General features: G+C 43.0%; 3 protein-coding genes across 9 annotated transcripts; all 3 read right to left on the bottom strand.

Annotated features, from left to right (window-relative positions):
- Positions 1-12,613: 12,613 nt before the first annotated feature.
- FEM1C (fem-1 homolog C) lies at positions 12,614-27,726 on the bottom strand. 4 transcript variants are annotated; one of them, XM_035100027.2, is made up of 3 exons: positions 27,294-27,726; positions 25,422-26,138; positions 12,614-18,688 (listed from the first exon to the last, which is right to left on the bottom strand). In XM_035100027.2, the coding sequence occupies exons 2-3, from the start codon at positions 25,963-25,965 to the stop codon at positions 17,379-17,381; spliced, it is 1,854 nt and encodes a 617-aa protein (XP_034955918.1). In that variant the 5' UTR covers positions 25,966-26,138; positions 27,294-27,726; the 3' UTR covers positions 12,614-17,378. The 4 variants fall into 4 exon arrangements, with proteins under 4 accessions (XP_034955918.1, XP_034955917.1, XP_034955916.1 ...); XM_035100026.3 differs by lacking the exon at positions 27,294-27,726 and adding an exon at positions 26,851-27,264; XM_035100025.3 differs by lacking the exon at positions 27,294-27,726 and adding an exon at positions 27,087-27,253.
- Positions 27,727-45,364: 17,638 nt separating this feature from the next.
- Positions 45,365-56,489, bottom strand: TICAM2 (TIR domain containing adaptor molecule 2). Of its 4 annotated transcripts, none has more exons than XM_088653347.1 (3): positions 56,093-56,489; positions 51,358-51,453; positions 45,365-46,598 (listed from the first exon to the last, which is right to left on the bottom strand). In XM_088653347.1, exon 3 carries the CDS (start codon positions 46,542-46,544, stop codon positions 45,861-45,863), a length of 684 nt encoding a protein of 227 aa, XP_088509473.1. In that variant the 5' UTR covers positions 46,545-46,598; positions 51,358-51,453; positions 56,093-56,489; the 3' UTR covers positions 45,365-45,860. The 4 variants fall into 4 exon arrangements, with proteins under 4 accessions (XP_088509473.1, XP_088509472.1, XP_088509474.1 ...); XM_088653346.1 differs by having other exon boundaries at positions 56,403-56,489; XM_088653348.1 differs by lacking the exon at positions 51,358-51,453.
- Positions 56,490-62,356: 5,867 nt separating this feature from the next.
- TMED7 (transmembrane p24 trafficking protein 7) lies at positions 62,357-68,274 on the bottom strand. Its single transcript, XM_035100041.3, has 4 exons — positions 68,176-68,274; positions 67,871-68,084; positions 65,594-65,839; positions 62,357-64,774 (listed from the first exon to the last, which is right to left on the bottom strand). The coding sequence occupies exons 2-4, from the start codon at positions 68,054-68,056 to the stop codon at positions 64,538-64,540; spliced, it is 669 nt and encodes a 222-aa protein (XP_034955932.3). The 5' UTR covers positions 68,057-68,084; positions 68,176-68,274; the 3' UTR covers positions 62,357-64,537.
- Between the last annotated feature and the right edge of the window lie 3,380 nt (positions 68,275-71,654).

Here is a 71,654-nt window from a genome sequence, read left to right as displayed (position 1 = left end):
AATCGCTCTAGGCCAGGGGTCAGCAAGGTTTATCTTGCCTGGGTGGAATCGGTCCCGTTGAGATCCCCCCCCCCCCGTGGGCCAGATCGTGTGCGCATGTGAGTGCGCCTGCCCGCAATTTCCAGCGTGTGCAGATACGATTTTCGGCGTCTGTGCAGACGTGATTTTTGGCATCTGTGTGTGTGCCGACGCGATTTCCGCGGAAGCGAGTCCCCACACCGCGCTGTGCCAGTTTAGCGCAGCGCCCAAGCGGGCAACTCAGTTCAGGGGTGGCTCGTGGGCTGGTCAAATGACCTCCACGGGCCACTTCCAACTCATGGGGCCTTAGGTTGCTGGCCCCTGTTCTAGGCTCCTGATCACTTTGATTGCCCCCCTTTAGCTTCACAATATCTTTTCTGAGAGGCGCAACCAGATACACCATTGATTTGCATAAAGGCACTTCAATATTGACAGTTTCACTTTGGATCCCTTTCGTAACAATCTCTAATGTGGATTTTTGGCTTCCCCACCCCTCCCCACCCCACCCATGCTGTGCACTGAATTGGTGTTTTAACTGACCTGTCCAAAATTGGCCCACGATCTTTTTCTTGGTAAGTCACAGCCCCCATCAATATATTTTGATGCATTAATTAATTAATTAATTAATTAATTAAAAAGCTTCTCTTAAAAGTGTTTAAACCCTGGCATGTTCTGTGCCAACTCCCATTGGGTACCTTGCATTTCTTAATTTGTCTTAACAAGTGGATACACTTGTCAGTTCTTCCCTCCTTTTTATTACTTTTGCAAGTAACTCGGCATCAAGGTCAGAGTTATTTATTACTTCAAAATGAGCTGCAGACAATAGGGCATTTCTGGATCAAGCTGTTTCAGGGTTTCTAAAACAATTTTACATAACAAACTGGGATATATTCTTATGTCAAGCATCTGTTGCTATGATAGTAAGCCATGAACTTTGCACACGAAGTTATTTGTATAGTAAATAGCATGCGTACAGAGAATAAAAATGTTCCTGCTTAGTACTTCCAAGGAACTGTATAAATGCTAACTGACTTCAAGCTATTTTTAAATTGGCCAGTTACTTTGGGGCTCCTAGCTGAAGCAAACAGACACACGTAATCTGTATTGTACTTTAAAAAAAAACCTGACACTATATGATGAGTGCAGAGGTGCTTAGGGAACTGAACTGTCTGCATTCCGTGTTCTGTAACAGAAGGGAAAGCTTCAAGTTGGGCTAGAATTAAAACTTAACTTGGGATAGGCTGAGGACTTGGGAAGAGGTTCCAGGACACAGGACTGGCCTGACTGTTAGGAAGAGTGAAGCAGGGGGCTATATGATGAGAGATCTTGGAGGACAGAGTATACAACATGAGGGGAATTGGAAGGACAGGGATTTTGGGTCAAACAATGAAGAGAGCATGGGGTTGCTAGGACAAGACTTGACAAGGAAATTCTACTAGCTGCACATCCTATTGTTGCTGCAGCATTGTGACCTGACATTGCTAAAAGGTGCACACCAAAACATAATATGTGGAGTGGGCAAGGTGGATTTCACATACCGTACTGATTTGAACAACAACGACAACAAAAATAATCCAAGGATTTGGTAACAGACATCTTAAATCCTGTAAATTTCAGATCAAACGTCAAGTGTCCAGAACCTGAGGAAATACTTTTTAAAAAGGAAAGCTGTGACCCACTCACACAAGAAACCAAAGACCACCACAGCCATCCACAAATGAACAACCACACCCTATGCCAACCCCCAACCTCTCTCAGCAACAAAGGAGTACAAGCGAACAACAGAGAACCCGCACAAACAACGCTGACACTGAACACCTACATATATCTAGGAAAACAGAAACATAGGCATCCCACCCCACCCACCCACCCCACCCACCTCTACCCCCCTTCCTCCTAATGTCTCAACAAGCAAGATTGATGTATAACAATGGGGGGGGGGAAATATGAGACTGCATTACCTTTGTAAACCAAGAAAACCCTCAATAAAAAAATTTTTTTTTTTTTTAAAAAAAGGAAAGCTGTGGACAACTAGTGAGGACATTTCTGCCCCGATATCTGACCAAAGGAAAGCAAAGAGCAGTGGCTAAAACAGCCTCAGGGAAGAGGACATGCTGTACAATTGCTAAAGGAGGCCAAAGTGGCATCATTTCCTGGATGGATGATCAGGGATCCCACAGAACCTGTGGCCCTCGAATAATTGCTGGACTCCAGCCCCCATCACCCCTGACCATTAGTCATGTGGGCTGGGGCTGATGGGAGTTGGAGTCCAGCAACATCTGGAGGGCCACAGGTACCCCCATCCTTGCCATGGATGATGCACCAAACATCTAAAGGAAGGGAAGATAAGTGCCATCCGTTAAACTTTGCCATGCAGAGGAACCTGCCATCGTGAATAAAAGCCTTTGTCTCTTTCCTGTTCAAGCTTACAGTTGGATATTGTCTAAATAAGGCACACCGACACAACTGACCTATCACAGAAACATACTGCAAGTCCATTAAGATGATTACGACAATGTAATGTGAAGTAATATTCAGTGGATAATCAGTGGAAAACCAACAAGAGTGCTGTCAAGGAAGTTCTGTTAGTGGTCATTGTTAGTGGACACAAGAAAAATAATTCTATGTAACTTGGCAAGATGTTATCTTTCTTTTCAAAGGCAGAAAGATGGCATGGCATGGCTGAGGTCCCTACTTCTTGGCAGGGGGGGCGGGGTAGCAGCTCTCATAAAATTCATTTCCCTTCACTTAGTTGCTGAAACTCTTGAGCTATTTTCTTTGAAACATATAAAGAACACAGTCTCTTAGCAACATTCCTCCCACAGAGGAGAAAGAAAGGATGATATCAATTCCTTCTGCACATTAAGCAAGGCAAGCTGAGCTTTGGAAAACACTTTCTTGTGAGATAGAAAAAGACATGTAAATTTGAGCCAGGCAAATGCCAGCCCTTTCCTTTAAAGATATCGTTTGGATAAAGTCACACTAGGACTTGTACATTCACAGTTGGTACTTGAGTTTGCACCAATAATAAGAACAGTCAGCTAGACTGTCCTGATGAAGATCTAGCAGCTTACATGCACAGTCAGAATAATCAGAACCTGCCTAATATTATCTTCTGTTATTCCTGAATTCCCGTTTTTATCATACTGTTTTACTGGGGTGTGTGGTGTTTGTTTGTTGCTGTACCTCTGTTTTTAATTATAGCGTTTTATTGTTTTTTGTGTTTCATTTTTGTAAATATTTTAAATACTAAGACGTTTAGAAAATATTTTAAATAAATAAACACAGCCCCGTCTTGTCCACCCTCGTTGGAGCAGGTCTCCAGGGTTTCAGCCAGGGTCTTCAGCCCTACGTGAAGACTGGAGGGCGGGAGTTCAACCTAGGGTCTTTTATCTGCAAGTCATGTGCTCTACCACAGAGCTGTGACCCTTCCTCAGAGTTACACCTGCAAAGAAATGCAAAAGGCCACAAAACCAGAGAGGTGAAAATAGATAGAATGGGAAATAATTGCATCAGGAGTTTCAACAAAACAAGCAAAACCATTACTACGAAAGCACAGTTGTTGCACTGTATGTAGTTATTGTTCAATACTTAATCCCTTTGGCAAAATCTAACCACCTCAGAGGAACCATTCTTTCTCCCAGTTGCCAAATCAGGTGAGAAATGTGTGTGCCTGGGATGGTGTCTGTGACAATAACACTGCTACAGAAGGCAAGCCATCCAAATTACCCTATGTAAACTGTTCAATTAATTTGCATCCCACCCCAGACTACCCTAAATCTGTTCCTCATCAATTCTTCCCTCCCCCTAAATTAATTGCTCAACAAATCCTGTCCCAAATCAATTCAATTACTGCCATTCACAACCTTCGAAATTGTATCTAAATTGAATCATCTTAAATTAATCTATTCCTCAAATTACTAGCCTACTCAGTAGCCCAGATTGCCCCCCTAATTCAGTTTCTCTCAAATTCATTACCTATCCAAAAAGACTTGGGCCACTTTGAAAGAGTCAGGGCCTGATAGGGCTTTTTTCAGCCAGAACTCAGTTCTGGCACCTCTCAGGTGGACGCCATTGCCATTATAAGGCAACAAGTGAGGCTTTCATGGTGAGTTCCGGCACCTCTTTTTCTAGAAAAATAGCACTGCTGCCTGTTCTCCATGCTAGCAGGCCATTTGGAGTCCAAGCCCTTGCTTTCCCCTAAAACTCCAGTGGCATTGCAGCCCCCTCAAGAAATCTAGCTGCGACCAGAACTCTAGGAAATGCAAGGGACAAATGCATTCCTCAAAAATGAACATTCTCCTCCTATGCTGTTGGGAAAACATTGGATGCACATCACACAAAACTTGCTACCCCTAAATGCATTTGCAAGGAAAACGTTGCATTTAGCAGCCAAGGGTTTTACCCAAGTTCATGGCCCTGATTTATTGACTAAGAGACATGCCTGTACACATTCTCTATAAATAGGGAATTCTCTACAGCTACCAGTTTTAGAGATTTTCTGACTCAGTAGAGAATTTTTAACAGATTGTTTTCTTCTTCTCCCTGGCAACTTGCTACTTACATATAAAGCTATAGTGTCTATTTTCTGAGGCACAAAACACTTTCATGCTAAGAAACCCAGGCATAACAGCGCTTATCACTGGACACAGAACGAGATGCTGCATACATAAACGTTTTCCAAGGCAAACTTCATTAAAATTAATTGGTGCAGAGGCGAAAAACACATGCCTTCACAGTTGTGTTTTCTTCTGGCCGTCATAAATTCATACTCTTTCCAGGTTTGCAGAAACTTACACAGAGATGTAAGATACGAAACACCCTCAAACCTATACGACCATTTGCCTGCATTACGCTGGTCCCTTTTAATGTTTCTCTCCATGGTACAGTAGTTTGATCATTTTTGACTCTGGGCTTAATAGGGCCCACTCTTTAGATGGTTACGTTATTATTTCACTTATTTCGAAATGGGGCAAGCCAGCCCTGCTGCGTTTGGGGGGTGGGGGTGGGACCCCACTTGCTCATTCTGCAGAGTGAGGCCCTGGACTTCTGCCCCACACCCTCCAACAACCCTCAGATAAAAAGAGACATTTTCATCTGAGGAATGTTGGCAGGAATGAACACACAGAGTCATTTTTGGGAGGTTTGTGACAGAACTACAACATGGTCTCTTCCTCCTTCCCCCACCTCAGAAGTGTGTCGGGGTTGGGTGTTCGCCACGACTTGTCCGCCTCAGCCGCACCAGCTCCACACTTAGAAGGTGCCCGTTTCATTGCTCTCATCTCCTCGCCGACCTGTCCCCAGTGCCAGGGGATGCTGCTTCCTGGCCTCCATCCCACTCTCCTTTCCACACATGCAGCTCCCCCCGAAATCACACAACTGAACTGCCACAGCACTGGACCTCATGCACAGCACATGCGCAAGCTAGTCCCTCCATTGCTTTCCCCCTCAGCCGTTCCGATCAGTTAGGGATCGAGGATAATGTGCAGCTTTACTGAAATGCTGCGATATTGCAAACGCAGCCAGGAAACTTGATAGATTGCACTCAGCAGCTGAACACAAGAAGGAGGAAACATAGTTTTTCTTCTTCTTGGTGTCGTTACTAGCCGGCTTACGTTTTGCAGGTTACAAATCGGTTATCAGCTAACTACGAAGCTGGGAGAAACTAGAAACGAGCCAGCAAAACACTGAACCGGCCAGAGAAACCTTTACAATAGTTAGACAGACTGGAATTGGAGGCATGGGAGTGGAGGCAAGCCCATTCTCCCTAACCAGAAGAAAGCAGCAAGAGGAATGGTTTGTATGGCTTCAAGCAGGAGGCATCAGGGCTTTAGAGTCCACCCGCCTTCTTCTCAAATCCTAGTAAGCACTAACTACTCTTTGGGAAGGCGCCCACAGGCCTCCCCCCAATGCCACTGCTGCCCCAGGAGCTGCTTCTGCGCATAGCTGTAAAGTTTTCCCTTTTCTCATGAGGAAGCCTATTCCGCATAAGGGAATTTCCCTTAAAAAAAGGGAGAACTTAACAGCCATGCTTCTGCAGCTCCCGTCCGCTGCCCAGGAGAAATCGGGGCGCCCCCGGATCAAGTCAGGAGCCGTCCCAGCAAAATTGGGACACTTGGAGGGTATGCTGCCCTAACTACACCACTTGTTTAATGGGCCATACATATTGTGAAGTCAATTTAAAAGTGTGTATTTGTTTGCTGAAGCAACTGCAAATATGTAGGAAGAAATAAAAACTGCAAAAAGGCCTGGACGGGTTCCGCACCCCCAACATAGGCTAGCATTTGCTTTAGAATTTCTCAAAAGTAACAGAAGCAAGTTTTCTACTCAAATATAATTACAGATCTCCAGTGTACAACTTCCCACTACAAATCCAAGTTTAATCTGTTCTCTTTTTTTCTACTGTTTCCCTTTTGTTTTGCACAAACAAGCTCTATAGCTGCTGCCTGGGTTGGGCACAGAAGTTCACAAACCAACTAAATAGGTGAAATGGGACAGAGTTCATGAGTACTTAACCAGCTTAAATTTAGGGACTCAGGCTTACCCTGTTTGTGGACTGCATTAGTATTTCAATCATTCCAAGAAAATCTCCTAGACTAATGCTGGCTTTTTAAACAGGGAGAAAGGCAAATCTGGTATTAGCTTTCTTTCTCAGTGTCTGAGCAGCCATGATGTTTGGGTTTCATTGTTGTTGATAGAGCTGTTATTTCCAGAGCTGCTATTTCCAGTATGAATCAGCACAAAGTTATTGTGCCATACTGTATTTCTGTTTCTCTTCACATCAGAGGCACAAATTCACACCCTTACACTCTGGGAGAACTGCTGATCTGTGGTTCCTCCATATGCAAATCTGGGATTACATTATTGGGAAAGTTTAAGATTTACACAGCATATTCTGCTTGCATCTGAATAGCAGCATCAAAGCCTTTGTCTCAGAAATGGCAACCAATAGTAGAAGAGGTTTCAAAATTCATTGGGTAAGTGATATTTCATATTGGGTTGCACAACATGTTAATATAGAGACGTTTGCTTTAACGCAGAAGCAGAACTACACCTAAACTATTTCTGTGATTGTATGTCCTCACATCCAAGCTACAATGCAGGTAACCAAGCAACCAGTAATCAAAACAAATGTGGTCACTTGATTATTTAGGGTGTATTATTTGCTGAAAGAATCTAGGTTTTTCAGGCACCTGTCATTTGCATCTCTAACATATTTGTCCTGACATGATAGGCACCATATTATCCTCTAGCTGGTTTTTGTGTTGCATTTACTAGAAAGTCGAATAAGATATAAGACAATTGTCTGTGACTCATACTACATTATAGGCACTCAAATCACATTTCAATGAATGTACAGATGGCCTAGTCATCTCATATAAACTGCTGTTATACAGATTACAAATATTGCAGCTAAAAGAGGACATCTTTATCCAGATGTGAATATAGCTGAGCACTCACTTCTGCCAGACATGTGGGCTTTTTGCAGACTTTGGTCCTCTCCATATACTAGACTGAAGAATTCAGCTTTACTCACATTGAAAAGGGAAATTAACAAATTTATGTTTAATATAGAAAGGACCAGGGGCAACTTGGGGGGAAATAGTTTGGGGAAGCAATTGGGTGGCAAAGACCATTATTCAGAGAACTAGGATATTGCTATATACATTAAAATCAAATAACTTGTGACTGAAAGGTGGGTGAGCGAATGGGGTGCTGGGCAACATTTAGAGAATACTCAGTTGTGTTCCTGATTGGGCATTGGCAGCCAGGTCTTTCTGTCTCTCACCTGACATCAGGTGGGTGCATGAGCTTAGTTTGGAGGAAAGGACCTCACAGGCCATATTAGGTCTATGAGCCAGAAGTTCCCCACTCCTGAACTGCTCCCTGAAATCATCCCTGGAAAGTACTGAAGTAGCTCTGGAAAAAGATATACCGGTATCTGCAGCCATATACATAGTGCTTCTTTTCTAGAAAAAGAGGTGCAGGAACTCCCACCTTTTTTGGATAGACAACCCTAAGTTGTTGAGCACCTTTCAGGAGGACACCAAAGTTGTTTTTTTAGGGGCAGCAACCACCCACAGCTGCTTTAAATGCATCAATACAGCAACATAAACCCAACGCCTTACACCGCTGTCCTCTGACTCTGCCACGCCGATTGCCGCGCTGCCCCGATTGCTATGCTGCTTGCCGCCTCCAACACACAACCAAGGGCACCGTGCCGCCAGTAGCACACTGCTCCCAGTGCCATGCAACCAGCCGCACAACCCCAAGGAAGGAACGCAACGCTAAAGAGACGCCGGAACGCACAAAAGAGGGGCCGGAACTCAGTTCCAGCTGAAAATACACTGTACACAAGGTCCCATGGTTAGAGTGCATGAGGAATTGGTGGCCCAGCAAGATATGAGGGCAACAGCAGCACCATCTCAAGCCTTTCTGGGCAACTCAGACTATATGCAAAATAAGGGCAATGTAGGCATTTCAAAAAAAATCCTGAAAAGAAGCCGGCCTACAGCAAATAGTGAGAATACTGCTTAGGAGCACATCTGAAATATTCACAAGGCAGCAGGAGGCAGCTGGCCAAGGAATTCGTACAGGAAACCCCCTAAGTGAGAGATCCTTATATGGATTTGGGAGCAAAGCCCAGTCTGATATGTGACACTTGTACTTAACTCCGTTACATAAGGCCAAAGGGAGAAGTGCTCTAGGCCTGTGGGGAGGGGTGCCCCCCCCCCCACGCAAGAGCAGCTGTCTGAAGAGACTGCAGCAGGAGCTATACTGAACTTACCAGCAACATTTTTCTTTTAGGAAACAGGTCAAGGTGCACCTCTTCTGACAGGCTTGTGACTTCAACAACTTATGAATAGTTTGACACGGCTGCTTTTATTGGTCATTGTATCGAAATAACTGTTGCGGCAAATTTTTTTGCTGTATACCTATTACATTGTTTTAATGCTGTAAAATGCATTTAGTAATAAACCAGCATTCCTGCAAACTGCTCATGTTCCCGACACTATCAGAAAACAGGGGGCTTATCCAAAAAGAGCATTTTTAGTTCTCAATCTGCTTTCCCTATATTAAAATTAGACTACACTCCTGTGTATCTGAATTTGCATATGAGGAGCAATTTCAGCCTTATCCTGTTCATACCAGTAGGCATTCCCTTTTGTATTTGTCTCTGCCCTCTCATTGGTTGATGTTCTTATGTCAATTAATTGCCGACAGGGCATGTGCACAGATAGCACCTTGTTTTTTTTGTTTTTGTTTTTAAATATCCCCATCAAGAAGTGTAGACACACAAAAAAACACAACCCACACATTCAGGCAATTGTAACATTTCTTATGCACATGCTACCCGTTTGCCAATATTATTATAATTAATATAGTGCCATCGATGTCTATAGCACAAGAGGTTGGTCCCTTGCTGGGAGGATCACAACCTGCAATTAGAAACTACAGAAGGGAAGAAAAACATGGGTAAACAGGAAAATCACACGTTATTTCAGTTACATGTAGTGCTTAACCAAATCTGTGTGTTCAGTTCCTTGAAATCTTTCTTTCTCTGCAAAAGAGGCTCTCATTTCTCTGCCTCATTCTTGGGGAACTTGAATTTTTCTTTAGAATTTCAGGTGAGGGATCTTGAACTTACCTTAGTGCTGCAAGGAGGCTGGGGAAGGGTGTGTTTTTTTCATTCCAGTCAACATTTCGCCAGCACTTAGCAGCCTCTTGGGGCTGCCCATTCTTCTTGCTCTGGGGGAAAAAAACACCTTGTCTCTTCCCTGGGATTTAGTTCCAGCGCTGGCATCTGGGAAACCTGTACAATGCAGATTTTACCAGATTTGTAAAATGAAAAAAGAGAAAAAAAGAGAGGACACGAACAAAACCCCTCGGCAATCTCAAAAATAAGGGGACAAAAATGTTGCACCTGATTCATGAGAATTTCACTGAAGTTCTCCCCCTGGGGAGTAGGGGGTTGTGCCAGATGTTTTAAGAAAAGGAGAGTTTTGAGGAGAAGGCCTAGTTTCAAGGCCTAGGGCAAGGGTGGCTGATCTATGACATGCCATATGTTGCTGGACTTTTAACTCCCTGACCAGCAGCCATATTGGTCAGGGCCGATGGGAGTTGGGAGTCTTATAACAAACAGCAGGAGGGGCACAGTTTAGCCATCTCCCTAGAAGAGCTGGCCCAAAAAATGAACCTCGGTATAGAAAACTAGGCTAGCCATAATATGGTCAGTGTCTTGAGAGAACATATATTGGAAGCTTTCTGTAAAGACTGAGGCCTACATCTCACACAAACTTGGACATGCTTACAGCCACTAAGTCCAGCTCTGTTTTGGACTTAGGCCTACATGCTCTGAAGGAAAAGCAGGATAAAAGTATGATTTTAAAAAAATGTTACATTATAGAGGTTTTTTTAAGGGAACAGACCCAATTCCCACAAATACTACATATATATTAGAACCATAGTCAAAGTTTTATCTGTTCTTTTAAGTATACTTTTGTGTAATAGGCTAAATCTTGTCTACAAGATTTTCAGAAGACCAAGGGAGGTCTGAGAGAAACAAGGTAGATCTGAGCAATCTCATTAATTAGAAAATTCAAGGGTGAGGAATTCTCGTGTGGTGACTCATCCACTCAAAACCTCGAGATTAATTTGAGCAATGAAGTAGGCACACCGCTCTTTCAACATACTGTTCGTAATTTAAGGATAATAGGTGTTCAGAACTCAGTCGCCAGACAGATAATTTTTAATACATTCAGAGCACTTTGCAGTAAAAAGAAAAAAAAAGTCATGCAGACTGGCTTTGAAGAGACAGGCAGATGCACTCTCTTTATATCTCCAACTGCATGCTGCATCAATGAAGACTGACCCCAGCACAACCTATTTTCTGCCAACATTCATGTGGTAATAACTTTGCACTGTGAGAGGAGGGTGGTGGAGGGAGGAAATATAGTGTGCGTTTTTTACGTGCACACCTGAAGCAATGCAGGCTGACCCATCCCACAATCCCCATATTTAGAATTGTTGTATACCTTATTTATTTTAAAATCTGAATTGTCTTTCCTTTTACTACATCTTACGTACCTCATAAGATTGCTCTACTTCTGGCAACAAACTGTTGAGAGAGATGGGCCTATCCCTGCTTAACCCCACCCCCCACCCCCGCTAACACAACCCCTCTGAAGGTTGTCACTGCCTGAACACCTGAAACAGATTTAGGTACTGTATAGCTAAGGGGAAGAGGGGTGAAGGAAGCGGCAATTTTAAAATTTCAGCAGATAAACCATGCTGAACACAGCTGGCATGGGGAAATGATTCTTCTTGTGAATTAGCACTGCTTCACATTCCCTCTGTGCATATTTTAAATAAAAACATAAGCACTGTTTCATCATAAGAAATGGTCATTTAAAGCTGCTCTGGAACGTCCTGCTGCTCAGGAAAGCAGAAAGAACAAAACTAGATTGGACTGAACTGGTATTGGTAGACTGCTTGCTTGGACATGAGAAATCACCTTCATGGCTCTGTTTCACGACTTTTGAGACATAGGCAGCATACTGTTCTCTACTACTCCACTTTATAGCCATGTTCAAATATATAAAAGGATGTCATATAGAGGAGGGTGAAAGGTTGTTTTCTGCTGCTCCAGAGAAGCGGACACAGAGCAATGGATTCAAACTACAAGAAGATTCCACCTAAACATTAGGAAGAACTTCCTGACAGTAAGAGCTGTTCGGCAGTGGAATTTGCTGCCAAGAAGTGTGGTGGAGTCTCCTTCTTTGGAGGTCTTTAAGCAATGGCTTGACAGCCATATGTCAATAATGCTTTGATGGTGTTTCCTGCTTGGCAGGGGGTTGGACTGGATGGCCCTTGTGGTCTCTTCCAACTCTATGATTCTATGAACTTCAGCTAATTTCTGTTGAAAGGTTTTCTACATGCTGGCATGAAGCTATTCTTTACAGTTTATACTTCTATCTCAGCATCCCAGAAAATGTTGTAATACCAGGGGAAATTCATCCTAATAAACACCAAGGTGTTTTCTTTTTATTAAAAGAAAAAAGAAAAGAAAAGCAAAATTTCGTGCTAATCAGTTTCTCACCTTTATGGAGAAGAGAAGCAACCTGGAAAAAAATTTTTAAGGTCAATCACAAATGTGATATACCCCAGTGTTGTGTTTATACTAGCACAATGGCTATATTACAAAACCCTCAAGATATGCATTGTGTGAAGACAGGAACAGAATCTCCCCTGTAGATCCAGCAATTTCAATGTTTCTTTCACATGCCATCATCGTTGTTTCAATATCTATGTTGTATTGTAACATTCCACAAATGTCACCAATATTGTTAGAGGTGTTGCCATAAGCCCAAGTTCCTACAGGAACACTTATTGTGTGATCTATGCATCTGTGATCAAGCTATGCGCAGGATAGCAAGCTCTGAGCGTGCAGTGTGCAGCACCTCAGGAATCTCAGCTTTCATTTGAAAATAAAAGCTTCCAGTTCTTAAAGCTGTAGAGACAGCTGGAAAACAAGGTTCAGAGAAATGTCAATGGTTTATATTATTTCTTGTCTCTCAGAAATTGTTTGCAGAAGCAGAATTATTATATTTATTCACAGTCTTTTTTTAGTGCAAAATTTCAATTTCAGTGCACTTACACATAGCCCTGAGCTCATTTACATACATCAACTTATTAAAGTCTGATATGTTAACTCCACAACAACACACTGAAAGACTTGTGCAAGGTTAGCAGTGATTAATTGATAAGGAACTGAGGAAACAAGATCTTTCATCTTGTTATTTTTTTTAATGTATTAAAGTCACATCCAGTAGGAAGGAAAAAAGGCATAATAAAGTATTTTCTTAGCAGGTGCATTCCTCTATTTTTGACAGGCTTATCATAGGCACAACTTGGTAAGACTGAGGGAAGAAAAAAATAAATAAATACATTATACTATGAAGCAGCAATCTTCTACTTTTCAGGAAAGTTCTCCTGCTTCGTAATGGGTTCAGGTGCCCCATCTCAATTTTGCCTAATGAGGAAGGGTGAGAAAACTGAGGTGTACCACATAAGAGACTGGGAGAATGATAGTAAACATACAAGGAAAAAAGAGGGACAGATCAAAAGACAGGATTGCATAGGAGAAACAGAGTATGCTGCTGAAAAACTCAAGGAAAACAATGGTTTAAAGCTTTTAGTTGACACTAATAACTGCATGGGCAATAAAGAAAGGAAGAGTCAACAGCCAAACTTGTTTTGCTAAGCTAAAACTAATCAGGATTATGTCATTACAAGTGAAGTCAATAGCTTACATCTCTAGCCTCTTTCAGGACTGCCTAGACTTGCCTACTTGGAAGCTTAGCATGGTTAAGTTCAGTTGTGTACCACAAAACCACCAAAATACAGGAATCAGTACCCAAAGGAGTCCAAAAATCCTCCAGCAACTAAAGGGTTTTCAATGTATTTCTTCTAAGTGGACTGATCTCTTGCTTCCCCCCCCCTTTTTTCTGTAATTATGAGGGCTACAAACTTGTATTTTTTTAATGAAAATGTAAATTTATTGCTTTTATCTTTAAAATATTGCCTCATCATCAGATTCCATACAGATTAGCAGAGCAGAGCAATCAGTGGCTTTGGCATATAAAATCTGGCTACTACTTCAAAAACTTTATCTCCAAAATGTACCAGTCTTACTCCCTGGTTCTCTGCTCTCAAACAATACTAACTGAATGCACATTATCACTGGATGGGATATTTAGCTAGTACGAAGTATGACTGCTCTTCCCTTTCTTAATTGCTCAGTACAACATTAGAGGAAAACACTATTTGGAGCCCTCTCTGGCAACCAAGTTCATGCTAACAAAGGAACTGTTGTGCTAGTGCCAAAAATTATAAGCATTCATAAATAAAAAGGGAAATACATAAAAGCAATAAATGGGATAAACTTGGTCAAGAATCAGGATGAGCCATACTGATGGTACACATTTCTGCCTCTTTCCAAATAAAGAGATGGTTTATCTGATAGTTATGTGAGGTTCTCAAATAAGGCATGACAGCAATTCAGTAAGAAGAACTAGATGTTTTTAGGTGAAACTATGTTGAAGAGAAATGATCAGTCAGAATATCTTAAAGGGGTTCATTTCCCTAATGCTGGCAAGTAGATATTCCTGCAACCCATGCTAAAACACATCTTCATGAATGGCTTATAAGCCTCATAGTAAGTAATAATTTCCAGGACTACAGGAACAGCTATCATCAGTATTCCAAGTGGTGGGTAATTACTGTAGGAAGCCACTTTTTAGTATACACAAAGAGATGGCTATCTGTTAGTTTCTAATTTACTATGCATCTAAAGCTGCATTAGTTTGAACATTTAGCAAATTAATTTCAATAGTTTAAAGACTTAGAAAATTAACATGAAAACCAGACTTTGTCTTCATGAGTCTTGGACTGTAGGTGTAGGGTATAAATTAATTGTATTGTTTTTTTAAATGAAGTATCAAGAGTGTAAAAAAATTGTATTGTTTTTTAAAATGAAGTATGGTCGTTCAGTACGGAGGTGCCATGTTCAGTAAGAAGGCAAATATAAGAAACTAATGGTTTCTTTAAAGTTTTACAGAATAAGAATTCTTTAACTTATCAGCAGAATCTATTTTTCTAAGTATATCCAATAAGTCAAGAGAAATCCCCATTTCCAAACGCTTAGTACTGCCTGAGTAAAGTTACGAAGGAAAATAAAACATTTTTGAGGACACGGTGTTCTACAGTCTCCCTGTTCATCACATGTCCTATTTCTAGGCTAAAGTAGGTTAGGTTTTGCCCTTCTAGTATATGAATTAGTATTGTCTACTTGCAGGCAAGCAATGAAGATTATGAAAAATCTGACTCCCCTGTCTCCAAACTGCTCAGGCTGTGAATCCAGAAATAGGAATGTGTTTCAACCAGGGTAAAAGTAATTAGTTAAATTAAATGTTCTGCTTTATACTTGTGAACCCAATTTCCCCATGTGATTTGCTTTTGATAGTGACCCAGATGTCCCCATGAACAAAAAATAACTTGCATTTCTTGCCTGTTCTGAAAATTAAACACATAGCAATGCAAGTTTCTCATTCCTTTCTTGGTGTGATGGAACAAATTAATTTTTGTCATATACACTAGACTAGGCAACGACCCACTTCAAAAGCAACACTAAAACACAATTTAGCATTGCAAGAATGAACCACAGTGAACTTTGGACTTGCATCCCTTTCTCTCCATTCTCCTCCTCCTTTGCATGTGAAAAAAAGGAAAAAGCAGCATCCTGAATTGGGAAATGGCTAAATCTAACTGGTTTGTTTGGGAAGTGGCTAACTGGTTTGTTTTAACAAATGAGAATGTAAAACTATTGTTTAATCCTGGTTCATTTGAACTAACTAGCTAGAATAAACCAGTTTCCTGATATTGTGATTTATTCCAAAATGAAATTGGAGGTTTTCAGTCTTCTTCTCACGAACACAAAGGAGAAGAAAAAGAGAAAGCAAAAAGACACATTGCAGTTTGTTCTCAAAATACTAACCCATGATTTAGCATTATTTATGAATAGACCAATAAAGTGATGGTTTTTAAAAGTCAGTGTGAGTACTAGTTTATATGTACTGTGAGGATGTGCCAACCAAATGTGATCAATCAACTGAGGGTAGTAATGTTGTAATTAAAAAAGGAATTCCAGATTCATGCCAGCCTTGAAGCACTGATTTGGTTCTGATATTTTTCCTGCACTGTCAACTGCTACAGAGTCACAGTAACCTATCGTATGTGTTGTTGTTTTTCTGAATTGAAAAAGCACTAGGTATAGTAGTACTGGAAAACACTCAATATGTTAGATTGTAGAAATGTCAAATACACTGTATGCCATTGAAGAAAAATAAGGTGGGATTTTTTTTCTTGAGAACCATTTTATTTTAAGACATTTGCAGGTCTAATATGCCATAATAAGTTTCATTATGAATCAACAATAAAGTGCTGAATTATATTAATTACCTGAATCTTAATCTCATTTGTAGTCTTCACTTATGGTTTCCTTATCAAGTCTAAAAAGCCCTTTCTGCTGCAATAGCTAAGCTGTTGTGCAAGTATTATAAAAATAGATAGCTTTCAGTCGAGACTATGTACTCAACATGGCCTCTGATGTTTTTCATAAATATGGCTGAAAGGTATTAGAGAATAAAATGCATGCAAATTATCTGTAAGAGTTATTTGAAAATGAAGGGGATACTACTAAACTTCTGAAGCCCCTGCAGAGGGCTACTGATTACAACCATATAGTTAATTATAATAGTTGATGGCTAGTTCTGGACTGACAAGCATCATGCCAACATGCTTTAGTTTCTTTTGTACTTAAGAATCTTGAGTTGTAATTTCAGACTATGTTTGATCTAGTTCTCACTGAGTTGTATGATTAAGTTTCAGGTTAAACTTGGAAAAAAAACTCTCTATGCCTAGTCACACAATCAGCTCAAGCAAGACACTAGTGTAGAGGAGAATATGGCAGTTCCTTTCCTTTCTCTCCTCGCAGCAAGACATATTTATATGACTTTCAGACTTAATTTAAAAGTGGGATTGCCAACAAGTACACATTTTACTCCCAAATTCAGCACGCAACTCTAGAAAAATAAATGGAAAGCAACTGCAGAAAAAGCTGGAGGCAAAAAGTCATATGAGAGTTTAGACAGCTGACTGATGTCTTCAAGAAATGTCAAACTGTAAAGGGTATATTTTCAAAGAGTTCTCTAACAAACTGCAAGAAAACAGTGTCAGAGCTGACAATGGCCAACTGCTGCATAGAAATATGCCAACACACAAACAGTCATGTTCAAGCCAGTGCATAGAGAGGATAAAAGCACTTATGGTAATTGCAAATGTTAACAAGTCCATACAACTTGTATAGTTCAGCAATGAACCCATTAGAAAAAAGAAGAATAGAAATGCTCAAGCAAGAACAAAAAGATGACTTCCCAACTATATAAAATCCACACACCAGTAAGAATAAGACAACACCACGAAAATTATTCAGTTCAGTCCCAAACAACCAACAGGCAAACTAAACCAGAATAGACAAGCCTTTGGCAGACAAATTTTAGTGAGTCCGAATATAGCATTACATTTCTAAATAATCCACAAAATATATTATATGTTTGTTTTAAATATTGGGCAACCAATTCTGCAGATCTGATTCTAATAATGCTTTAGCCAATGAGCAGGATGGACCAAGCTGAATGAATGATGGTGTATCGCTGGCATATCACAACAGTGCTTGAGAAAGCAACAATTGATGTTACTAACTCGTGCTCCCACAGTACCAAGGGCCTATTGTCAGACTGTCATCTATGGAGCAAAACAAAGTTCTCAAGTTTTTCTGGGATGTGCCCTTGGTAACCTATGCAATAATTCACAATTACACGGGCAGCAAGACACTGCAGTGTAGTATGGTTGATGGGCTGGATCAAGTTCTTTGCCATTTCCTTCTCATCCAGCAAGTCAATAGCAGTTTGTTTATGCAAGTTTGTTGCATCAAAATGTGATCCTGACTTGATAAGAAGATTCATGATGTCAGGGTGGTTGTTCAGTGCAGATATGTGCAAAGGGCTGTTGTCATCAGAGTCTCTAGCATTTACATCAGCACCACATTCCACTAGTATAGCAGTGACTTGCAAAGAAGGAAATTTACAAACTGGGTAGCGCCCCACACATGTGGTGTTCTTGTCAACAGCAAGGTGGAGTGGGCTGAAGTTATTCTTTCCTCTAGGATGTAGCTTAAGAAATCGATATATAGTTTGTTTCTTGAAATGATCTTGCTCGGGACTACAAGGAACTTTCTCCAGCAAGCAAATTAAATGCAAAATGATGGAAAGGGCTTTGTTGAGCTGTATTTGGTCAGGCGGACACTGAGTTTGCTTGATAGCACGTTCTATTTCGAGGACACTTTTGCACAGTATACCCATGAGATCATCAAATGTAACTGTTGTGCCCAGCAGGCCTTTTGCTCTGTCTTGAAGCATGAAGGAGAAGAGTTCAGCAAACGAAAGCAGACTACTCGCAGTCATAGGGCTCAGGGGGTCCAAATTGCTCTGCTGCATGTCCAAAGCGTACTTCCACAGATTGATGCATCGTTTGAAATTTCCAGAGTCTGCATAGACAGCACCTCTGTACCGAATATAGTAGGACGTATCTGGGTGAGATGGGCCAAGAATACGTTCTCTAATTAACAAGGCCTGCATTCTCATCTCATCAGGGTCTGCAATAAGGTTTTCTAGCTCTTCGGCACTGTTCACCTCCTTGGCATAATCATAGGCCATTATTAACGTTTGAGGCACAGGTTTGCTCAATATGTTAGTCCTATCACTGTATCTCATATCCATAGCTCTTTTCCAGTATTTCAAAGCACCGAGCAAATCTCTCTTTTTATCCACAAAGGTGGCTCCCAGGAGTTCCAGTGCATTTATACGTTCTACTTTGCTAGTTTCAACATGTTGGGTCAAAAAGTCAACTATGTTTGTGTGACCTGTAACACTAGCAGAGAGAAGGGGAGTCATTCCATAGCCATCTTTTTCCATCTTTGCACAATATTTGAGAAGCATCTTCATGATTTCCAGGCTACCAGATTCTGCACAATCATGCAATGCTGTGTTTCCTATGGAAAAAAGAAAGCAAAAAAATCATGTATCCTATGACACATTTTCAGAGAAACAATAAAGGAATTATGGCTGTACATAAGTCAAATTATCTAGTATGTTAGTCATTAAAATAATGATAAAATTACACATCATAAGCAGTGGACAAATAATCGACAAAGGTGGTATTTTAATCTAAGTCATGAACATGTAAGAAAAGTAACTTTCCTTATTAGTCACTTAATAATCTTCCTATTTGAATTTAAGAAAAACACTCAGCCTTGAATATGTGGGCTTTTATATTTGCCAACCCAAAGCTTACAGCATTTTGCCAGAACATCACACTGCAGCTGTTCTGCTGGAGCTAACATTTTCCCCATGTTTTCCCAATACATATTATTTAACCACTCATTCAGTGGTGTTCAAAGCATTTATAGTACCTGAGACAATGAACTTGGAAGGAGATAAAGGAAAGCCTTGTCTGCTGGCACATTTAGATAACTTGTAGACAACACTCAGGTCACTGTAAAGTGAACATGATTTTTTTTGGGGGGGGGGGAATTCTGCAAGGATTACCTTACACATTTTAAGGACAGCTGAGTAATGCTATCCTTTCTGCAGGAGATAAACCGATTAAGACAGGGTGGCCAACATGTGGTCCTCCAAATGTTGCTAAACTACAACTCCCATCAATTCTGACCATTAGTCATGCTGGCTGGGACTGGAACCTGAAGTCCAACAACTTCAAAGAACAACAGGTTAACCACGCCTGGGTAAGGAGTTCTATAGGATTGGGGCAGCTAAGCCTTACTGGATCAAATAATGAAGCAGTTTAAATAATTATCTATAATTTTCTGCTCTACACAAGCCTAACTTTCTTACGTCACTCAGTTACAAAGCCCTTTAGGAGTATCAAAATCTCTGAGGTCATAGCAGTGACTGTTTCCAAGTTCTGCAGCAATCCCCTCTCCACTTTAGAAAATTGTGAATAGGAGAAAGAAGAATTCTCCAATAAGTTTCACAATCAATGTAGAGTCTGATTTCTGCTTGTGGGGTTGCAGTCAGCACGTCTAGAATTGTAAATAATTATCAAAATAAATAAATTCCTGCAGGTAAGCATCTGTTGTGTCAAGGGGCAGATTGGAGCATTTACAAGTAAGCAGATCCTGCAACAGGAAGTATTCCATCCCACCATTTGACATGATCAGTTACGGCACAATTTTACAAATATATTTGTTTGTAGGTATCTGTCCCAGCTTGATGTCTCAAATCACAAATTGGGGGGTAAATCTGCAACCAATTAGGCAACTGAAACTACAGCTGATGTTTAATTATTTCTAATAAATTTAAGGATTACCTTTGAAATAGTTATAGTTCAACTGCAAGTATATTCCTATTATGTGTGGCTGTATTGGTTTGCTGCTTGAAATAGCAAGATGGAACAGATATGCCAGTTTGCCCACTGAAAAAATAGGTTCAGATACTCCCTTGCAAATGAACAGCACAGAGATATGCTGCACAATACTATGCATGCTTATTTAGAAAGAAGTCTGACTTTCTTTAATTGGATTTATACCACAGTGTGCGTGAAAGTTTGCAGCCTGAGTCACAGTACTCTAATACTTCTCTGCTTCCCTCCACTTATACTGGGTAAATTTCTTAGTAGATAGCCTTCTGAACATGTCTTACAAAATGTTTCTGTAATAAAGCCCTGTTTATGTATATAGCAAAAAACCCATGAACAGGATATTGGTTGCCCATTTGTCCCACCCCATCACTACTGAATTACTGTGAAGTCAAGTTAACAGGAGAGTTTTAAAAAAAGAATGCTGCTATGAGGAAAATGAAGAGTCAGTATGTCCAAGAAATTGTTCACATGGGGCCCTGAGACAGATCTTTGTGGACAGGCAGAGAGAGATAACTTGGAAGACAACCAAGAAGGTACCTGTATTTAAAGATAGGAAGCACAAAGCATGATAGCTTAAGAAAAGAATGTAAAAAGCTGAAATTGAAATACCTAATTATTACTGACCGTTGTTCCACTTAACACCAATTCATATGCACATGGCTCACTGATGCCAATACTATTCAACATCCAGCTTATACACGGCTGGGTAATAATGCAGAACAGAAGCACTGTGTTGGGATCATGTCCCTGCGTCCCAATGTGGGGAAGGAACTTACTGTTGATAAAATACAGCCAGTATTTCACTGAAGAATCAGATTCAGCTTCTCTCCAATAGTTCACCATTTCAGAGGAATTGAATCTGTTTGCTCACTAGCCACATAGTTTAAGATACTAGGCCAGCTCACCAAAATCTTAACTCTTTTTAACAGGTTGGTAAAGTAACCCAGTGTACCATCATGGACAGAGTACAACTCAATGTCTACAAGAGTGTGGTCATCTTCCCTAGTATATTACTACTGGCTATATATCTGTTAACCTTTGAATCACAAACAATGTGCCAATTTTATTTTTAACTTTTTGAAAGCCATAATACATGGATTAATCATTCCTGTCAGAACCACCACATTTCATTGTTTAGTTATTTAGAATAAGATGCAATGAATGCGGCCCTCTCAGTTGCAGGGCAGCTTTTGCTCTAGCACAGGCATCTGCTAACATTAGAGAAGGGGATGAGATTTTCTCTAATTCACCTTCCAATGCCTGCCCAAATGTGTTCTAGAGGATCAGGGAACCTTTTAGAACAGTATGAAAAGTGGTGTGCGGGACTTCGTCAGAAAAGGGAATTGGGAGAAAATTGCTTCCCCCTTTTGACATTCACAGATGCCTCTGCTGGATCAAAACCCATCCCAAGAGTTAGATGGAAAATTGGATTTCACCCTTAACTAACTAACTCATAACCCTTCCACTTGTGCATATGACTGCAGCCTGAGGTAACAGCTGCTAATAAGACATACTGAACATTCAGAGGGGCAAGTACTTATGTGCAAATGTGCATAGACAGGATTGTGATGCATATATTTTAGTTTTCATTCAATTTCCTTATCCATGCAATGAAAATGTATCATCTGAAATGCTCAGCTTCCTATAAGTTTCATATTTAACCTAACATGTTTGCCTTCTTCCTAAAAGTATCCACTAGGGAAGCAGTATAACATTTTCCTAGTCCTTGAATAACGTTTAAAAGATTCCTAAATAAAATCTCTCTAAATCTACGCAGCTTAATATTTCTCCAAGTGACAATGTTGCCATGGATAGACTCCGAATTGATAATCATAGATCACAAAAATGTGATAGGTTTATATAAGCACAACAGTATGACTAACAAAGAAGGGATTGACACGGTTCTTCTGTCTGGCTCTAGAATATGCTGGACAGGCTCCCTCACACACATTTTAGGTTACTTGCCAAATAACTAAGATCTTACATATCTTTTCATGTAATACATACACACCATCACACTGTACTACAACTATACTATAGGCACATAAATTGTTCCACACAAACCTTTTCAAAAGGCAGGATCAAGCTCAACAACAACATAATAAACAAGCTAGCTCCTCCACATACTGCCAGCACAACCTTCTAAGGATTTAGAGAAAAGAGCCAGAAACAGAAACCCGAGACAGAAACTGCTCTTACTATCACCACTGTGGAGGACATATGATGGAAGAAAGTGCTTCTCAGGAATTGAATAAAACTGATCGGTTCAGAACAGTTAATTACCCTTTGGTGGATTTGTCTAAAAAGCATGGCTCTCCAGAAACCATTGGACTTCAACTCCCATCAGTCTCAGCAACATCTGGAGGGCTGCCTGTTTCTCCAACCCTGTTACAGTCTCAAGGCTACTGTACCGGTATTTGCAGCAAGGAGGCTTTGGTTGCACTCCTGCCCACACTTGTCTAAGAGTAACAGAGCAATTCAAATGCCCAAATGGCCATGTTGGGAGCAAGTGTAGATGCAGCAAAGATGACCCTCCATCCAGCTCTGCCTGGCTCCACTAGCCTAAACCAGCAGGGGAGTTTTGCCACTGGCAGAGCTGCAGTTCAGTATGTCCACCCAAATAGCAGAAAGGTGGAAGCTAGCACTGGGATTATCACTACTACAATGGAGACCCCCAAAATGAGGCATTATAGGGATGGCCTGGGTTGACACAAGATCAGAGCTGGTATGCTGCCATCACTTGATGGCAGATGGCTATGATCCTGGTAGCTGGCACAGTGAAGGGGCATTTTTCCTGCCCCATCCCACCCTGCCAAGCACAAGCAGCAGGACTGTGGTTGCAATGGCTAGCTGAATTGCTCCAGCAAATCTTGCCACTGCTAGCCAGGGGTTAGGATTCAACTGAGCTTATTTCTGAGCTTGCTTTGTTCATTAAGTGTGCTATTCTATACATTTTATAGAATAGCACAGTTAAGGAAGAAATGTGTATTTTCTCTACATCTGCGAGCTGCTTCAAAGTACCTTTAGAAATCAGAAACCAGAGTGCTCCCCAGCTGGCAAGACAGGCCTTACTGCCCGAACTAGCAGGTCATAGCCTACATTTATGCATGTTTTGAAACAAAAAGCATCATGTAACTGACCCATTATGCATTATATGAAAAAGGACTACAAATGGTATCCAACTACCTTGTTCCATCAGCACAGAGATTTCCACTACACAACAGAACTTCCCACCTCCTCTCCTTGCACATGCCTAATATCCTCCCTACATCAGTTCTAGAGGGTTGGGGGGAAACCCAGAACAGTAAGGGGCACATGGAAGGAGGAGAGAAGGGAGAAGTTCCATTGTGCACGTGAAAATGCTTGCACTGACAGAATGAGTTAACTGGAGACCACCCACTGCTTTCCGAACTATAAGATTACCTTTTTAAAGGTGAAATCAATATCTTTTAAGACACCTATACTCAATTTGCATATATACTCACATGAAAACAAAAACTCTAAAATATTTACTTCCTGAGTTATTTTGAAACTTCAGAACTCACAGTGCAGATGTGCACAAAATGCTACTCAAAGTCCAAAACTGGCAGTCACATTAAATTGGTCACAACAAAAAAATTATTCCCCAGTTTACCCGCTGAATGTGTTGATGTGGGAATTGAGATAATTACTTTTTCTATTAATAATTACAATAAAACTAAGATTTTATTTTCAATAAAATTAAGATTTTCTTATGACAAAGAAAAATAGATGAAGTCACAACTTCTGGTGAATTTTTTTTAAAAAAATCTCTAGGCCAAAACTCTTATTCCACCAATTGGAAAAAAGAGCACCATCAAGGATAAACAACTCTGTAAGCTTCATTTGCCAATAAACCAGCAATGTCACTCTCCAATGTTTAGGAAATGACATCCATAAAAGTTTCTGTGGGTTCTCACCTGGCATAGCTTCGATTATCTAGACACTTTACTAATAGAAAGAACCCATGACCATGACACAGTTCTTTTAGTTAATGTACTAAAATAATACTGAGAAATTAAAATAACAGAAAGGGGTTAAGTTCTGCTACCGAGTGTCAATGACAGCAGTATGCTTCTTCTGCTTATAAAAATAGAATTCCTTTCACATTGCTATAAGGGCAGAACTTGTGTTTCAATTATGAGTCATTAAGCAAAGTGAAGAAAGACAACACCAGAAAGTCACAAAACAAGATCCAGCTGGTCAATAATAACACTTAGTATTTATATAAGGTTGTGGACTGTTCAAAGAATTTACATACAGTAATCATAGTTTGATTTATCCCCTCACTATATTGCATCCAGGAAACTAAGCAACTGTCTGGAGGGGTTCACGACAGAAACAAGTCAAAACTAGAAATTTCCTGATTTGTTGTTACACCAGTGTGCTCTCAGTCACTCACATTCTTAGCACACAAATAATATTTGTTATTACACAGTGGAAATGATTGAACCAAAGCCCATGGATTTTCGTAAGACTAAGGCTGCTATGGACTCATTTACCTAAGAGTAATCCCCATGGAACTCAATGGGTTTTACTGCTAAGTAGACCTGTGTAGGACTGCACAGTCAGTCTCTCAGTTATACGTCCTGTTTTTTAGATTAGTGTAGTGAGTGAGGTCAGATGCATGTGAGTCAGAGACAGGATGGGCAGAGTAGTATTTGTGAATCTCTGAAGCAATAAACATTCCTAGCAAACTAGTAAAAATGTGAAAGAAAATAAAATACTGTAATAAAAAAGCAATGTCATGCCTAGAACAAATGGACGTGTAAACTACAATCACGAGAAAAATCCACAGAACAGTTTTGCTGACCAAAATGTCAACATAGTAAACAAGAAGAACAAAGGTTTCAGTTGTGACACAGTGCCACTGTCCTTTTATTGTAATTCTATTACAACTATAAGGATAAGACTAATATGGGATATTTCCTTACTATACCTAGCAGGCAGATAGATATGTTTAGATAATGGGTGGTGATGCCTAAAGAATGCCAATGCAATTTGTATTTGTAGTATTACCTGTATTAATAGTGATTAAATTCTTCCATTCAATGATCCAAAATAATCTAGTTTCTGTATGATGTTGCTTTTTAAAAAACAATGAATTATCACCACATCATTGTAACAATACAACACTACCTGAGCATAATCTATGGAACAATTCCCTTTAAAAAAATTAATGAAACCTAAAGAAATGCTATATACAACATGGAAAATTTAGCAAGGACAGAATTAAGCTTGGACTTTGAACCTTTGAACTGTCAAGCCAAATGAACATTCTGAACAGTTCTTTAAAAGTCACTGCTGAAAATGGATACTGAACTCACCTTTGACACTTTTTCTATTTACATCAGCTCCTTTTTCAAGCAAATACTGAGCGATTTCTTTGTGCCCTTTATAACACGATATCATAAGGCATGTATGCCCATGGCGGTTTGATACTTCCAAGTCAGCTTTGTGTTCCACAAGATACTTTACAATTTCTAGATGACCATCAAAACAGGCAGCTCTAAGAGGTGTTGAGTTTGTCAAAGTGGTATTGTTGACAGATGCTCCATGATTTAATAAAGACTGGACCACCTTCAAATGGCCAGCTGCTGATGCTGCCCATAATGGTGGTGCACCTTCAATAGTCTCACCATCAAAATTCACAGAGCCACCAACTTCTATAGAAGCACTGCACTGTTCCAGTAGATGTTCCACCATGTCAAGATGGCCATAGCGGGCTGCCATCAAAAGGGGTGTGGCACCATTTGTTTTTTCTGACACCAGCAAGGCCACTTCTTCTTTAGTTTTATTCGCCAGTAACTTGGTGAGAAGCCGCAGCTTGCCATCCCGAGCTGCATTGAATACTGCTGTCTTAAGATCCATTTAGTCTCTTCCTCTCTCTCTGACTTGTTCTTCAGAATCACAGATAATGGGATAACTGGAACCACAGAGTTGAAGCTGCTCCCTGCACACTCTCCTCCAATGAGGTGCTGCCTCTGTGTACTGCATGAAGCTTTCACACGCGACCTCTGAAGGCAAATACTATGCTCAGCAACCTAGAAAACAAGACAAAGTTTGACAGCTTCCTCTTTGAATCTAAGTGAAGACACTCAAAATACAATCATTACCCTTGCTTATACTGTCCCTCCCACTTGTCCTCAGAAGAAAAAGGCAGCTGGATCTGAACATTTTCAGGCAACAAATGCTAGCTTTTGAGATGACTATGGGGGAGATAGGATCCCAGATGCAAATTATTCTTGCCACTTCTCATACCAATCTATTTTGTCTGCTGAGCCCATGTGGGTTCAGACAACCTAGCTGACACGGGATTGTCACCACCTGGTGGCTACAAAAAGAAAGAAGCAAAAGCGAAGAACTTTTAAGACTGGGATCCGTACCTATGCCCGAAATATCACAAGAATCACAAAAGGAAATCTTTAAAGTGCGCCCTCAGCTAGGAGGGCGCCCTCAGGAATTTCCCCGCCTGCCCTCCACGGTTTGACGGCATAGATGGCCCCATCGTACCCCCACGGTCACGACACCCACACCCGAGGCGCCTCGCCCTGCTCCCGACCCCCAGCCTACCCGCAGGGGCTGTACCCTGGGCACGGAGCCACCCAGGACGCCCGTCGCTTCTCCGCCCCCTTTGTCCTGACTTCTCCCCTGAGGAGCCTCCCGCGGCCAAAAGGAAACAGGCAGGCAGGCGGCCGGGCGGGCGGGCGGACAACGTCGCCTAGAAAGCTCTGCTGCCGGGCAGCCGCTCCTGACCTGCGTCGCCTCCGCCTGCTTGGCCCTCGCGTTCCCTTCGCCCGCCCCGAACCGCAGCGCTGCCTGCCCGGCCGCCGAAATTCCAACCGCCCCGCTCGCCCTTCGCTGCGACCGGCAAGGCAGAGGGAGCCTCGGCAACGCCTGAGAGCCAGGCCGGGGCGGGGACGAAGGGAAGAGGACGAAGAAGGAGCTTGTCTCTCTCTCCCTTTCCCCCTCTGGTCTCTGCAGCCAGCTACCTTCCCGCCGAAAGGCAGGCCCGGCTCCGTCTCCTCAGAGCAACCGCCGCGCCGCTTCTCACAGCCCAGCCGTCGGTGGTGCCGCCGCGCCCCGCTCGCGGCGCAGCTCCTCCATGACAGGCTCTCCCAACTGCAACGAGCCAGCCTCCTCCCTCCTCCCCGCCCTCCCTGATCGAGCGAACGAACACAGAACCCGGCGCAGCCTACCTTGCTGCTACGTCCCGCCTCGAGGCCGAGTGTGTGTGGGGTGGGTAGCCCCTGCGCTGCCTGCCAGCCTCCTGAGGCGCGCGGCAGCGAGTGAGGGAGGCGGGACTCGCTAGGGCACAAGTTGGGCTGAGAGCGCAAGCACGAAGGCGGTTGAGGGAAGCGGTTGGTGAGGCGGGGGTGGTGCCGCCGCCGCCGGGGGGGCTGCCGAGCTATTCCGGGCTGAGGAAAAAGCTCGGGGAAGCCGAGCCTCGCTCAGCGCGGGGCTAAATTAGCACATAATGGAGGCGGGCGGGCGCCAAGCGAGCGCGGCCTATGGGGAGCCGGTCTCCGTGTCGCCTGGCCTGTCGCGCTGGCTGCCTCCCCTCGGCTTCCCGCCACTGGCGTGTGGGACGTGTGAAGGAGGAATCTGAGGGGCTTCTTCCCTCAGACGTGTGTCGTGGGATTGAATCAGGGCAGAGAGCCGAGGAAGAGGAGAGTTAAGGGCCGCTTGTCGCCAGAATTTGGCAGCCAGCCGCCAAAAGGATCTGTAGCCAAAGCTGGGCGGCGGGGGGGTTCAGGTGTTTTTCGTTTCTCCCTAATTTGTATAACGTGCACTTAAAAAATGTGGGGAAATGCAACTGCACAGAGGAAGCACACTGGAGATGTTCAGGGTGGGTTTTTGGGGGGTTGTTTTTATTAAATCACATTTCCATCCCATGTCCCTGATTGTCCCTCTCCCCAGTTTTACCCTCACAACACCCCTGTGAGGCAGGCTTAGGCAGAGAGGAGACAGTGGCTGGCCCTAGTTCACCCAAGTGAGTTTCATGGCCGAGTGGGGATGTTAACCCATATCTCCTCCTAGGTCCTAGTCCAGTACGCTAACCACTCACTACCACTGGCTCCTACACCATGTTCTAATTTTTTATTTTTTTAAATAATTTTTTCACATTTATTCAAAGGTTACAATACAGCTTTGTCCGTTGCCATATCACAGAATGTTCATTCCAATGATCCTCAATCCCATAACACTGCCATGTTAGCTCACCAAATACACTCAATAGGAACCCAACTACTGATCTGGTTTACTAGACATTTTCAATCAGTATATCTCCTCCACAGACACCTCTGCAGTGAGGATGGCATTAAAATGCCCTTTTCTTCAGTAAAAGAGAAAAAAGGAGACTGTTGTGTGTCAAAAGAGATGCCTTTGATTAATTGCCATGCTACAGTAACCACGAAAGAGGAAAAGCACTTTGGATATGCCTAGGGACACTTGTTTTCTGTGATTTTTAAAAAAGTTGGGGTTGGCTTTTATTTTTTAGAAATCACAGGTACTTTGTGTTTGGGTCTCCTGTATTTTTTGTTTACAAGCTACTTTAAGCTTTACCCACCACTAGGATAAAGTGCCAGAATTCTTGACAACAAAAGGAAACAACCCTAAAATAGAAACATTTGTGATAGTCCTGCCACAGTCTCAGAGGTGGCGGGCAGGTTGGGTGTCTCATTACAGTGCTGTAACTGGTAGATCAAAATTTGAAAGGATGAGAAGTGGCATTGAATTATGGGAAGGGGTATTTGCCTTCCTCTGGCAAGATGCAGGAGTAGGGCCAGCTGGCACTGTCTGCTCCACAGTCACTTGCAAAAGATCAAGCCCTCTGGTGCAATACGAGTAGTTGACTGTAATTTATGTATTTATTACACATATATCTCACCCCAAAGGAGCCAAGAGTGGCAAACTAATAAGTGATAATGCCATTAAAAATAAAAGCCTATTAAAAGCAAACCATCACATAAAAGCTAAAGGGCAGATCAAGACTTTATGCTGTTATTGGTATACAAAACCTGTTTGTTCTCAGGGAGCTAACAAAACAGCAACAGCATTCCTATGGGAGATTCCAAGCCATCTTGGATTACGTCCTACAAATACTGAATGCATTGATCTTTTCTCTGGGTGAGGATGGTTCTCTAGCTGCCTCCTTGTTTCCTCCTTCATTTTGAAGTTGTGTTCCACTTCTAGCCACCACACATCCCCAGTCCAGGTTTTGTATTTGTTGTAATTATTATTATTATTATTATTATTATTATTATTATTATTATTACCTACCTTCACTGTAAGGTCCAAGGGTAGGTTAGACTAGAACATTAAAAACAACTGACAACAATAAGTTGTTTTATATCAACCTTAAGACTCTCCAAGTGTCCCTATTTTCCAGGAGCAGTCCCAGATTTACAGAAGCCGTCCTGGTTTCTCATTTAATCCCAGAATGTCCGACTTTTCCCTAGGACGTCCCTATTTTCATTGGAGAAATGTTGGAGGGTATGGAATAGGACATCCCCAAAGCCATTTTTCAGCCAGAACTCATCGGAACTCAGTTCCAGCACCTCTCGGGTAGGCACCATTGTCATTCTTAGACAGGCATAGGCAAACTTCGGCCCTCCAGATGTTTTGGGACTACAGCTCCCATCATCCCTGACCACTGGTCCTGTTAGCTAGGGATGATGGGAGTTGTAATCCCAAAACATCTAGAGGGCTGAGTTTGCCTATGCCTGTTCTAAGAGAACAAGAGAGGCATTAATGGTGAGTTCCGGCACCTCTTTTTCTAGAAAGAATAGCACTGCATATCCCAGTTTTCATCGAAGAAATGTTGGAGGGTTTGAATAGGATATCCCTATTTTCATCAGAGATGTTGGAGGGTATGCTTTTGTTTATGCTCATTGGCAACTTTTTTGTTTTCCTACCAATTCTCTTTTGATTCAAAATCTGTTCCATTGTGAAAATGGATTTGCTTGTTCTGTGTGCTTATACAAAGGGCCTGGCTCCATCCTGGCTAACTGCTTTAGGGTGTGGAGTTAGTGACTCCTTCCTCTGCACCTTAATCACATTTGTCATTAGATGAGCAGTTTCAGACCTAGCACTTTGCTCCTGGGCTGCAAAAGGTCATGGCCAGGGGTCCCCTAACTCAGTGTTTCTCAACCAGTGTGCCTCCAGATGTTTTGGGACTACAACTCCCATCATCCCTAGCTAGCAAGACCAGTGGTCAGGAATGATGGGAGTTGTAGTCCCAAAACATCTGGAGGCACACTGGTTGAGAAACACTGCCCTAACTTACTCGGCTTTGGGCTGGTGCCCGCTGTGCCAATCACGCGGAGGGCAGGGAAGCGCGCACCCATACACGTGCGCACATGCGATTTCCGGCCCACTTCCGGGTCGGAAAGGCGCTGGAAATAGCTTGTGCACATGTGCATGGGCCTCCTCCGGCCCGGATGTGCACCGGAAATGACACTTGCACATGCGCACAAGCTATTTCCGGCGCCTTTCCAACCCGGAAGTGGGCAGCCGTGCTGCGCCGGTGAGAGCGGGCGGCGGGGGCCGCATAAAGGAGCCTCATAGCCTTAGTTTGTGGAACCCTGGTCATGGCCATGATCCTTACAGCTCTGATGATGTCATTGTAGGCTTAAGTTGGGTTTTGTATCCCATTTCAGCCTTCAAATGTTGCAGTACAGAAATAAAAATATAATGAGCCCCACAGGGTAGGTAAGACTAATTCTTGGAATTAACTAGTTTGGTTTAACAAAGGTCACTGCTTTAGTTCAAAAATCTCTGAACTGTATCTGAAAGTAGTTTTCATAATTGCTGAGTGAATTAAGTTCAATTTGGGGTAGAACTTTGAACAATTTCTAGCTCATCCTCAAGTTCATTCACTTTTCCCTTTTTTGCTCTTTAGACTCTTCAGGCCTTTAAACTTCAAAAATAATAATTGTTGGGGGAAATAAATACTGTATTTTTCCATGTATAAGACTCATTTTTTTCCTTTAAAATGTCAAAAATTAGGGGGCGTCTTATACATGGATACATCTCCCCTCATTTTCTTAAATCTGAGTCTCCAAAAATAGGGGGCATCTTATATATGGGGGCGTCCTATAGACGGAAAAATACGGTAATTTACATTCCACTTCTGAAGTATATGTCAGCAGCTTGTAACACTCGGAAAGCTCTTATTCCCCCCTTTTCGCCAAGGATCATTTGAACGAGTTGAACTATGAATGGAACAGGTTTGTTTTGTTTTTAAGTAAAGGGACAAACATTAATTGGAATTAGTTCCTTTTTTTAAGAACTAGAGCTAGTTCCTTTTTAGAATGAACTTTCCAAGCTCTGGATAAGGCCAGAGGACCATTTGGTATTCTTTTCCCCACAGTGGTCATCTAAGTACCTTTGGGAAGCCCACAAACATCAGGGTCAAAAGGCAACAGCTACACCCTGTAATTGGTATTCATATCAGTATCGATTGCCTCTGAGCCAACATCACAGGGTTACCTTGAGCGCTCATTGCCCTAGGGGGAGAAGACAGATAATTTTGAAAACATATTTCCCCCTTATAACCAGGGCTGGTGCAAGACATTACGCCACCTCTGACAGCAGGCTGTGTCACACATCCCTGCCGCCGCCACCCTCCTCTGCTGCTGCCACCCTCATCTCTTCTCCCAGCTTCTGCTTCTGTACCTTCCCTCTTGCTTCCAACAAAGGGATGCTAGAGCAGCAGGCTCTCCTGGCCTCACTCTGAGGTGTCCTTGTAGGCAAGCTTGCCTAGAGGGTACCTGTGTCACTTCTGCTTTGCAATCTTACGATATGTTTTTAGTTTATGCTCCAGCATCCTAATATTTTAATATTTCTTTGTGATATTTGTATGTTTTGCCTGAAAAGCGATTTATAAATATCTCAAATAAATATGCTGATAAGGTAAGAGGACCCTCCAGACATGTCTACTAGCTTAGATGTGAACATGCACATTACTGAATTAAGGTCACCTAGCTGCACAGAATCATGCAGTCAGTAGCTTGGGAAAAGTCATTGTGGCTGAGGTTAACCCAGGCTTCCTTGAACCTTGTGCCTTTTAGTTTTTTTAGACCAGAACTTCCATCCCTACCCTGCTAAGTGGGATAGAAGGGATTTTCAGACCAAAACATTGGAGGACACCAGAAGAAAAGAAGCATATGGCACTTTCTAATTATTAGTATTATAGTCACTGTAAAAGAAATGTTTTAGAGCTTTTTTTAAAAAAGGCAGTGTGTCAGATGCTGAACATATTGAAACAACATGCACTTATTTATTTAGAAGATTTATATCCTACCTTATGAATGAATGATCCTCAAGGCAGAATACAATAGACAGATGTGAGCAAACCCACAGCCCAGCAGCTGTTTTCCTGCCGATGGATGGGACCAGAGTGTACTTCCCTACAGCTCTGCAAGTGTAGAACAACTGACAGTTGGAGCTGAGTGTTCTTTCTAGCAGGGAGGGGGAAAGCTGAAGCCAGTGCGTGAAGCTAGGCTTGTTTTGCCATGATGTTCCTCCTGGGAGGAAAAGGTGAAACCTCCCATTGGCCCTTAGTCTCCTGTCCAATGGCAAAGACTAGAGTGTGCCTGCAATTCCAAAGACTATTTTAAAATAGCCTGCAGGTCAAATAATCTTAATTAGGCCAGATGGCTTAAATATTCAAGCTGCCTTTCACTACAAGACAAGATGCAAAAACTAAAATGTGATCGCAACCCAAGCTGACCACAGATAAAATGGTTTCCTGTCTCCAGATATGACAATCCTGACAATGAAACAAGATTGCAGTTACGTCTAACACAAAGTACACTTAACAGTCCAGCCTTTGTGCAAAATGCAGTAGAGGGTGTTCTAACTGGTGTTGGGGTTTTTAATATTAATTGGTTCCACTGCTACACCAGTTTCATTGACTCACAGTTAATTTTTTTAACAGTTCCTCATTGGGTTGTGCAAAACTGCAGCTTCTGTATGATGGTGCTATTTCATCATGTTGGAAATGTGCAATTCTCCATCATCAACAACATTTTAAAGGGTGATTTATTGGTTGTTGCATTCATTCATTGCTTGCTACAAAGAAAGTCCCAAAGCTAACTTACAACTCCATAGAATGCACAAATTCCTAACAGATACAAAAAGAAAACAAAAGATTATAAATTGTTAGGAACCTATGATACTTTATGACTAGGAAAAACCTGAGGATAGGTGAGGAGAAAGTTCACTAGAGATAAATTAGATTAAATAACAGCAAAAATACTAGTTTGCTCTTTCATGAAGTTGTCTTTCATTATGGTTATACATTACTATGGAATTACAGGGTTTAGATGTGACTGCACCGTACATGGTCAGATGCAAATTTTCTTTCTTGTATTTTTACTCTGCCATTCAGCAAATGGCTGTTAAGGCAGTTGCCCTTGGGAGTCTAACAGTGTACAAACATGCTGCAGTGCAGACAAATAATAAAGCATTGTAAGTCACTAGTGATAGCATTTTGCTGGGCCTCTCTCATGCAAAACAACACCACACCCCTGAATAGACTTGCAGAGATTCCTGAATCAGCATCAAGCAAGCAGCTTCAGAATTGTTGCTTAAGCTTGCACCAGAGCTAATGGGGCACCTACCGGTATCGACACCGCAACAGGCCAAGATGTAAAAGAGGTGGTACTTGCTTTGTGCCTTTCTTTGTGTTATGTTTCCTCTTAAGTATATTCAGTAGCACATGTTGGGGTGGTGCTCACCCGACCTCTGGCTGATCTCCGTTTACTGGGAGCTAGAAGGGGAGAGGCAAGGTCGGAGGGGTACAAATGTACCAGCAGAGCTAATGCAGTCCTCCCAGCGGTTCATTTCCACTGCACTGAGCTTGTCACTGACTTGCACCTCCCCCAGGACCTCCTGGTAAGTGTCAGCAACACAACCAACTGGAGGGCAGGTGAATACCACCACCACCACACTAAGGGCTTATCCACACACACCTTTTGCCTCTCATTTTCTAGGCACAGATCCACACTTTAAAGCTCTCTGAGTGCTCTTTCTCACCTTGCCACTTTCCCCTGGAAACACTGCTCTTTAACACTGAATCAGAACAAACGGCAATTCGAGTTTTCAAAGGATTGCCATTTGCTCTGATTCACCAGTAAAGAGCAGATTTTCACAGGGAAAGCACCAGGGCAATGCAATTAATAATATAATATAAAATATAATATAATATGTAAAACTCAGACATGGAGCTTTTTAGCATGGTCCTGTGCCTAGAAATGCAACACAAAAGGAAGTTAGGATGAGCCCAATGTATACTATGGCTGTTTAGGCCACAGGTGGGGCAGTACACCACAATTCCCCATGGTTAAAAATACTTTCCAAAGAGCAGTCTGCTTTATGCCTATTCTTAATGACAACTTCTCCCCTCAGCAGACAAAGTTATTCTGTTGTGCAGTTGCAGCTTCTTTATTAGCCTTTCATCTGAATTGCCAGGTTCTCTCCCCAGGGCTCATCTAAAGTGGAGTTTAATGTGGATCTGAAGCTACTTGGGTCTCTGCTTATTTTTGTGGCATCCACACAACACCCTCATCCGAGTGGCAGCCCACACTCTCCCTCCATCACTGCTATATTTGGATTTTCTGAATGAGAGCAGGAAACTGTGTGTAGGGAAGAGGTTAAATACCCATTACCTGTGTGCCACCTGTCTAGTCCTGAGAACCCTCTCCAGAATTGGCTTTTCCGCTATCAGGCCAAAGGCCAAGGCATTTGCCCATAACGTGTCATTTGGCCCCGAGGTATAAAGCAAGATGCAGCCACTGTATAGTCTCAAGCTCTGCTTCCCCACCCTAGCCCACCTCCTGGTTAGGCTATAGGTGTTGGGGATTATCAGGTAACAGGTGGTGCAGGAGCTAAATCCTGTCTCAAAGCATCACCAGCTTCAGGATAAGCTCCTCTGTGTATAGTTATAAACTCTAGCTAGAATACAGAATAAATACATTTTGTGAACCTTGGTATCTACAAGAGAAAGACTAATTGGAGGGAAATCCTGGAAGAGCAATTAACTTGATTAAGGGGCTAGTTGTGCTAATTTATGAGGAAAGATTAAAGGTATTAAAATACATTCAGCTTGGGTAAATGCTAAATTAAGATCGAGTGGGGGGTATAGAAAATGCACATAACTGAACAAAGGAATACTTTCAGATACTGTAATGGACAGCTATTCACTAGCACAAATAGGGAGACACTTTAAAAACTTCACTGTTTCTCCAGCTTAAAGGAGGACAGCTTTGTACACCATAATCAGTACTGGGCATTAACCCAAATTGGTCAAAGTTCAGATGACAAGGTGGAGGTAAATAAACATTTTGGCTCCTACACACTCTTACTTCTTCAAACAGAACTGGCACTCCCACTCAAGAGAGTTTTATATTACAGTACTGGAAGGAAGATCCACTGGCAGGCAGACACACACCTCTAGGTTCTTTTCCATTGCTGAAGCATTCTGGCCCCTAAATATTTCTACCTATTTGTTTTGGTTTTTTTCTTAGCCCCTCCCCCCCCCACCAGTTTGCATAAGCAGGGGTGGAGATGCTATCACCCAAACTAGATCTTGTGCACCAGACATTTACAGCACACACCCCCCCCCCAAGAATATTGTTTAACCATTTCCAGAGCTACAATTCCTCAACCAATTAACAAACAAGAGTTCCCAGGATTCTTTGGGGCAGGACAATGTGCTTTAAATATGCTGTAAGTGTATGGTAGCCTTCTTCAACCTTGGGTCCCCTATCAGCCCCAGCCATCTTAGCCCAACGATCAGGGATGATGAGAGTCATAGTACAACAACATCTAGGGATCCGAAGTTGAGGATCTCTGGGGTGTTGTATGTACACAACCTAAGCAAAGAAGAATCTCGTGAGTCCTCTTTGTCATACATAAAGGAACAAGAACCATGGCTATCTGCTGGCCCAACATGGAATATTTGGGATCGATTTCATGGCTTGCTCAGTAAATATGAAGAAAGTCGATGACTGAGTGGTGACATTTGCTTTGTGTTTTTGTCAGGCAAACTTTACTACCTACTCATCTCTGCTCCTGTCAGACTTTTGCCAACGGTGGAGGTGACTGCTCAGATATTTACAAAACACTCGATGCACGTAATGCAACAGGTTAACACAGCAAGTGGTATGGAGCCTGAAATGCAAGCAAGAGAGGTTTGCAAGCAAAAATGACTCAAGTAATTGAGTCCTCTTGTACACCCTTGGGAGGGCCCAAAATATTTCCAATTGCTCATAACATGTGGCAACATTCGGCTCTTTAATGTTAAGCTCTTCCAGTAACCTGAAAAAACTGGGCGATGACAGTGGTGAAGGGTGTAGAATAACTGAGCGAAATGCTGTTGTTTTACACTGTAGTTACTTAATAGATAAACAGAATTTATCTCTCCCAAGACACTAGTGCTGGTTTTCTGGCAGAAGGATGATTATCCTTTGGATATTTCAATATTGCAAGAATTTTAAAAATGCCTATTTAATAGCTATTTCTATGGAAGTACAAATAGGGCAGGGATATTAATATCCTTGTGGAGGAATTGTGAAAAGTTGAAATGGTCTCATTAATCCATGTCATTTTGCAGTTTTGATGCTGCACAAGGTGGAGGAGACCATTTGCTTTTCTTTCCAGGTGTGGTTGACAAAAGGCTGCTTACACACAGTCTTCCAAAATTCCAATGCTACTTTCTGGACACAACCCTGCAGGCAGAAACAGAGTGATCATAACACAATTCCACTGATACCCAGAGTCAGTCCAGAGGGATACAATGGTCAATGATATCAAAAGCCACTGAGACACCAAGGAGAAAGAGCAGGTTTGCATCCCCCCTATCTATCAGGATGACCAAGGCTGATTTGGTCTCAAACCCAGGCCTGAACCCAGACAGTCATGGGGTCAGCAAACTTTTTCAGCAGGGAGCCAGTCCACTGTCCCTCAGACCTTGTGGGGGGCCAGACTATATTTCGAAGAAAAAAAAATGAAATGCCCCACAAATAACCCAGAGGTGCATTTTAAATAAAAACACACATTCTACTCATGTAAAAACACCAGACAGGCCCCACAAATAACCCAGAGGTGCATTTTAAATAAAAGGACTCATGTAAAAACACACTGATTCCCGGACCGTCCACGGGGCAGATTTAGAAGGCAATTTGGCCGGGTCCGGTCCCCGGGCCTTAGGTTGCCTACCCACAATCCAGATCATCAATCTCATTCAGGAATGTCTGCAGTTGCTCAGCCACAATGCTCTCGATCATTCCCTGTCCCCCAAGAAGTATTTGTGACAGGGAGATTGTTGTTACAATCCATTTTTACTAATAGGGATTCTCAGTGAAAATAAAGATTGCACTCACCTTAAAGGTCAGTACAATTATGTACAGAAGATCATTTAGGAGTGCCTAAGTTAGGGGTTTGGTGGGGGGCCAGATTCCCCAAAATTCCTGGGTCCCGGATCCTCCCCATAATTCCTGGATGTAATAAATATTCAAATAATAAAGAAATTATTTAATAAAAAATATTATTTCTACCCCACCCATCTGGCTGGGTTAGAATAAATCAAGGTTGATTGAACTTTGCCAAACTCATAAACCCCTGGATTTAGTGATGCTAAGTAGCCAAGCCAGAAGAAGAAGAAGAAGAAGAGGAGGAGGAGGAGCTTGGACTTGATATCCCGCCTTTCACTCCCCATAAGGAGTCTCAAAGCGGCTAACAATCTCCTTTCCTTTCCTCCCCCCACAACAGACACCCTGTGAGGTGAGTGGGGCTGAGAGACTTCAAAGAAGTGTGACTAGCCCAAGGTCACCCAGCAGCTGCATGTTGAGGAGCGGGAAAGCGAACCTGGTTCACCAGATTTCGAGTCCACCACTCAACCACTACACCATGCTGGCTCTCCCCACTCTCTGTGCCAGAGCACAGAGCCAGCGGGATGGGCCATTAGCAGGGGATAAAGGTTGGGGGTGGCCCATCAAGGAAACCATCAGAATGCAAGATTGCTGGGCAAGCGGAGTGGGACCCCTTCTTTGCTGGGTGCTAATGGGGTCCTTTACCTTTTAATGGGCAGAGGCAAAGGCCAGGTTTTGGCTTTCAGCTTTGAATGATGCAGGCTGGGGGGTGTGTGTCTTGGAGTCAGCAGCAAGAAGGGGGAGGGGAGAACTCTCTGTGAGCAGAGGATAACAGACTGGAACTAAGAGACACAGGAGATGGCTTTAGTTTGCTGTAGTTTGAATCCGGTTTTGCCCTTAAGCAGGAAGCCAGACCCTCATATGATGTGAATGCTTTGCAATCCCTCCACCTAGGTGCAGGTTGTGTATATGTGTAAATAAAACCATATATCATAAAGACACCACAGTATCTGCTGTGCCTCATTGTCCCAAAAGGGAACACAGATCCTGGTAAATGCACCTGCAATTCCTGGTATCTCACACTGCTCATGGTGTGTAACACATGGCTTACACAGACATACTTCCACAACAAGAATGATTACCCCAAGCTCCTCTAGTCTGCTTTCTAAAGCAGACTTGTTTCCCACAGTGAGCTGATTCAACATGCAGTCCCATCCTTGTCTTAATACCTTGCTCAGAGAGAACAGCATAAAAAGCATGCTGAGAGCTTGTAAAACTAAAGTAACCAAATGGAGCCTCAAGTGTTTACGGTATCACGTGGAAATTGTCATCTCATGCATTATCTACCAGGAAATGCATTGGCAATACCAGTACATGTCATGAAACTGCACCTCTATATAGGAAAGCCTCTTATCTGCAATTAGTTATCCTATGGAGCAATCCCTTAAACTTCTAACGTATGAGATTTGCAAGTTGCAAGCTCACATCCATTTCCCAGTCTTCTGTTGGCTGTTCTTCACTGCTTTGAAAGTGTCATGCCACAACTGCAAAACACACCTCTTATTTATAGCCCTCCCCCCCCCTCTAACCAAGGTTAAAAGGTTAAATCCTGCTTGATTTAAGAACAGCCTATTCAGGGTACCATTTCCATTTGGCTGGTCACATTTTTATGGCATCAAAGGCTCCTTCCCCAAATCATGGAAAAACAAAATTTATCTTAACAGACACCTCCAGTGGTATGTTGGCCACTGATTGCTGCTTCTCGGAGCAAGAACAACTTGTACTGCTGATCATTTGCCAGCCAGTGTCTGTTACCCCCTTTTCCAGCAAAGCTCTATTCCCTGAACTTGAAACACTTTCAGCTACTTCTCTTTTTCGTTGGTTACCAGGAGCCTCACGTGAGCAAATTCTTATTGTTCTGCAATTCCGGGAAAGGCATATTTGGTCGCAGTACATGCTGAAATAAAACAACAACAAAGCTGAAATACCCAGGCATACTATTCTTCAGAGAAAGCAGGATTTATAATTGAATGAAAAGCCTATGTGCGTACAGGCTTCAAACTTCATGCTGCATATCTGGACTTGGGGGCCAGGCGTGTGACAGGGCAGGGCGGGGCTGCTGAGCACTGATCCACTCCATCTGTAGATGTGTGCATCAATGGAGTCACTTGAACAAATCCTGTGGTCCTTCCCACTCCCCCCCCCCCTCACTAAGCATCATTGGAGACAAGTCATTTTGTAACAAAGCTGCTAATCAAAAAACGTACAGGTTAAGCGGATAGAAAGCAAACATGCAGCTGCATATTCCTGCCTTGCAGGGGGTTGGACTAGATGATTCTCAGGGTACCTTCCAACTCTCCAGTTCTGTGATTCTATGATTCTATGCACACAGAACTATCACCAGTCTTCTTTCTTCTTTGGCGATCACTCGTAGCCGAGTAGTAAGATTGTCTTCCATAAACACGGTTTTAACAATGAGTCTGCTGGATCATCATCAGTACAGCACCTCTTATAGTGCCAATATGATCTCTACAAGCCAGGGACGCAGATGGCGCTGTGGTCTAAACCACTGAGCCTCTTGAGCTTGCCGATCGGAAGGTTGGCGGTTCGAATCCCCGCGACAGGGTGAGCTCCCGTTGCTCTGCCCCAGCTTCTGCCAACCTAGCAGTTCAAAAGCATACCAGCACAAGTAAATAAATAGGTACTGCTGCAACAGGAAAGTAAACAGTGTTTCTGTGTGCTCTTCCGTCACGGTGTCCCGTTGTGCCAGAAGCGGTTTAGTCATGCTGGCCAGGATCTGGAAAGCTGTTTGTGGACAAACGCTGGCTGCCTTGGCCTGAAAAGCGTGATGAGCACCACAACCCCATAGTTGTCTTTGACTGGACTTAACTGTCCAGGGGTCCTTTACCTATTTTTTACCTTTACAAGCCAGCCCCTCTCCCCTAATGGGTTTCTTTTCCTTTTCCTTGAGTAAATTCAATCTGCAATTTTTAAATTTCTACTAACACACACAGAGATTGGTGAGCATTGTCCTTGGGTTTTATATAACTGTACAAGTTTGCATGTGTGATTCCTTTTACATCTTTTAAAGGAGAGTTGCAAAATTAGCTACAGCAGCTAAAATAATAATAATGCTTAGCATATTAAAAAAAAATCAGTGGAGTGTTTTGTATTTGCAGTGGAGATGGTTTCTTGCAGGGGGAATTTTGAAGCCAATCTTTCTGTATATTCATTTATGCATATGCTAAACATTGTGTACTCTATACATTGTACTGTATGTATGTACGTATGTATATAATTTGACAAGCTGCATCAGTCCTCTAGAGAAACACATTCAGAACACTTAAGCATCATGACATATAACCAGCCTGCCACGTATCAACACACCCTCTGAATTATATTTATAAACTGCTTTATAGTCCAAGGCTTTCAGTGTTCTGATATGGAATAACTATTTTGCTGCTGATATTTTTTTTTCTATTTTTATCATATGCTTTCCTAACTTCAGATGTGATGGAGATCACATCAGATTAGCACTTCTTTAGCATGGTGGAAGAGGAAAGGGGGTGTTAATTCTCCTAAAATAAATAGAGCAATGCACATATCAAAGCAACATTCCACATAGTGTTAAGCACAGCCTGGTATAAACAAAGAAAGGATAAAAAAGGGCAACTACTAGCCAATGATCTTGCACTGCAACATTGCACTTGAGCTGTAGAGCCTGTGCAAACTAACAACCGTCCAAGAGCACAGTGATAGAATTTCAGGCTTCGGCTTCCAGGGCAGCACAGTGCCACAGCCTTTGGGAGCACCTGGCACCCTGGGGCAGCTGCCAGAGTGACTGAGCCCCCCCGACCAGGTGACAGTGCTGACAGCAGAGAGAGCTCACTTCTCTGCCAACCATACCATAGCATCTTTAAGTAGCCAACTCACTGAGTTTTTTAGGGTTTTGAAGAGGCTAGTCCTTCTTCAGGGTCAACAGAACCCTCTGGGGCCAACAGTGATGAATTTGCAAGGCACTTTGAGAAGAAAGTTACTCATATTCACCCCAAATTGGAAATGTCCATGGCCCTGTGACAATTATATGAGATTGGCTTCAGTTGTTGCAACTCAAGTACATTGACAAGTCACCCAGTACGTTTCCGAGCACAATTCAAAGTGTTGGTGCTGACCTTTAAAGCCCTAAATGGCCTCGGTCCTGTATACCTGAAGGAGAGCCTCCATCCCCATCATTCAGCCCGGACACTGAGGGCCTTCTGGCGGTTCCCTCCCTGCGAGAAGTGAGGTTACAAGGAACCAGACATAGGGCCTTCTCGGTAGTGGTGTCCACCCTGTGGAACACCCTCCCATCAGATGTCAAGGAGATAAAGAACTATACTTTTAGATGACATCTGAAGGCAGCCCTGTATTGGGAAGGTTTTAATGTTTGGTGTTGGGGGCGGGGAGTTGGTACGGGGAGTGGTAAACGCCTCTTTGTGGAAGGAGATGCCAGTGGCAGAGGTGCTAGTGCCCTCTCGCAAGGGGCCATCCCTGGACCCTGAGGTATTAAAAAAACTACTGCTCAATAGCTAATGTCCCCTTTGGGGGTAAGGTGATGGAAAGGGTGATGACTTCTCAACTTTAGGTGTGTTAAGATGAGACCAATTACATAGATCCATTTCAATGGGGTTTTGACACCTAAATGGCTTGATGGCCTGACGGAGTACCTAACCTAGGAGAGAGACAGCAGGAGTGCAACACTGTTGATTCTCCTGGCTATTTCAGCAGCTTTGACACCATCGTCTATGGCAGGCATCCCCAAACTTTGGCCCTCCAGATGTTTTGGACTACAATTCCCACCTCCCCTGATCACTGGTCCTGTTAGCTAGGGCAGCGTTTCTCAACCTCTGTTCCGCGGCACACTACTGTGCCGCGAGAAGCTGGCTGGTGTGCCGTGACGTGAGAAGGGCGATTTTGCAGCATCGTGGTCCCCTTTCGCTCTAGCTGCAGGAAGCCGGCCAGAGCCTCCCCTTTTTTTTTTGGCAAATAAATTTTGGGAGGGAGACCGAGGGAAAGCCGCCCGCTTCTCTCTCACGCCGCTTTACGGCTGCTGAAAACCCCCCCGAGAGAGAGCAGCGCCGCCGTACAGCGCCCAGGCTCCCTCCTCTCCCAAGGTAAAGGGACCCGCCGCCGAGAGTGGGAGGGGGGAGAGGGGGCGGGGGGAAGGAGGAGCGCAGGCGAGAGCTGGTGGGCAGAAAAGTTGGCCAAGTCACGGCAAGGCGAGGCAGGCACGCGGGGGGCGCGCGCGCAGGTAGCGGCTCGCGAACTGCGAGGCGCCAACCCGGCAGCAGAGAGCTAGAGCGCGCGAGGAGGGAGCACGCGCAGGCGCCGCCGCCGCTCTTCCAGCCCAGCTGCCATTCTCCCAACACTAAGCGCTCCCCTCTCCCCTCCTTCCTTTTATCCCACACCCCCATCTTTGCCTCGCTTTCTCCCGCCCTGCCCGTGGCCGCAATGAGCTTGACCCGCCGGAAAGCAATATTTGGCAAGTGTTTCTTACAGTCATAATTATAATATAGGGCGGCAAAGAGTTAATTTTTTAAACTTTTTAATGGTGGTGTGCCTCGTGATTTTTTTCACGGAACAAGTGTGCCATGGCCCAAAAAATGTTGAGAAACACTGAGCTAGGGATCATGGGAGTTGTAGGCCAAAACATCTGGAGGGCCACAGTTTGGGGATGCCTGGGCTTTGGTATCCTCCTGGAGTGGCTCTCTGAGGTGGGAGTGGGAGGCAAGATATGATATGATGGTTCTGCTCTTACCTGCAGTACCAGAGCCAGAAGTTAGCATTGGGGGATATTTTTCCAGGTCTGTCACTGTTGCACTAGGGCAGGCATAGGCAACCTTGACTCTCCAGATGTTTTTGAACTACAACTCCCATGATCCCTAGCTAACAGGGCCAGTGGTCAGGGATCATGGGAGTTGTAGTTCAAAAACATCTGGAGAGCCAAGGATGCCTATGCCTGCACTAGGGCATCCATATGGAAAGGAGAAGGCTGTCACGTAGGAGATGGAATCTGAGCCAGTGCAGTTTTGCCTAACAGGTTGAACCTGCTGAAATTCCCTGTTCTACCTAATTATTAAAGCACAGGAGCCCTGCCCTTCTTTGCATCTGGTCACCCTAATTTTAACTTTTGTTTTCAACCAACAGCCACACAGGAGAATAGAGTGCCACAGAATGAGAGAAGCTATCTGCTAATGTATGTAAAGAGGGTTGTAGAATTTGGTGTGCCAGTCATGTAACGAAGAAGCCTGGAGGAACTGGCACTAGCTTTGGATACCACAGTTGTTCATGTGGTTCAAGCCTGGAGGAACTGGCACTAGCTTTGGATACCACAGTTGTTCATGTGGTTCAAGACATGTTGCAACACACCATTTTGTGGTTTGATGGGAATGAGGCCAATTGATGGAAGCTCTCTGCTGAGAAGCCTTTTTATCCGCGAATCCCAGCTGTATAAACACATCAAAAAAGAAAGATTTGGAATGACTGAAGGAATCAAGACAGCTGCTGAAGCATCATATTGATTTATGGTCCAATATCTGTGCCTTGGATGTTGGAGACGAGCACCATTACTGGGCAAGGGCCAGGCAACTTTGTCATCCCCAGCTTGTTTGTTATTTGGTTTGAATGGCAGGCACAACACGAGAGACTCTGCTATATTGCTAGCAAATTACCGGTATCACCCATATATGAAGTCACTGGCAGGATTTGAAATATAAGCAGTGGATTATTAACGATGGTGGGGTTTAGAAAATTAAAACTTACGTGTTGTAAAACAGCTAATAAGAAGGAGGAAAAAAACATCAGGAAAGGAGGAGTGGAAAGTCAAGAAGAAACTGCATGTTGTTGTTTTAATAACATGGTGATAAGTATTTTGGAATATTTTTGGAGATTTAATAAAAATGATATGGGAAAAAAAGAGAACCCCACAACATCTGGAGGGCAACAAGTTCTTCATTCTTGGTGTAAACACACAAGTACACAAACATTTCTTTTTGTCCCCTTGCTCTGCCTGGTTGAACAGGTTTCTGAAACAATGCAAAACCTGTTCACTAAAGATGGAAGAAAGATGCGTATACACACAACTGACTGCAATCCCTCTTTCAATCCATGTTCAATTCTCTCTCTAAAAATTGTCCAATTCCGGCAAAAGCTGCCTTACATTGAATTAGACCCGTGGTTCCCCAACCTTTTTGGGGTCACAGCAGTGGCATTGCAACGGGGGTGGGGTGGGGCGGTACGCCCCGGGTTCCATGTCTGCGGGGGTAACAAGAAGTCACCCCGCGGCGGCCCGCGGCGGCCCAAGCAGCCATCACACTGCCGCAGCCGCATGTGGAGGATCCTCTGTTCGCGGCTGCAGCTGCGAGCAGAGGATCCCGGCGCCAGCGGCAAACCACTAAGTACAGCACATGTGCGGTGTCGCATGCATGCACTGTACGTAGCGACGCCACACATGCACTGTATAGCGGTTTGCCAGCGTCGCCGCTCCAGCACCGGACGGACGGTGCCGGGATCACTACAGCCGCGAACAGAGGAATCCGATCCTCCGTTTACGGCTGCAGCTGTGAGCAGAGGATTCCGGCACCATCCGGCACTGGAGTGGTGCCAGCTGCAAACTGCTATACAGCGCATGTGCGGTGTCGCTACATACGGAGCATGCGTCGTACGTAGCAACGCCACACATGTGCCCTATGTGCCCTCAGGTGTCACGACGCCTTCCTTCGCCCCTGGGTCATAGCCCCTCTTGGTTCCATATAATCATCTGCAGTTCCAGCTACTCTAGAAAAAGCGTTATTCAGAAAAGCAGTTTGCATGACCCGTGAAGGAGGATTATAACACAACAGAATTCAAAACGGTAACAAATAACTGCACATTTATTCAAAATCCAATGAAAACTATTTAGTTCAATTAGTGCAACAAAACTGATGGAACTTTATCTAGAGATAACAGCTTCTCAAAGTCCGATAGTCATTTACACCTCCAGAGCCACCCTATCTCTTAGCACACACTACAGGTAACCGTGCGCCCCTCCCTGGGCATGGTACTGCCCACTTTGAGAACCACAGAGTTTAGGCCATTGGACCATCTAGCCCAGTATTGTCAGCTCTCCTGTAGTGCCCCTCCCAGGCAGAGCTACTTCTGGCTCTATGAAAGATAATTTAACTAGATTTCTTTCTGTAACCCCTGTTCTATGAACCCCCTCTGCAAAGCTTCCATGAAGTCAGCTCTTACAGCTAGCGAGCATTTTTCTGCCATGAGACACAGTTAAGTGTTAGGATGATTAACACTCAGTGGGGATCATTTGAAAAAAGCAGTTCTTTGGTGCGTATGGGGGTTTCCGCAGAAATTGTCTTAATAGGTTTGCCACTCGAGCAGTTTCTGCACCTCTTCCTTCTTCTTTTCATACTGCCATATGGCTTGCTGTTGCCTATATCTCGAGTCCTGGAAAATGTTCTTCACTTGCTGGGCAAATCCAGGGCTATCTTCCTGTAGTGTGTTAATGGTCTGGAGAACGAAAGGAGTCCTCTCCCTTGGGAGTGGGTTATTCCGCGGCCTCATCGGGATGACGCTGTATCCTTTGTGTGGTACGGTCATTGCACTGAACAGACACGTGCAGATCTGGAACTCGCACCAAAGCTCACTTAAGAAGTTTTCAGTCAGCAAGATGATTATCCAAGCAGACCCATTCATTGCATCCTTTAAATTTTCAAACAGATGCCTCCCGCCAGGCATTTCTGCAAATATTATTCCTGGTTTAATGCAGAATTCATTCTGTAGCAAGTCCTGGACTCTAACAGCTTCCTCGACATCTTCCTCAGCATGAAGAACCACAAACCTGTAAAAAACATCCCCAGCATCTTCGTCACTGCTGTGAATTTCTTCGGTATTGGTACCACCGCTGGTTTCTTCGCCCAGTGACAGTTCAGATGTTTTGGGCTTTTGCTTAAAGCCTTCTTGTCCTGGACTTGCATGGTTGCCCTTCATGCTGTTCCTTGGAGAAAAAGGAAACGTTCTTTTGGAGTTGCCATTTCCCATTGCAGCAAAACACACCCAGATCTAAAGACGATGAAGTATCCCAATTTTTCCAGTCTGTAGAATAAATGAAAAAGAACTTCAGAGGAGAAAAGATCTAAATCTTTTAACATGGCACAAAATTCATTCAAGGCTATTCCTGAAATCACAAGGGATCTAGGGCAGCAGCGGTGGGGGGAGCAGAAGTTTTTCAAGGCTTGTAAAGGCAAGACTGGAAAGTACATTACAGCAAAAGCATGTGAAGCAGCAGCAAGGAGGAGGAAAAGGGGGATTGAAGAGCCTCTCTAATATACATACTGTACACAGAACAGACTGCAGAGTTCTGGAGAAACTACAATAGCCACACTTCTGGACTGTGACATGATAATAAGCATATAAAAGGCTTAGGGAAGTTTTTAATGTTTGATCTTTTATTGTGTTTGTAATATTCTGTTGGGAGCTGCCCAGAGTAGCTGGGGAAACCCAGCCAGATGGGCGGGGTATAAATAATAAATTCTTATTCTTATTATAACGTAATACAGGATATTAGTTAGTTTCTGGTGCTATTTAGACAGGGTAAAAAGGTAAAGGTGCCCCTGACCATCAGGTCCAGTCGTGTCCGACTCTGGGGTTGCGGCGCTCATCTCGCTCTATAGGCCGAGGGAGCCGGCGTTTGTCCACAGACAGCTTTGGGGTCATGTGGCCAGCATGACAAAGCTGCTTCTGGCGAACCAGAGCAGCGCACAGAAACACCGTTTACCTTCCCGCTGGAGCTGTCCCTATTTATCTACTTGCACTTTGATGTGCTTTCAAACTGCTAGGTTGGCAGGAGCTGGGACCGAGCAACAGGAGCTCACCCCGTTGCAGGGATTCAAACCGCCGACCTTCTGATCAGCAAGCCCTAGACTCTGTGGTTTAACCCACAGCGCCACCTGGGTAATTTAGACAGGATATTTCCCCCCAAAAAGACAGAACACATGTACATATGGTGGTACCAATAACTATTAATAAACTTTTTAGTTTTTTGCAGGCCTTTGGGGTTGTTTTATGTTATGATTTGTATTGGTTATAATTGGTTTTATTATGGGTTGGGTGGTTTTTTGTTTTTTGTTTACTGAATATTTTTTATCAATGTGGTAAACTGCCCAGAATGAAGCACAGCAATTTTGAAAAAAACATTATATGTCACAAACCTGGAAATGCCCCTATTTCAGACTGCCTTCATACTTCCCCATTTTTAGTTACTTTAGCATTTCTATTTGCTGTGAAAAGGAAACGGGTATCTGCACATCAGCAAATGGCTGCTGAAATACTCCCCACGCAGCGCTTTCCAAGCAGTGGCCAAAGGGTTAACTAACACGGCACACTGTGTAGCAGGTCCCTGCCAAGTGCACACACACAGAAAAAGCAGTCCCAGGAATGTGGGCATCCGTTGCTCTCAGAAGCTGCTTACTTGAATCTACAACAGGAAGCCATCCTTTCAGACTACATACGGTAGCACATGCTAAAGAGTCTTTGTCCCTGTCAGTGATGTGAATGCACTGAATATATGATGCATGTGAGCTCATCAACTCCCCCAAAGAAGCAAACAGCAGATGTGCTCACTATGTTGAACATAAAAGGAAAACCAAGAATATTCTGTAACTATCCTGCCAAAAAAAACCCCACAGGCCAGGATCCAGAGAGCCTAGGGTACAATTGGAAAGGATTTGTTAAGAAGGATTTGTTAAGAAAGGACGCTGAGGATCATCCAGTCCAACCCCTGCAATGCATTGCAGGAATCTCAACATGTGGTCTCCCATCCAATTTGAAACCATACCAGACCCTGCTTAGCTTTGCAAATGTGCTAGCAGTTTTATTGTCGCAAGTACCATTCTTGTATTGGATGGGTATGTGTGTGTGTGTGTGTCACTTGTTACCCTAACTCAGAGCTTTCCAAACTGTGTGTCTCGACATGTTAGTGTGTTGGCTGCCATGTGTCGCGCAAACACTCTTATAAGGGGTTAGTTTAACCCTCGGTTTGCTAGTAAAACTGAGTTACTGCGTCGTGAAAGGATGCATGTCTAAAAAGTGTGTCACCACGGGGACAAGTAGAAGAAGAAGACTTCACCCCGGTATGGCTCCCCTTTATCACATACACAGCCCAAAAAGACAATGACAAAAATCCACCAACAGCATACAAATCAATATGGCTAACCTGATCCAAAACACTCACCCACCCCACGAAACAAACGAAACAAAGACCACCACAGCCAACCCCAAAGAGGCCAACTCCAACATCTCTCGCCACCAAAGGAACACAAGCGAACAGCAGAGAACCTACACAAGCGACGCTGACAAAACTGCCCACACATATTAAGCAAAATAGAAACATCGTCACCCCACCCTACCCCCACCCACCCTCCCTACCCCATCTACCTCCCTTCCCCTTTTCTTCCCAATGTCTCAACAAATGAAACTGATTTGTAAAAATGTTATGAGAGACATTGCACATATCTTTGTAAACCAAGAAAACCTTAAAATAAAATAAAATAAAAATAAAAAGTGTGCCACCAGCATGAAAATTCTGGAAAGCTCTGTCCTAACTGGTTATATTTATGTATACTGCACACTGCCACTTGCACGGGTGTAGGCAGGGGGGGACAGCTGCCCACCCACCCCCTGATCAAGTAAAACAATAGAAATACTTCACTAACTGACCAATCATATCGGTTCTGCCCCCCTAACCAAGCCCTGCCCGCCCCAACAAAAATCCTGGCTGCACCCATGGCCGCCTGGGATACCTCCCTGACTCTCATGGTGGTGGTGAGAATGAAGGACAGCAAGCAGGCAAATTCATAGATAAGGCTATCAATGGCTGCATTTACCTTTGGGTCCCATGGCCCTGAATACCAGTTGCTGGGGAATATGAGCAGGAGAATGTTAATGCACACAATGTGCTACCTATGGGCTTCCCGTAGCCACCAGGTTGCTTATTGTGAGAACAGAATGCTGACTGTGGTGTAATATAGCAGGCCTCTTCTGTTCTCAAGGAGGGGTTGAAATTTAAATGGTAAAGCCATCGCTTTGATAACAACCCTTGCCGAAGAAGCCTGGAATGAGCAGTGAAAAACGAGCTGTGCATACAAGATTGATTATCTGATGAATATGTTACCTTTCTGTATGAAATGCTCATCAGAACTGGCTCAGATGCTGCAACTGCAGACTTTGGCTGTTTTGTTTTTTGGGGAAACAGCACCACCTTATGGCATGGGTACACTGCAAGTTCTGTATTAATATGCACTTTAATATGCACACATGAAACCGTAGCCAAAAGCTGGCCTGAGCTCAGTCTGTTTTCCTATGGCAGTTAGTACAGTACAGTACTGTGATATAGAACAGGCTGGAATTCTCCATCAGTGATTCCCACATTTTACTCAACACACAACTAGAATTAAAAGGCTAGCAGGCAGACAGAAACCAGGCAACTTTCCTTCATGGCACTTCAGTAACAGCCAGGCAGCTCTGATTTTAGGAGCTGGAATGAGGTTGATTTTCACAGCTTCTGTTCCCTCCAGCCTGAATGTTTCAACTCTACATTCAACCATAGCTGCCAAGTTCTCCCTTTTGTTTAAAGGGAAATTCCCTTATGCTGAATAGGCTTCCTCGTGAGAAAAGGGAAAACTTGGCAGCTATGCATTCAACAGGTCTAATGTTGTAATGAATCTGCTCTGTGAGTCTAGCCAATACAGTGGTACCTTGACTTGCAAAGATAATCCATTCCGAAGGCGCCTTCGTAGGTCGGAAATTTCGGAAGTCGAAAAAGCGGCTTCCCCTTTTAAAAAACAAACAAACCGGAAACGGAAACATTCGCAAGTCGAGTAAACCGCATCCAAAACTTCGTAAGTCGAGGAAAACGCATCTAAAAGCGCCGCGGTTTCCCTTCGGAGGTCAGAAAAAACGTAAGTGCACGGCCGTTTTTGCCGCTCATAACTCAAAAAGTACGGAAGTTGAGTACTTCGTAAGTCGAGGCACCACTGTATTCCAGAATACAATGAATCCACCCAGCGGTAGAAGACTTAGAAACAGTTAGGCTGAATGCTGAAATGGCTGAGATCGCCAGTCATCTTCGGTCTTAGCAAACAAGCATTGGCACCATCTGTTATTTTTAAGGTTCTCAGTGGACAGAGACACAACAGCAGAGACAGGCAGAGGACGAAGGGCAGCCTGTCCATCTGTCCATCTGGAGTCATTAAGTATCTTTCCCAGGGACACTTCCTGTACTCCTGGTTGTGAATGCAACCAGGCATGTAGAAAACTGTTGATATGCCCTGACCCTATGAACCCTATAAACATGAAATAATCAACACAGGAGTAGAATCAGTAGAAAGTACATGCATAATAGAGGAACTCAGCTGTAAACATAAGACATTTAAAAATTCCATTGCAGAACCTGCATACTATTCCCTCAATCTGCTTCGTTGAACAGCTCACATTTTACGGTAGCTCAGTTGGTTAGAGTGTGGTGCTGATAATGCCAAGGTTTGATCCCCGTATGGGACAGCTGCATATTCCTGCATTGCAGGGGGTTGGACTAGAAATGATCCTCAGAGCCCCTTCCAGCTCTACAATTCTATAGTATGAGCTTCGCTGTGACTTTCAGGTGAAGTTCAATGCGGGAAACCAGCCACAGTTTTAAAGGCAAGAAGAAATAGAAACAGTCTCATTTATTTATAGCAGACAAAGATAGCGAAAGGCAGTGACACCTGGGAATCGAGCATCAGTTTGAGATCTCAAAGGGGCCTCTACCTAATTAACTTCCTGGCTAAAAACTGCTAAATAAACTCACTCAAATTACCTTGCAGGTGGCAAATGTTCTTAATAGCTGATCCACAAACCAATAGATACAAAGTGGTTAAGATGGGAATGGTTAGAGGAAAGACATAATCCAGCTCTGGGAAAGACAACAAGAGTTAAGTTGCAACACTTTATGAACAACTTACTATCCCCAATTACAGTACTCCTTCCAGAAAAAAGAAATGGAACTTCTCTGTGTAATTCTATGTATCTCAAACGGTCATGGGCAAGGTAGTAAAGCCTAAGGTTTTATTTGTGAATATTACAGTTGTTTAATTACTGCCTGTTGTGACTAGTACAGGCATAGGCAAACTTGGCCCTCCAGGTGTTTTGGGACTACAATTCCCAACATCCCTGACCACTGGTCCTGTTAGTTAGGGATGATGGAAGTTGTAGTCCCAAAACATCTGGAGGGCCAAGTTTGCCTATGCCTGGACTAGTAGCTCCCCAAGAACCATAACAACCATTGTTTTGGAGACAATGACAAGTCTTTTTTAGAGATCAGATTTTCTGCTTAAGCTCACACAAGAGGCTTGCAGTATAGCCCAGTGCCTGACTTTTTCCTTTGAATGTCTGAGCTTCATACCAACATCACAAACGGCTTTCTGAACTTCCACTGAGAGTTTGCCATGTAACATGGGGACTTGAGTTCATTGTTCCACAATGTGGCAATATAAACCAGCCCCTCTGAGATCCACCCCTCAGCAAGAAGTCCCTTCTTTTCTTCAGAGTTTTCTTAAAATCAGAATAGGAAGACTATTCTGACAGACAAGACAGGATTTGCTCCCACACGATGACTGCCAACTAAGATGGCTTGAAAGGAAGATGAGACAAATTCATGGAGGATAAGGCTATCCATGAGGCCTATATTCTATCTCCACTGTAAGGTTGTATGCTTCTGAATCCCTGTTGCTGGAAACCACAGAAGTGGTAGAGTGGGCCTGCTTGTGGGCTTCACATAAGCATCTGGCTGGCTACTGTGAGAACAGGATGTTGGATTAGATAAACCCCTGGTTTGATCCAGCAGGCTCTTCTTATTTGTCCCTTTCCTCGAGTCCTCTGGGAAACAGGGAAGTCAAGGGAATGTCAGGGCCAGTGGTGGCCACAAACCCCTGTCGGAAGTAAGCATGGACCAATGGTATCAAATAGTATGGGAAACAGCCTTATTAGAAAAACTGACCAATAAACTATCTGAAGAAGTGTGCATGCACACGAAAGCTCATACCTATGACAAACTTAGTTGGTCTCTAAGGTGCTACTGGAAGGATTTTTTTTTTTTTTACTACATCAGACCAACACGGCTACCTACCTGTAACTGACCAATAAACTGAAACTGACACAGGGACAAATAGAAGACGCCTTTGCCAGTATGGTTCCCCTTTATCACATACACAGCCCAACAAGACAACAAGAATCCGCCAACAGCATATGAATCAATCTTGCTAACCTGATCCACACACACACACTCTAACAAATCTCACTATAGCCATCCAAAGACAACCAACCACCCCCTAGGCCACCCCAACCTCTCTCCCCACCAAGGAAACACAACGAGCGAATAGTAAGAGAACCCACACAAGTGACGCTGACACAAAATCCCACAAATACACTAAGTTGAAGAACAGAAGCATTGCCACCCAACCCCACACCACTCAGCATTCCTCTCCCTCTCTTTTCTTCCTAACTTAACACTGTATAGAACACTAATGTCTCACAACAAATGAAACTGCAGGTCCCTACTAAAGTTTAAGGGGGGGGACAAAGCTTCCATGGATTCAAGGAATTCGCTTCACAGCCACCCAGAGTGGTACAGTGGTTAGAGCAGGCATAGGCAACCTTGACTCTCCAGATGTTTTGGAACTACAACTCCCATGATCCCTGACCACTGGCCCTGTTAACTAGGGATCATGGGAGTTGTAGTTCCAAAACAACTGGCGAGTCAAGGTTGCCTATGCCTGGGTTAGAGTCTTGGCCTAAGACTGGAGAGACTCAGGTTCAAATACCGTATATTCTGGCGTATAAGATGACTGGGCGTATAAGACGACCCCCAACTTTCCCAGTTAAAATAGAGAGTTTGGGATATACTCGCCGTATAAGAAATACGACCCGACGTATAAGACGACCCCCGACTTTTGAGAAGATGCAGGAATATACAGAACTCACTCAGCCACAAAGCTCACTTGCTGGAGACCTTGAAACAATAATTGTCTCTCAGACTAATCTACCTCACAAAGCTGTTGAAAGAAGCAGGGATGGTGTGAACCTTTTATGCTGTCTTGAAGTTCTTGGAAGAAGGGTAGAATAAAAATGCAGCAATAGTTCTTTGGATTTCAGCTAGAAAAGGGGGGGGGAATACAAGTGGCAAATAATTCAATATTGCTTTCGTTTTTATATGGAGTTAATTGGATTAGTGACACACAAACACACCTAAAGGTTGCCAATATGCCCCGTAAGTAATTAAAGTTTTGTTTGTTTGTCCAAGTATTCTCTGAGGTTGTCACTCTTTTTGGTATTTTGCGTTTTAATTCTGTTACTGTTACTGTTATATTGGTTTTTAAGCTAATGTTTCAATTTATAGTTTGGGTTAACTGTGAATTGTTCTATATTATGTTACTGTTTTGAATGGTTAGCAACCTAGGATTTCTTTTTTAAAAAACAGGTGGGATACATGTTTAATAATAATAATAATTAATAATAATAATAATAATACACGATAAAACATCAAACATTAAAAATATTCCTTAAACAGAGCTGCCTTCTATGTCTTTTAAAGTCATCTGAAACCCCACCCACCTACTCCTGAAGATTTATGGTCTTCTTGTATGCTCTCAATGAAAAACAAAACCTGGCACACCTAAACCCTTATGTTATATTATTTAAAAAATTCCTTCCAGTAGCACCTTATAGGCCAACTAAATTTGTCATTGGTATGAGCTTTCGTGTGCATGCACACTTCTTCAGATACTTCTTATGTTACCATATATTGTGTATTAAGTTCTAAAACATTGGTCCAACATCCCTCCCCTGCCCCCAAATCAGAACTTGTGAAACAAAAGTTTTTATTTAGATCAATTTGAATTGAAGAGTGCAGTATGCAGCCCTCTGGGTGATACAGAACTCTTCCTCAAACTAGATGTTTGAAAAAAGAAGGTAAACCAAAGGAAGAGATGTTTTGATGACAAGGGTTGCTATTGTGCCTGTTTGGAGAGGATTTTATACAAACTCTGTATAAACCCCAAATCTACTGTACTAACATTAAACAGAAGCACAAAAAACCCCAAGAGAAAAAATATCCAGCTACAACCACACTTCCTTTTTTTTAAAAAAAGCAAAAGAACTCAATTTTCTCTTATCCTTACCCTCTAAAAAAACTCTAAACAAGTCTTACATTGCCTCTTAAATATAGTCAGGCAATGGGGAAATCCAAGTCACAACTAGAAACTCTCATGTTCTTTGCAGACAAAACATTTTTTTTACTTAACTAGTAGAATAGTTTTACATTGTTGAAAAACATTTTTTTTCAACTTTTACTTCTATGAAATGATTCCTACAAACTTCTTGGCTGATTTATTTATATTATGTACAGTGTTTTTAAAAGAAAATGGGTGGTGTGTCCAACTAAATCAGGCATCCCCAAACTGCGGCCCTCCAGATGTTTTGGCCTACAACTCCCATGATCCCTAGCTAACAGGACCAGTGGTCAAGGATGATGGGAATTGTAGTCCAAAACATCTGGAGGGCCAAAGTTTGGGGATGCCTGAACTAAATCATACTCAAAGTAGACCCACTGAGATAAATTAAGTCAACTGATTCCACTGGGTCTACTCTACTCTGAGTATAATTCATCTGGAAACCACACCATACGGTTCTTCAGAAATCTGAGACAGAAACAACAAGTTGGATTTCCAGAGAGTCCAAATCCAGGGGCATCCAACATCAAAGGGAAGACAGCAACAGATTGGGATCCACTTCCTCTCTTACTTCCAGCATTTTCAACTTGATACCATCACTTTCCCTTTTCGAAGCCACCTGCACAGGCTGGATCGTTAGGAAATAAGCCCCTTTCTCTCCTGCTCTCAGAATTGTGCGGGTACCGATTTAGGGTGCTCATGCTGGAAATCTCTAATGCTGCTTTCCTGACCTCTAGCTATCAATCAGGTCTTTGGTTGATTTGATTTACATCCTATGCCCTTTTAAAATGTGGTGTGTGTTTTTTTGGGGGGGCGCCTTATCGGGTTGTTGTTTTTATTTTGATTGCCGGTATGTTTTTTGTGGTTTTATATTTTGATTTTATTCTATGAACCGCCCTGAGACCTCCGGGTATAGGGCGGTATATAAATTCTAATCCTAATCCTAATCGAAACAAAATAAAAAAATTCCTCCCAGTAGCACCTTAGAGACCAACTAAGTTTGTCATTGGTACGAGCTTTCGTGTGCATGCACACTTCTTCATCTGATTTTTTTATTTTGTTTCCACTAAGGCAGACCAACACTGCTACCTACCTGTATCTAATTCTAATAACAGCCTCTCAGCCTTTACAGGACTGTTGAACAAATAAAATAACCGGGGGGGGGGGGGGACTCTGAGAGAAGCATCCTGTACTGTATAATAATTTTTTTAAAAAAATAATTTATTATTTATACCCCACCCATCTGGCTGGGTTTCCCCAGACACTCTGGGCGGCTCCCAACAGAATATTAAAAACAGAATAAAACATCAAACAATAAAAACTTACCTAAATAGGGCTGCCTTCAGATGTCTTCTAAAAGTCAGGCAGTTGTTTCTTTCCTTGACATCTAATCTATCAATCCAGTAACTAGATTTTTGTAGCACGATCGGCACAATTCTCTTTTCTGTCCCTCCCCTACGCTGCAAAAGACTGAAGACTTGTCGCCACGCGAAAGCCCATTGAATCGAGGGGTTTTTGGGGGGGGGCATCTGGCTGCCAAAGGGGCTTCACGTCGGACAAAGGGGCGAGGGAGAAGAACGGGGGTCGCCACTCCTGGAGCTTCACCTGCAGCGCCTGGTGGAGAAGCAGCACTTACCCGTCGAGGAGGCGAGCCTGGTCCTTCTCCCCGCGGCGGAGGCGTCCGCGAACGACCAGCTTCTCTCCCCTTGCGGAAGTTGTGGCCGGGAGGATTTGTGTCTCAGCGCCTTTTACGTCCGGCCGCTGCTGAGAAAAGGGGAAGCATGACATGGACGGGGCGGGGGCCCAGAGCTGGAACCCGTCGCCTTTTTCTGGCTGTCAGCAGCTACAAAAGCAGCAAGAAGGAGCTTGCCACCCCCTCTGCTTCGAAGCTGCCCAAAGAAAAGCGCAACCGTGTTCCTCGGGTGGACCCGTCGACATCTTAGACTGATGTAAACCGTACAGTACTGTATGTGAATTAGGACTGTGTAACATACAATGGTATCTGACTGGAGCGACACACTGAGTATGTGCTTGTGCACGAGCGTGTGCCTTACTCCAGTCATGCACACACACAAACACACTGTGTGTTTTTAGTGTGTGTGTGTGTGTGTGTGTGTGTGTGTGTCTTAGGCATAGAAGCCAACTCCTAGGGGCCAAAGTCCTTTCACCCTCCCCAATAAAAATTTTGACCGGATCCCAAACCCAAAAAAGTTGATAGGCATTTCCACGATTGATTATGTGGGACGGGGTTTACCTGGGCTCCCCCAATATTTTATTCAAGTTGGCACCCTTGCTCTTACCTTGGATAAATACAATGATATTTGGAATGAGTTTACATATAATATATACGGTAAGGTTATTGACAATTATGTGTGTATTAAGATAATAAGAATATACACATGTATGGTGATGTATTTTCCCCTTTTTTATTCTCACTTTTTCTCATTTTTTTATAAATGAAATTCTCTTAATAAAATAATAGTAATACTGTAGTAATACAACAACAACAACAACAACAACAACAGTTATACAGATGTCATTTTACCTCACACAACCCTAATTCACACTTGAGCCCTGCAATCCACAGCACCCCTGCTAGGTAAGAAACCTCATTAAACACTGTGGGGCTTACTTCTGTGTGAACATACACAGGATTGTACCATAGGTCAGCATCTGTCTTAAGTATCATGCTAATAAAGAAACAAACCGATAGTGTCACATTTCAGGGTGAAGTATAAGCAGTGTTGTGTGGTAATACCCGAGTCCTCCCCGAAAGAAATAAAGACACAAGACATTTGGTTAATGGGCATAAATGGCCACAACTTTATTGATTACGGATGAAGAGAGGTATTGGCATAGGCATTGGATCTAACCGACTATATCTGACTCCAGCCCGCTCTGCTGGCAGTCTATGAAGGGTTAACCACCATTGGATGAGTCCTGCGATGCACATCAACTAGGACCCATCCTGGGGCCACCATTAAGGGCGTGCCCACTGGCCCTCACCTTCCACGGCTTCGGACTTGGCAACGCCCCGGACTCCTTAAGGGAGTACCCTTCCGCATTTGGGGGAGGTGATGGCAGCAACCTCCCCCCCCCCCGCACCTGTACCTTCCAGAGAATCCAATGCCTTGTATGTTTTCAAATTTCTACCCTGATTTTGTTTTGTAGTCTTACTAGTGTGAAGACTTTGACCTTGTCTATACTTTATATACCAGCAGAATAAGCCAGGAGAGTTCTGAGACCAACGAGGTTCTGTGGGTGGTGGTAGATTACATGTTTGAATATTCCTCCATGTGGAAATATCATTGCATATACCGGTAGAAACCTAGGTCAAGAGGAAGAGGGCTTGACTAAAACCGCTTCCTCTGATACTCAAACTTTTGACTCTCAGGGAGTCAAAATTTCCCACCCATGGCCTGAAGTGGCACAGCTCACTTTGCCAGCTCAAAATTATATACTGTAACCTCATTCTGTAGCATGTGAGAATTTCACTCACATTTAAAGATGGTACTTGTCCCAGATTCCCCCCACTCGTTCTTATGGGGAAGACTTGTGTGAGAAGAGCCACCTTCTATAACTGCCCATTGAGTTTTATAGTTCTTCAACCATTCATGGTCTCTTTAAAAAAAAAACAGACAGAAAAGCAAATAAACCTTCTAATTTCCAGTAAAGTTGTGTTGTCCCCTTAGCACAATGACTTCTGCCAGTGCAGTGGGACTTCTGTTTCTCTCCTTTCCCCATGCGCTCCTCCAATCTGCTCCAAGGGTTCCAGTCTTGAACCACTGGCTGTAGAATACTTAGATCTTCAGAGGGATGCGAGTGGTGCTGAGGTTTAAACCACTGAGCCTCTTGGTCTTGCTGATCAGAAGGTTGGTGGTTTGAATCCCCGCGTCATGGTGTTCCGTTGCACCAGAAGTGGTTTAGTCATGCTGGCCACATGACCCAGAAGGCTTTCTGTGGACAAACACTGGCTACCTCAGCCTGAAAACGAGATGAAATAGGGACATCCTATTCCATATTAATAACAATTTTATTAATTATTCCCTCGCCCATCTGACTGGTTTGCCCCATCCACTCTGGGCGGCTTCAGATGTCATCTAAAGGTTGTATAGTTACTTATCTCCTTGGCTTGAGGGTCGCATAACTTCATACCATCCAACATTTCTCTGATGGAAATAGGGACGTCCTAGCAGAACATTCCAGGACCATCAGAAAGCGGGACGGCTTCTGTAAATCCGGGACTGTCCCAGGAAAATAGGGACACTTGGAGATTCTGCAATGCATGGTGGTTCACTAGGGACTCAATAAAGCTCACAGATGCTGCTTGCCTGGGATTGTGAAACGGAGGGAAATGTATGACCAGCTCCCACCCATGGTTGGTAAGGCTGTGTTATCAAAGTTGCATTATTGAAAGCCACAGGCCACATTCACACCGCACCTTTAAAGCACTATAAAATCACACTCATGGCTTCCTCTAAAGGATTCTGGGAGCTGTAGTTTGTTAAGAGTGTTGAAGCTCCGAGCCGACAGCATGTTGAGCAGTGGAGTCTTCCAATTTTGAAAGAATTGAGGATTTGGTTACTGTGAGTAGAAGAAAAGGGATTTATAATTTGAAAAAAAAAATTGGCCACAGGAGATTTAAAAACGGAAGTTGATCTCCCCCATTGAGTGAACTGAGACGCAGTTAATTTGCCCGAAGCCGGAAAGATTGACAGGAAGCTTTCAATTTCCAAAGATTGGACTTAAAACCTTCCCCCTGAGGCAGGGTAAAGGGGAGAAGGGTTGAACTTAGTAAAATCCCTGTTAAAAATTTCATTTTGGACTGGGGAAAGTCCCCCTGTAAGATGGAGTCAGGTCCCTGGAGGGATCAGCGAGCCGCCATTATGACATCACAATAGGAAGGAATTTGTTTACCTCTTTGAGGTCGGGAACTGTCAGTATTAAAGAGAGTGCAGAATATAAGGCTGTGAACAAGAAGTTTGATAAATGCTCTTTTTGCAAATGGTCATAAGAATTTTAAGGTATGAAGAAGAACTGAAAATGCTAGTCTGCAACCAGTTTGGATACAATTTTTGTTTTTGAAGTCTGGAAATATAAACTGCGCCATTTCCTGTCTTGTAATCTGTGCTGTTCCCATGAAATTGGAGATGAGCAAGATGCCAGCAGACATAACATCAGCTGACTTGCCAGATTTTCAAGAGGAATTCCTGAAATTGCTACGAGATCTAAGAAGTGAAGTACATCAGAATACCTTACAGATTGTAAAAATAAACCAGAAGTGTGTGGAAATTGAAGGAGGACTAATTTCAGCAGAGACAGTAGAGAAGAAAGAGGAGCATTCATCAGTCCTGGACAATGCAATTGAATCTAAAAAAGAAGCGGAAGGGGCATGGAGCATTGCTCTCCCAGTGAGGGGGGGGGGACAAGACCCATGCTTGATTCAAAGGGTTTTTAAAGAATAACCAGCATGGAATAATGCCCTCTCAGTGAGAGAGGGAGGGCAGGATCCATACTGGGGTCTGAATCTAAGAGGAACAAAAATTGTCAAAGGATTGAAAAGTGGAAATCTAGATGGATGGTATCATGTAACAGTTAGAAATTTGGGGAGACAGCAGGGGATGAAGAAGGAAGTGTGGTGGATAGGATGTGACAGAGTGGGAGTGGGGTAAAGAGCTATAATGGATGTTATTTTCTGATTGATTAAGATTGTCTGAAACTGGAATGACCTATGGGAACTGGCTGAATCGTCTGGGAGACCTTGAGTCCAGGGGGGGGGGGGCTGAATCAGATTTCAATGTATAAATGTTATTAGGATAGAAGAATCAATATCTGAATTCATGAATAATTTTTGGGAATAAATTATAGGCAAAGGGATGAAATAGAAGATAGATGGTTGGGGAAATGATTTATGATTTGGAATAATTGATGAATTATAGGGTTAAGGATAGTCGATGTTTATTGATTAGGAATAGTTGAGAGATAATGGGGAAAATGTATTAAAATGTTTAGATATAATATGAAAATTGCTTAAATTGAATTAAAAAATGGACTCAGTGAGGGGGGAATTGAGGACGTCTACAATGTTAAGTAAAAATGAAGGATTTGCTGTAATTGATATTTCTTTTTATGTTTTTTTTTGTATTCTGTATTGTTTTAAAACGAATAAATATTATTTGGGAGGGGGGGAGAGAGAATTGTAGCTCTGTGAGGGGAATAGGAGTTTGCTAACAAAACTCAGATTTAAATGTATGGTGTGGCCGTCACCTACTCAAAATTAAATCCTATGGAATTCAAGGGGACTTTCTCCCCAGTAGGTATTGCAGCCTAAATTGTTCAAATACAGGATGTGGGGACGCAGGATTAGATCAGTGTGTCACTGTACAGTCGCACCTCATTTTGCGGCCGAGATCCATTCCGGAGCCCCAGCCGCTAGCCGAAAAGGATGCACGGCAAAGCGCTGCATCTGCGCACGCGCACACAGCTTGCACTTCTGTGCATGCACGATTTAGCACTTCTGCGCAAGCGGCAAACCCGGAAGTAACCCGTTCCGGTCCTTCCCGGTTTGCCGCAGATGTTCGCTGGAATGGACGCTAGACAAGGCGGAGGTTCGCAGAGGTATTACTGTACTTAGCATTTGGTTTCAAGCAATACAAGCAGATTAGTTCATGTGAAAGGCATGGTGTTGATATTTATTCCTTGCTCTTCAGCAACTGATAGATAAAAGTTTATTTCTGTCTACTGGTTCAATGACTTTCCCTACAAATGACAGAAACCATGTATTGATTTATCTATTTATTACCACAAGCAGTTGAAGTTCTCAAGCAGAAGTTCCACACCCTGCCCTATCCTCAGTTGCAACAACACATTTATTTTACATAAAAACATAAAACTATTTTCAGACTCTGTCGTGTCATATTATTTCCAGAAGGCAATGCATGGAGTTTCCCTCGCATCAAATATTTGCTAAATATACAATTTCCCACTTCCTCTTGTGCTTCTGGGTCTCTTCCCCTTTCTTTGTGGTCTCAGCGTCTTCTTCACTGTACAGCTTTCAGCAAATGCTCAAGACACACATTTTTATCCAGGCATTTGAAACCTGAGATTGGTGTTTTCAGGGCCCACTCTATTCCTGTGTCTGTAAGCTGTTTATAATTTTTACTAGTTGTTGTAACTTGCCCTGGAACCTCTTAGTAAAGTAGGGTTATGAATGAAACCAAATGAAGACTAGAGTACAAGTCTTGCTCTGAAGTCAACTGAGCACAGGTTATGGTGCAGAAACATGCATACCATGTGGCAGTAAGGATAGAGCATTTCACAGCCTACAGTCTTTCCTAATAAACAGGCCTTTTTTCAGCCAGAACTCAGTTCCAGCACCTCTCAGGTGGGCGCCATTGCCATTCTAAGAGAACGAGAGAAGTGTTCATGGCTAGTTCCAGCACTTTTTCTAGAAAAATTGCACTGCTAATAACCAGCCTGTGGACCTCTTTTGGTGGATCTGGAGTTTATCAATTCCCAGTGTGGAGAAATGTCTTGCCAAGGGGCAAAGGGTTATTTTTAATTCAGGTAAGCAATAAAGGAAACACCAAGTTGATTACTTTCAGGTTTATTTGCTTGTTCCACTGTGTGGGTTTCTTACATATGCTTCACTAACATGCAGTGGAAGCTGCAGCAATTGCTGGATTCCAGCATGAGTCAGCATTCTATTATCAGTATTCAGGGTGCCTGTCTTCAGAAATAGAGCACTGTAGTTTTAATGTAAGAAATAGACAAGTACAGTCAAGAAATTTATTTTACTCAAGCTCAAGTGGGAGACAAAACACTGTACACCAAGTTATTTCTGCAGGACTTTAACCAGTACAGTGCTGAGATCTTCCTTGCTACTAATACACAATCAATGTTGTATCTAAAAAGCTACACCCGCACACAATGTGGTAGTGAAGTAGACATTTCAAACAGCTTCAGTAACTAACCAAACTAAGAAGCTTAAAAAACTGGATGTTGAACCACTCAAGTGTTAAGATCACATCCACACCTCCCTTTAATACCACATCAGCATTTAACCTCAAGACAATAGTCTTTGTTTTTACAGAGCATTAACAGACAGGAGATTTTGTCATGTATTTTTCCAAGATTGATATCTTAACATCTACAATGGTAAAGTAGAGGGAGTCAACATTATATAAGAGGGCAATTCGACACAAATAAGATTTTTGTGCTTGTAAGCTTTTGAGCTTAGTGGTATTCATATGCTTACAAACACTGGAAATCACATATCTCTATCCTTTCTAACAAACCTTATTCTCCAGTTTTGGAGAAAATATAAATACCTGGAAGCAAATTCTGATGAAATCAATTAGGCTTACTTTCAAATAGATGTGTTGTATGGTTGGGCTAATAATGTTACTTATATTTTGATTGCACATTTTACTGTTGTTTCAAGCAACCTTACACACACACAGGAGCAGGCATCCCCAAACTGCGGCCCTCCAGATGTTTTGGCCTACAACTTCCATCCATGATCCCTAGCTAACAGGACCAGTGGTTGGGGAAGATGGGAATTGTAGTCCAAAACATCTGGAGGGCCGAAGTTTGGGGATGCCTGCACAGGAGTATGCAATATGTTCTCTATTAGGCATACACAAAGAGTACCAGCTATATGGCAAGTTACTCCCATAAACCTCAATGCAGCCCTTTAACCCAAAAGTGGTAGAAGCAAGGACAAGGTGACACATTACTGTATTACACCCAGAAAAAAGAGTTTTGCAAAAAATATTAGACTCTTCAATAGGCAAATGTAATAAGCTTTCACAGGTGTTATACAATCATGTCCAGCATCGTGCATATGTTGCTTGACAAGCCACTTATTTTAGGTTACAATTCTCAAACCATTTAGGCCAACATTGTCCCATGGGACTGCCCAAGTAGTAAAGAGATTACAAGACTGGCTTTGAGTCACAAGGCATTAAACCCAGTGCACTTTAGTTTACTCTTCTTGTTTCCAAGTGGTACTGACAGACTATAGATTATTTGTGACACAGCCTATTTTCCTTCAGATCTTCAAAAAAAAGAAGCAGCTCCACAAGCTCAAAGACGCAGCTTCCAGAATTTACAAGACAGTCTCCTCATTTGTTTAATTTAAAAAGATAAATTCAAAAAATAACAACCCACACAGCTTTCCCCATTGTACAGAGAATTGGTTGCCCTGGAATTCTCAGCCTAAAATTTAGTACTGTAAAAGACACACACTTCCCCCCCCCCCGCCCCCACATAAATGGTTCTGCAAGAAAATGCGACCAGTTTCCATAGCAAATCACAACAGTGCAGTGCAAGGCTCTGAGACAATAGCTAACCACATTTGTTTTTCTTTCTATTCCCACTCTTTCCAAACTAGAAAAAAAACCAAATACCACGCATTTTTAATATGGACAATCTTCCAAATCATCATTCAAAGAATTTTCTTGAAAGCACTGTGCTCCTACCAAATAGTCTCAAAGGTTGTTTTTTGCTATTGTTTTAAAAAGCAACCTTACTTTAGATGTCTCAGCACATATCAGCAGAAGGAGAAACCCAATATATCACACATAAAAAGCTATTTTCTCCCACAGCTTTTAGGGAGCATGTGTTTTGCAACTTTAAGAAGGGCAAAGGTACTTAAAAATGTTCCCCATGTTTCATTGCTTTGTAACTAGAAATTATTTGAAGAACAGTATATATACATATTTATTTTTACAAACAGTGGGTTTTACAAACTCATGTTCTCAACATGAGTTATGATCCAACACGAGTTGTGGTGGTTCTTTTGTCTGAGAAGAAGCTTTTGAGAAGAAATACCTGCCCAATGCTAACTACAAGAAGAATGATGGCTTCTCCTACTGACCAATAAGCCACACGTGTGTTTAAGTCTTCTGCTCTGCTGCGGCCTTGTGCTTCTCTCAACCGAAAATGAGTCTGGGAATCTATGACAGATTTTAGAGCTTCATGAATTGAAACACATGCCGACTCCATCTAGATACAGAAAGAAAGAGGATTGGTGAGTACTCTTTATTGAAAAAGGCATGCAGGATTTTGCATTTTCAGCTCATTAAGCTTCATTTTATTGTATAACCATTTTAATTAAGATTTTAATTATACATCTCAAAATAAACATTTTACATACTGTTAAACATCCCAATGGCTTCCCTCCTTCTCCTTCCATGGTTCATTTTGCTTGTCTTTCATTCCTGCATATTTTACTATGACCATTTTAATCAGTTCTCCATTTTTACATCACTCAAAATTAATTACACTGTTGATTTTATCTTAATGCTGCCAGCGTTTTCAGCTATTAAGCTATCAACTACTGCTGATCTGATTACATGATATCCACATTTGAATATGTATGTTTTGATTTTATGTGAAGACAGAAAGCCTTTGGAAATAAAGACATCATATACTTATTTCTATCATATAGGCTGGCTGACTACCGCACTTTGTGCACTGTAAACATTTCTTGAGTAGCACTTGGGTATGTTGATACTGTGCAGCGATTTCTTTCCTACCCCAGTGGTCCAACTCCTCACCCTCCTCTTGCTGGGACAAAAAGCAGCAACTATTTAGTAGTGGAGTAGTTGAATAACTAAGGCTGCAGAATCCTAAAACCACTTACCTGGGAATAAGCTCCATTAAATTCAAAAGGACTTTTGAGTAGCTTTGGCTTAGGTTAGGAATGCATTGTAAAGCTATGACAAATGCCCGTGTCTTCCAAAAGCAGCAAAACTCAAAATTCTAATTGGTGATATGAGAATTAAAGTCTAAATTTATATTTAAACTCAGTTGTGTAACTACCTGAGTAAGTGCAGTAACTCTGTTTTCGCTAGGAAACAGAGGCGGATCATCTCCAATCTGGAAGTCAAAGTACACTGTTTTGTGTGTAAAGGTAGAAAACTCATTGCTGAAACAAAACTTGTACGTCCCATTTCTGGATGCGGTAAAGGTGAAGCTATCGTATTGTTTCTTCATCTCTTTGTATAGTACAACGCCTTCTGGATCTTCTAAGCGGCAGTCAACATCATAGTGCCCTCCAGTGATCACCTATAGAACAAATAAAACTGGTACATGGAACAGTCAGCCATATCACCCTTCCTAGCCAAATATCCTTCCATAAGAAAGGGGGAAACCCATAGTCAGCACCAGGTACAATTATTAAAGGCAGCTCAGCTCCAGCGTGGGAAGAGTATTAAGCTATGAAGGGAGCCAAGAAAAGGGACCACTTATAACACTAAATCCCCATGTTAGCTATGCGTGGAAGACACCAGTGAGATGGTACCTATTTTACTGCTTTAACTTGATCTCCTAAACCTTCTTTATTTTAAACATTCTCTCAGTAAAGTCAATTCGTTATATGGGAATAACGGTCTAAAATTGCTCAACCCAAACAGCAGTGGGGGAGGGGGCATTTTGCAGAAGCACAATATTGTACTACCTTGCTGTGTGAAAGGGAGGAGGAAGTAGGTAGCATGGCAATCTAAAGTTGCCAAATAGGCCAGTGTTCTGTGGCTGCACAGAACTGGCGTTGCCAGATTGCATAAAAAGGAATGCTCCCTTTGTTTCCATTTAATGATGAGATGATTCACCATTCAGGCTGGGTAGCAAAGAAATGTATTGCTTGACATTTTAGGTCGCACCTGGTGAACATATTTAAGAGAAAACGCTATTTGACACACTACCCCTGGGTTTCATTCTCAAGTTTCAGATGGAAACAATAATCTGAAAACACTAGTGGGGGCAGTGGGGTGAAAGGTTAAGTACCCCTCCGCTAACTACTGATCTCTGCTGCCCACTACTCCATCTCATTGCCAGTTTACAGAGAAGTGGTAGCTGGAGTAATGTAGCAATCTGGCTTTAGGTTTTATATTTCAATGTCTCTCCGCTTTTTAAAAAAGAAATCAGGAATAGTAATAAGTTATGAACTTCCTTGATTCTTTCAAAGTTTCTGCCTTGGCAGCACACAAAGAAATAACTTATAGTAACAATCTTTCCCATTAGTTTTCAGAAAGTAATCAAAAGTGTGAAACACACCAGAACGCATGAGCTCTTATTGGATTACACCCAACAATTGATGCATTTTACTGGGCCATGTGAGAAACAATTGGTTGTATATATTTTTCAGTCCTGTAAGCTATACTGCATTCCTTTAACCTAACTCAAACTTATTTAATATTATTCTCTTTTCTATGCACAGCATAGTGCAAGTATTGAAGGACACCAGATCTGATTTTGAACAGATGCAGCTGCACCAGAGAGATCCAAGGAGTCACTGTGAGATTCTCCAACTGAAAACTGCAACAGGCAGTTGGTGTTATATGCCCTTTACTCATGCAAGCATTTAAATAAACTTGGATCTCTCTCTTCTCTCATGAGCACCACAACTTCACGTAGAAACGTATCAACATGTTATCTTACGACAATATCCGACTATTTCAATTACTTCTCACACTTTTTTGTTTCAATTGCTTAATAGTTACCTTTCAGGGCTGAGCACTCACAAATTAACATACACAGAGAAATAAAACAGAACCTTAGGCACAATATAAAACAGTGAGTGGATACAGACAGACACATGAGAGATACTGAAACATCGCATTTATCTTAAGGAAAGATACCAGCACACATTTATATTATCTTTTGAAGGTTAAATGCAAGAACTGAAATAACCAAACCAAAGTTAACTGGAAGAGAGTTCCTTAACCACCTGTTGGCATTTACAAGCAGCAGCAGAAAGGGAAGAATTCCCTATTCGTGCCCCGCCCACCCCCCTCTGGCCAGGAACACAGAATTGTAGAATTGGAAGGGTCCCCAAGGCTCATCTAGTCCAACCCCCTGCAGTGCAGGAACCTAAACAAAAAAAGCTGCAAAAAGGAAGAAAAGAAGGTAGATCTCCCCGCTCCACGTTGGCTTTTCAGTGTCTGCTTTAGGGGGTAATTTTAAATCACAGTATTGTCTGCCTGCCTCTAATTACACCACAGCACTTATTCTAGAATAACCCAAAGGCAGGCAACTAAAAGACAGCTCTCACAAGAGACAAGGGCCTGTCTGGCGTGCGAGGAGAAACGGCGCCCTTACCTGGAACTCCAGGGTACACTTGGTGCCCTGCACGATCTCTTCATAGAAACACTGCTTGGCGTTATCTGGCAACTCGAAGGTGATCTCCGAGGCGCGGACGGACCAGCCCAGGTTGAGGAGCAGCAGCAGCAGCGCCGCCGGCAACCCCAGGGAGGCTCCCGGGCCCTGCCAGCTCCTCAGCAACATCTCTTGGCCGTAAGAGCTGAAGGGTGAACTGAAAAGCGAGAAGCGAGAAAGGAAAGTGAGATCAAAGCGTCGGCCTTGCCCGACGCCTAGCGAAGGTGGGCGTCGCACCCCAACCTCACCTGTGAAGGGAGCCGGATGTAAGCCGGTTCCCACCTGCGGCGTGGCCGAAGAAAAAAAAGGAGGGGGACGAAGCGGAGCTGGAGACCCGGAAGTGATCTGGCTCCGGCAGCGGAAACTTCCGGGTGAGTTGTCAATTGTAGACGTGGTGTTCTTTGAAGGGAGAAGGCGGAGGGGGGCGGGGACTAGGCAAAGAGGTGGGCGGGGCTTGAGGGGGCTAGGAGAGCAAGGACGAGTCCACTCCAGCCGCGGGACGTTCTTATTGGCGCTTCCTAGGCGAGGCGCTGATTGGATGTTGCCGGGTGACGGCCGTCACACTATGGAGTTTTCTGGGAAGCGGGAAAAAGGCGACGGCGGTCTGTGCTCAGTTGAGGTGGAGAAAGAGGCGCCGAAGGACGGTGTGTGGAAGTCGCACCCCTCAGCCTGGATGTGTGTAAACGCTTTTCCTTCGCTGGCAGATACGCCTAAGCACATATAACCAGTGAGTAAGTCCCATTGAACTCACTGGGTGTTTGTTTGTTTGTTTGTTTATGTATTTATGTACTTAAAGTAATTATATTTTACCTCCGTTTACTGCATTTATACCCCACCTTTTTCTCCGAGGAGCTCACGGTGACATACACGGTTGGGTTCATATATATATATATATATATATATATATATATATATATATATATATATATATAGTATATGCTGACATTCAAAAGATGTCTCCCCACACAGTGACTTACAGTTCATAATATTTTTTTTTATAAAACCATTCAATTTTTTAAAAAAACCCCAATTATAATAGCAATGAAAAATTAAATCTAAACTAAGTTCAGTTAGCCAACCCTTGCAATAAAATAGGGTCACTACCCCTCACTATTCAAATTGTTGATGTGAGGATAAAACACTTTAGATAAAATAATAATTTTCCCCGTTCTAAAAAAAAAAACCCAACCCCGTAGGTTTTTATTACATTGCAATTGCTGACATAAGTGTCCTTGAGGAAGATGAAAAGTGATACTTTTATTTCCTCTGAATACCCAAGGGACTAATTTTGAAGTTGCTGCCACCTCTTGGGGGAAAAGCCACAGTGTTTATAAGCATCCTGTCTCGTTTTTATAATGCTCTCTGATTTCTGAAGCATTGAGGACAAATCAACAGACCTTAAAACCACTTGAGGAAACTTGATTCAAAAGCTTACTGCATTGTTATTCTGCTGCTCATGATTTAATAATATGAAGAGCACGAACTGCTTGTTGCTTGGTTAGGTTATCCAGACATTTTTTTCTGCTAAGCATCTCTCTTAAAGAACTAGCAGATGATCCATTTTTTATCTACAAATGGTATGAATTTAGTGTAATGAAGTAACTCACTTGGTTAACCTGCAAGTATAGTTAATTCCAATTAAAAAAAACCACACCACAGAGCTTTGCCAATTAATTTACATCGGGGGGGGGGGGCAGGAAAACCCTAACTGAATAAAGCAGTCATATACTCTATATCTGAGCAGAGGGTGGGGGTGAAATTCCACCAGGATGGCCACCATATTCTACGTGTGCTCAGTTTGGTACAGAAGGAGGGAAACACCAAACATAGAAAAGTGGTATGAAACAGCAGACACTGCCCCAGCAACCCTGAATAGACTGTGAATGCTCAACAATTGGGAGATGTACTGCCGACAAAAGAGGCCAGTGAATCCACAACAAGGACATTCCCCCAGCATTGCTGCATGCACAGTGATGCCAGAGCACTCTCAAGTCATCACTCCCAGGGGCACAGCCAGCAATGCCCATGGTATAGCGTCTCCAGCTATCCCTATGGGCAGAGGTTTGAATCCCTTATGCTCCTCACAAGAACTATCTGGAAGGAAGGAGAGGCCATGTAATACAACTTACACATAAGCTCCCTGGGCAGCAAAGTGTATATAAATCACCCCTGGGATTCTGATCCCACCCAGGGAGGGAAAGACCTGGGGGGGGGGGGAGGGTTTGCACCGCCAAAGGGAAAGGGCCAGGTGAAGAATCAACAATGAGAAATACAGGTATGCACAGAGTTGAGAAGCAGAGCCGTCTTTCCAATAGGGCTTAGTGGCGTGTTGCACCACAGCGCTGGCCTCTCAGGGGCACCCCAGCGAGTGGGGGAGCTGCGCGGCTTTTCCAACGGCTTCCTGTTTTCCTAGAATCCGTTCCCCCGGTACACACACAGTGCTCCTGCGTCCTGGGCGACGCAATAGCTGCTTGCTGGCGGTGTTGTGAGGTTGGGTGTGTGCGTGCGTGCGTGCTTCTCTAAACTGGATGGCTGAGCGAGCGCAGTGCATGGCAACCCTCCCCTCACGTGCCCTCTTTGGGAGCCAAGGCCTTCTTGGGGATGGGAACGAAACAAAAGGATGCACATGTAAGGCTCCTCCTCCTCCTTCTTTCCCCTGTGCTGCGCTTGCTCTCTCAGCCTGCAACACTCCTACGGGCTCTTCCCTGAAATCCAAATCTCGGCACCAGACTCTTGGCCAGGCGCCCCTGAGAGCCCAGCACCCTGGCTCTCCGGGCCAGTAACACGTATGGTTAAGACGGCCATGCAAGGTGGTCAGAAAAAGCACACATGAAATATTGCAAAGTAAACTTCTCAGTTGAAGCCATAATTTCTGTTAATTCACTAGAGGGAGCTGTTGAATCAGAATACAGTGGTACCTCCTGTTACGAAATTAATTCGTTCCAGAGGTTGGTTCTTAAGCCGAACTGCTTGTAATGAGGCACACTTTTGCTAATGGCGCCTCCCACTGCTGCTGGCGCGCAACTTCTGCTCGCATCCTGGGCAAAGTTTGCAACCGGGAGCATCTACTTCGGGGTTAGTGGAGCTCGTAACCCAAAGCGTTCACAAGGAGGACGGTCTGTAACACAAGGTTCCACTGTAGTTTTCCAAAGTCTAGTTCCTTATAAATATTGAAAATAAAACATATTCTTTTAATGTTCTGGCTATACTCAAAGAATGTTTTTGTCAGCTAAGGTGGGATCATATGCTAGTAAGAACGTCTCTCAGAAAATAGGCAGAGCACCACAGGAGAAGGCGTAAAATTCAAGGGAATAAAAAAGTTATTCCTATCAGGTAGCTGCTACACAGGGAATTATGATGGTATAAAACATTTTGGCAGTCCCAACCACCAAGAAGGGATTGTTAGCACAATAAGGGACATTTACGTTTTGGACAAATACTCCTTTGTTGCACTTGGATAGTCTACAGATTTTGAAGATTTGTATCCATATTCCTCAAATCAGTGAAAGTAGATCTGGTGGAAGAAGGCATAATACAACCTATTGTGTTCCTTTTTAAAATTATTCTGTCTGTTTTGATGATAAAAAGCAGGAAAAGCTATAGGGTTTTTTCTTTTCAAGCTCTGGAGGTGGGAGGGGGGAAAGCTTGGTTTGTAGCAGACGCTGGCTATGTAGCACTGTGACAATAATATGTGTTGATTTGTATGAATAACCTTGTTGAGTCACTT

Source organism: Zootoca vivipara, chromosome 10 (genome assembly GCF_965207765.1).
Source record: "Zootoca vivipara chromosome 10, rZooViv2.hap1.1, whole genome shotgun sequence".
Classification (NCBI taxonomy): domain Eukaryota; kingdom Metazoa; phylum Chordata; class Lepidosauria; order Squamata; family Lacertidae; genus Zootoca; species Zootoca vivipara.
This window is presented reverse-complemented; position numbering and strand designations above follow the sequence as displayed.

Bases quoted from the DNA above. Each gene is read 5' to 3' on its own strand.
- FEM1C (XM_035100027.2), bottom strand. From the start codon at position 25,965: ATGGATCTTAAGACAGCAGTATTCAATGCAGCTCGGGATGGCAAGCTG. The intron at 18,689-25,421 runs GTGAGTTCAGTA...TTTTTTCCATAG, and splicing joins AAATAGAAAAAGTGTCAAAG to GAAACACAGCATTGCATGAT.
- TICAM2 (XM_088653347.1), bottom strand. From the start codon at position 46,544: ATGGGAAATGGCAACTCCAAAAGAACGTTTCCTTTTTCTCCAAGGAAC.
- TMED7 (XM_035100041.3), bottom strand. From the start codon at position 68,056: ATGTTGCTGAGGAGCTGGCAGGGCCCGGGAGCCTCCCTGGGGTTGCCG. The intron at 65,840-67,870 runs GTAAGGGCGCCG...TTTGTTCTATAG, and splicing joins AGTGTACCCTGGAGTTCCAG to GTGATCACTGGAGGGCACTA. The intron at 64,775-65,593 runs GTAGTTACACAA...TTCTGTATCTAG, and splicing joins GAGTTACTGCACTTACTCAG to ATGGAGTCGGCATGTGTTTC.